The sequence below is a fragment of the Acomys minous genome, assembly GCF_964271855.1.
Source record: "Acomys minous genome assembly, chromosome: 11".
Lineage (NCBI taxonomy): Eukaryota > Metazoa > Chordata > Mammalia > Rodentia > Muridae > Acomys > Acomys minous.
In genome coordinates, this window is record NC_140492.1 from 68,603,365 (window position 1) to 68,664,312 (window position 60,948).

The following is a 60,948-nucleotide window of genomic DNA, read 5'->3' on the forward strand; positions in this document are numbered from 1 at the left end:
CCTGCCAAGTCCAGGACCAGAGACCTCAGAGGAAACATCAGAAGCAATTGGCCTATGCCTGTTCTAAACACCAATATGGCAGAAAACTAGCAAAGACCGGGGAGCTGCTACAGGGGGAAAGGGTTCAAAGAAAAGGGACAAATGGACTCCGGGTGTCACCATATGTTGTCTCTAAGACCAGAAAGGAAAGGAACAATTCAGAGGTAATCATGCCTATATTTCTAGAAAAGATACTGGGATGATCAGGGGAAAAAGTGGAGGGGTCTATAGTTTAACACTGTACCGGAACCATGTGAAGACTGCCCTTGTTTGGGGAAGTGCATCTGAGGACACAACCACACCCACCCACCCACCAGTGAGTGTGTGTTTGTGTGTGTGTGTGTGTGTGTGTGTGTGTGTGTGTGTTTAGAAACAGAAGTAATAAAACAAATGTACTTCAAAGGAGAGTATATAGTAAATGTTCTTCACTTGGGATATTTTTTTCTATAGGTGTGAAATTATTTTTAATGGTTGGTAAAAGAAATTAAAAATAAAATACCCTCATGTGGGTCATCAATCATTCACGTCTCAGTGTGAGCTGATATAATTAGATTTTTATTGAACTTGTCAAGAAAGGAGATTTAACAGGACTTTCTGATTTCAGGGGGTGTCACAGGTTTTTTTTTCTGTTGCTGTGATAAAATGCCCCGACAAAAACAATTTATGGAAGGAGTGGGTTTATTTTTAGTAATAGCTCTGCCACGGAGGGGAAATCAAGGCAACAGGAGCTCACAGCAGCTGGCCACATTGTAATCACAGGGACAAAACAGAGAGGTTTTAAGGACTGCAGAGATGGCTCAGCAGTTAAGAGCACTGGCTGTTCTTTCAGAGGACCCAGGTTCGAATCTTGTTGCCCACATGGCAGCTAACTACCATCTGCCACTCCAGTTCCAGGGAATGTGACACCCTCTTCTGAGCTTCTCAGCACTGGGTACTTACGGCTTATAGATATAACTGAAGTCAAAACACTCACACACATAAAATAGATCTTTAAAACAACAACAGCAATAAGAACAACAAAACAGAGCAATGAATACTTGCTGATGCTTAGCTGGCTTTCTCCACTATATACAGTCCTATCCTCTGCCTAGGAAACAGGACAACACAATTAAAATGAATTTTCCCACACCAATTACTGTAACCATGATAATCTCTCCAAACACTTGCCCAGAGGTCCATTCCTTAGCTTTTGCTAGATACTATCAAGTTGACAATTAACACAAACCACAATGTTTCCAGTCTGCCGGCTAAAGGGAGGGGCACAAGTGTGGCTTCTGTCAGGATGGTTGCAATGCCACGGGAAATGTGATGGAAATGGCTATGGTTAATTTACTGTTGATGTTTTTCGGATGTAAGGGTCTGATCCAGTCCATTAAAGGAATGAGGTTACTGACAAGGAAACGATACAAGACAATCAAGCCACCCCAAGGCAAGCTTCAGACAGCAGTCTCTGAGGCAGTGACTGACCCGCTTCAGAGAGGCCAGCTGATGACACTTGATTTTTTAAAAATGGATGAGCGTAATTGGATGGAGGAAAATTTTGAGATATAATACAGTCATATTCCCAGGCTATACCAAGCACATACTAAAAATATGCTAAGATATAAACTGATTGAGCTGACCCCGCCCCAGTCAGCTGAAGTACTCAGGAGCGTGGGCCCTGTACACTCAGGGAGTTGCAGGTGAGTCCCCAAGGATATGAGAGTGGGAGAATTGGCCCTGCCACTCATCTCTTGTGGCATGATGAGGGAGAGATAGCCTCTTCTCCCCTCACTGCTTAGCACCTGGGCCAGTGGGAGACTTGGCTCTAGCATCATGAGAGCAGGAGAGCTGTTCCTGCCCCTCACTTGGGCAAAACAGTATAGCTAGTCTTGGATGAGGGGGTTGTGGTTGAGCCATCCAGAAGGCATGAGCATGGGAGGGATATCTCCCTGCTATCTATGGCAGGTGGGAGAGCTGGCCCTGGAGTCATGAGAGCAAGAGAGCTGTCCCCCCACCCCCTCACCTGCTGCAGCACTTTGGAGAGCAGATCCTGCACCTCACCTGGACAACAGGGTAGAGCTGGTCCTGGTCGTACGTGTTGCCCGTGAGTGAGCCCAAGGGAGTGACAGCAGGAGAGCTGGAGGGCTCAGATATGTCTCAGGCCCATCCCAACACCTACCCCATCGATGAACTGCTGGAATACACGAAGGAACTGGTCCTACAGATCAAAACTACGGGATCTCCATGACACAGGGCAACAACAGGATATCCAAGAGGAGTCCCAGTGAGGTTCCAGTACTGATAGAGTAGCAGAAGCCAGAGGCCTCGTACCAGACCAACGAGTCATCGCAATGAACATTGGCAAGCAAAGAGGTGTGGACAAAAGGGTACACAGTGGGGCACACTGAAACACTACAGATTCCACAATGAGATTTCTTTTCTTTGTGTGTGTGTGGGGGGGCGGGTGTAGGATTTTTTTTCTCTGCAAGAGTGGGATTGGAAGATGAGTGGAATTAGGGTAAATGATGTGAAATTCACAAAGAACCAATAAAGAGGTTTTTTTTTAAATCAGTGCATTGGACATACTATATTCAAACTAAAGAGTTAAGCCCATGTCCAAGCAAATAACTGAAGTTGTGACTGATGTTACATTTTTGTTGTCTTCTATTGGCAGGCAAAGTACCAGCAGGACGCTGACAAAAACTCCACAAAGCTTAAGCAGTACTTCCTATGGAGTTAAAACACGTGGAGTCCCTGAGGAGTACCAAGGGACCCCAGGAAGTGTGAGATTTCCAAAATCTGTATTAAATGTTTTATGTCACTAAATGTCACTATCTGTGCCATTTGATTTTGACGCGTTTTCCCAGGAAGCTTTGTGAAGGCAATGTCTCCAAGAGCCCTGATTATTCCCAGCACCTCCTGCTTTATAAGGTGAAAGAACAAATCTTCGTGATTTTTTTTTCAGGGCCCTCTGGGAGTCCCAAAATAGATTGATGTAAAAGATATCCTGAGACATCCTTTCTCCTTCTCAGAGTTCTATATTTGGACCTGATTTTGAGAAGGTAAAAATAATAAAGTTGTCAGAGGGGATTGGACATCTGACTTAAATGGGATTGTGGGTGCTTGGAAATGTTATTTAGTCTTATTAAAGCAAAACAGCAGTAATTTTAAAACTGTAGAAAGTGAGTTCAGTAATAAAGCAACACGCATGTACTTTAATGATGGCCATAGTGTCCTTTGAGTTGCCAAGGATGAAGCAGAGGGCCAGGCAGGTGCACAGGCAGCAGTGAATAGCGTACTCCGTATTGTCAGCAGGGAAGCCACCAAGTCATGAGGGCAGTCTGAGAACGTAAGGCAGGCTTTACCCAAATGATAACGCGTCTCATGGGCTCTCTTAGGAACCAGGCACTGTAAACCCAATGCAGTCAAATTCCCTTACCAGCATCCTTTACCACACTCCTTCATAGTCAGGGACACTCCACACACTCTGTCCACTTCCCACGAGCGAGGGGTCAAAACCCTCGTTGTGCTAATTTGAATTATAGCATTCTTTCTGGTTGCACGCAATGCAGTCCTCACTGCTGTCTTCACATGAAGAGCAGCAGTAAAGTGCTTAAACAAATAAATAAATAAGTGGAAAAAATGGAGAGCAGTGTTTTAAAATATTTTTAATTTTTAGTACAGTATCAACAGTTCTCACCCATGCAGACAAAGCTATTTGGGGCACCCTAGGTACTTTTTAAGGGTATAAAAAAGCCCTAAGACTGAAAGGTTGACAGCTGATTCTCTAGTTGAACAGGCAGTTAACAGTGCTGGGCACTCAGTAGGTAAAATGTGAGGGCCTAAGAAGTCACAAGCAAGGACTCAACGCTGCCCCACTCAACGCTGCCCCATTCACTGCCGCCCCTACTAACACATATGTGGACCTTGTTCCCACTCCAATGTCTAGAGGCTCTATCTCTCCACCTGGGTCAGCTACGCCAGCAGAGGGCCACTGTTGCCTCCTACATCAACGATAACCAAGAAAATGAGCCGCTGTCCTGATTGCTTACAAAGAAGAGGTCCAGTGAGGGCAGGTTAGAAAACGCTTAACAACAAACTTTGGTCACAAATGAAAGGCAGTTGTCACAGCATTAAGGCTCAGACCCTTAATGTCTGAGGGTTAGAAGCCTGGATACCACTTGAGGCAAGGAGTCCGGCCGAACATAGCTGCCAACTGTGGCCGAGGGGTTTTGAATAGGGAGGGGGGAGGGTCTATGTTTGCGATCTCTGTATGGTCTGCCAATGTAGACTATAGTCCCTCCTGCTCTCTTTTTCTTGTAAGATGTGCCTCCCCCAAATAAAGAGCAGCCAGAGGTCCAGAGACAAACTGACAAAACAACAAGAACAAACAGCAAGCAAAAACTGACCGTCACACTCTGCTCATGTTTGCAAATAGGACTGCTTACCTGTGACAACGTATAGTGGAGGCATTTTCCTTTTCAAAAAAATTTTACAGGGTCTCACAGTATAAATATACTCGCTTGAATCCCAGAAGCAAGTGAGCTTTTAAACAGTGATGGGGATGCTAAATACGAACGGGGACTTTTATAGATGGACTAATTGCATTGGGGGATGAGTGTAATGTTTTAGAAGGCCAAGGATGGTCGTCAAGTCATCAGAGAGTAGACCTGTGGTGGCTAATTTTGACATTCAACTTGACAGGATTTAGAGGACAACCCTCTGAGTGTGCTTTCAGTGCAGTTCCAGAGAGGTCTGACTGAGGAGGGAAGGCTGGCTCTGCATATGGGTGGCATTATTCTCGGGCTGCCATCCTGGGCTAAGTAAAAAAGAAGAAAGCAAACAGGACAACAATATCCATCTTCTCTACTTCCAAAGCCACTGGGATAAACAACGCCATCAAACAAGCTGAGTGGTCCAGGCTGGGGTTAGGAGAGCATCTTTGAGACAGCACAGGTATGTTCCTGAGATTGCAGTCTACCCTTGCCAGGTCAGCATATGAACCCTTCTTTCTGCCTCTTGGTGTGAGGATCTTCCTTGTCTTGATGTCAAAGGTCCCGGACTCACACAGTTGTCTCCTTGGCTGCTTCTTGCTTTGGCTTCTGTGCCTCCACCTCTGGCTGCCAGTTCTCACACACTAGGCTCTTCTGAAACGGTTACCTACTCATATTTTGTACGTGCCACTCCCAGTTGAGCTGAGGAGACGATTAGCTGCCACTTAAAAAGGATGTATGCGCTATTTTTATTTTATGTGTACGTGTGTTCTGCCTGTAGGTGAAGCATTTCCATGCCTGGTGCCTGCGATGGTCAGAAGAGATGGCTGGATGCCATGTAGCTGGAGTTATAGGTGATTGTAAGCTATCACGTGAATGCTGGGAATAGAACCCAGGGCCTCTGCAAGAACAGCGAGTGCTCTTAGCTTCTAAGCCATCTCTGCAGCCCCACTTAGCCGCCATCTTGATTGGCATCTTTAAAAGTTAAAAGGCTTCTTAGGGAATATTCATTGTGCGTGCAAGTCATTTGTAAAAGCCCTTTGAGCTGATACCTACATTTGCTTTTAATAAATCGCTCAGTAACAGAGATATTGAAAATCAATTCAAAGAATTGCCTCAAAATTGAAGTCAACATTTTGAAACATTAGCGCACTAGGACATTGGCTACAGTGGTTTTGGGTTTTTTTTGTTTTTTTGTTTTTGTTTTTTTTAATGTTTCTGAAGGTTAATTGTACTGAACCAGTTGAAGAGGTCATTAACAGATTAAGGAGGCTCCTCCTGGGCCCGGCCTACACTCATGCTTTAGAGAAGGCTCTCTATGAGCTTCTGTCTGTAACAGTTGCTGTGGCTCTTGTCACAGAAACCATGGGGAGCAATCATGACCTCACATGAAATGATGGGCCCACAGACTGACTAAATATATGGAAGGCTTAATACCGTGAGGGGAAGACAGTATACATCCTTCCCCAGTGGAAACACCCCATTTGGATGGCAGCCACCTGACTCAGTCAAATTTTCTATTTTAAGAAATATAAATGTCAGATCTCCTCCAGTGAAGGCTACAACGCAAACAACACTGAACTTTTGTTCCCAGCCTTTCTTCTGGCTTTCCATTAGGCCTGGCGTACTCAGTGTTAGCATCCTGTGGACCAAAAGTTACTGAGCACCTTAAGTGGCTGTTTTTGTCAGTCTTCCCACAAGAGTCTTTATGGTAATTCTCTACACCAAAAGGAGTCTGAAGTTACCAGAAAGCCAAAAACAAAACAACAACAGCGACAACACCCTGACTGATATAGCAGTTAGCCCTGAGTGAAATGACAAGAGGGTCTAGTGGAGAGGAGAACAGCTTAGCATGCCACTGGGGTGAAGCATGGGGCAATCCACATCTTTTGTGGTCTTTAATACACCAGCGAAGGGTTAATAAAGCTGCTTCTTTTAGTCTCAGGACTTAAAAGAAGCACCCACCAAGACTTCGGGGCCATGACAGATGCCGTTTTGTGTGGAGGTGTGGCCGTGTGAGTACAGTGGGCTACTTCTACTGAGTGTGACTTCATCTGGGAAAGGAATCAACTGGCCCTGACTACACCGCTCCAGATGGGTGAGGAGACTGGCACTGTGTCGGGAATATTATTTAGGATTTGTTGTGTTAGAGGCAGCTGCAGAACAAGGTCAGAAACTGACTAAATTCAGAACATAGGTAGAAGTTGAACTCTTAGACACAGGTGTTTACAGTGAACATCAAGGTCATGGTTCTGGAGGAAAAAAAAACAGTAGTTGTGAAAACTAGGGTGGTACCTGAGAAATGTTAGATGCACCACAATTAGAAGATTGCCATGGCTCTGGTTTAGATTTACAAATGTCTCCCAGAGGCCGATTAGCATCAACAAACAGGATGCCAATTTGTTCTGTGGATGGTGGCCACATCTAAAAAGTCACATTCTTTATTGTGCATAGGAGGTGGAAAGACTGTAAGAGGCAGAGGATCAGGGAGTCTGCTGGGAGGACCGTCCTCCTGGGGATGTTAGAATCTCCACCTATCACGTCTCACCAACATGACTGTCCAAACACAACCGCAACAAAACAACAGCAACAACAGACATGCCAAGGTGGATGGAGAGAATCCCAGGAGGCCTCACCCCTACACACACACACACACACACACACACACATACACACACACATACACACACACACACACACATACACACACACACACACACACATACACACACACACACACACATACACACACACATACACACACACATACACACACACACACACATACACACACACACACACACACACACACATACACATACACACACACACATACACACACACACACACACACACACAGCTACAGGCAATGAAGGAGTGCTGAGAGCAGGAGGAACCATCTTCCCAAAGGAAGACCAACGCCAAATGGTCTGCTGTAAAGACACACATACCAGTAACGTTATAGAGACTAAACAGGTTGTGTTTGGGAATATATGTGTGCATACACACATATGTATTTAACAGTTTTTTTTAAAAGAGACATGAATTTGAAAGAAAGCAAGGTGAGGGGGTGTATGGGAGGGTTTGAAGGGAAGAAAGCAAAGACAGATATGATAATATAGTTTTTAAAAAAAAAAGAAAAGAAAAGTGAAGTGTCCAAAGGGATAGATGAGAAGATTCTGGAATCCCATGGCTATGTAGATAACAACATCTGCCACATCCTTTCCCAAGAGGAGAATTGGGCTAAGCTAAACATTCTTAGACACAGTCCAGGGAAATATAAGCCAAGGCACGAAGCCATACTATAGCAGGGCCTCTGTTGACAAGAAGTTTACTCTTCGGGATAAATCCTTTTGCCTTTATAGGGAGGAACAGAGACATATCAAAGAGCAGACAGAGCACCAAACAAAGCTTGACTGATGTTCAACTGGACGGTCCTTTCAGGCTCCACCCCACCCACCCACCACCCACCTCCACCCCTCCCCCACTTCTCCCCACACACAGTGAGATGCTGTCACTGCGCATGAGTGGAAGGCATTCAAGGGGCCACCCTGCTTGCTTCCCCTCAACCAAGCTGAGCCCCTGGCCCTACAGCATCACATGATATCCCTAGTTCCTAAGTCACGGCTTTGGACTAACTTGCTGCACACCCTTCCGAACTTTCTCTTGCCTCTAGAAATTTCTAGAGAGTGTAAAGCAAGGGCAAGAGAAGGCCACTTCTGCCCCCAGGCCACCACTCAGCATTCATCTCAACATCGTGTACCGTAGATTTGCTTGGTTTTTGTTTTTTGTTTTGTTTTGTTTTGTTTTTAGTTTCACTAAGATGCGCTGAGTAAAATGTCCCTTATACAAAATTTGAGCAACAACGTATAAAAGTATATTCTTGGTACACCTGATACTCTGGTGACTGATGCAGGAGGATTGCCAATTCTAGGTCAGCTTTGACTGTACAACGAAACCCAATTGCACAAAACAGGGGAAAGGAAATTTGGAATATAGAGACAAATCTACGGGAAAAATACTGCTATACAATCCAACAATCTAGAAAAAAATAGTGTTTATATTTTATAAATATGTAATTATGTAAGTATGATTCACTGTTTAATGTTTAATAAAAGTATTTAGTTCATATATAACATCCTCTTAAAAATTGAGATGGAATCCATAACACTCTTTGTTAACTTATTTTAGCTTTACAGCAAATGCTTTTATTGACACATATTTTATAGTTTAAAATATTCTCTGATATGAGTATCATAATTCATTTTGGTAATTTCTTTGAGGGGGCTGCAAAGTGCCAAATCAGAAAGTTTCTCACATAGCCTAATTTGTGAACCTTGATTCTTTCATGAAAAAAAAAAAAAGAGATGCTCTTGACTTCTCTCCTAATAAAGCAATACAGTTTTCATGAGATGGTGCCATTTAGATCAAAGCCACCTCTTTGGACACCCAGCAAGGAGTTCTCATAGTCAGCCATGTTACCTCCTCCTCTTGGGAAGTTGAGCAGGTGAACCAAGGCCTCTGTCTGGGACTGTAGCTGGTGTCATCTCCTGAAGGGACACTAGCTTCTCACAGGAATCCAAGATGCCCTTCCTTACGAAGCTGAAGACAGGCTCACGGGCCTCAGCCCGTCAGAATCCCATGACATCTCTCCTGCCCACATCAGCTGTGGCAACTGCTGTGCTGACAAGCCCAGCTCCAGGGCCTGTCATCGGTGCTGGCACAGCAAGCTGTCTGTATGCGCCGCTGCACCTTTTTCTGCAGACCTAGCCCGTCCTCCTGGCTTCTTGATCTGGGACTGGCAGGGACTTCTCCAGAGGAAGCCAAGCCATTCCCAGGAAGAGCCCACCGCTGACCTAACACAAAAAGGCTGCCTCTCATTACAGCCAGAAGCCCAGGAAATACAAGATGCCTCCCTCGCAGATCCTCCCAAGGCAGGACTCACTGCCAAAGGTTTCTTCCAAAAGGCCACTTGTCATTGTCTCTCTCCTCCCTGCCCCCCACCCCAGCTGCAGAAGCTATTTTTAAATTGCCCTAGCAACCAGAGGACACAAGCTGGGCTTCCTGTGATGCTGTAGTCAGCAGAGACTGGGCAAATGGGACCGAGATTGTAGTAAGGAGGAAGCACAGCCCCTTGCCCTCCTCTGAGAGATGGTTTTCTAGTCCATGGGTGTAGGATGCCGCCTTCCCAGACTACCGCTGTCTATGTAGCTCACACGTTAGCTCCTAGGAAAAACGGTGACAGGTTCTCAGAACAAGTTTTGGTGCAGGGGCATGCCTGGCAGGTGCACAGGCAGAGTGAGAAGCCTACTTTGATGTAGCAAAGAAAGACATATAGAGAATGTAAAATTAGTAATTAGGCCCACTTAAAAACCGACCTGCTTTTCGTTACAATCACGTGTCAGCAATTTCTCTGACCATGCCCCCGCTGCCTCCCCCAATTCTGCAAAATTCACTACTGTGGTGCCCTGGCCCCTGGGTGGTGATCCTGAGAAGTTCACATGCTATCGTGTGTGTGTGTGTATGTGTGTGTGTGTGTGTGTGTGTGTGTGTGTGTGTGTGTGTGTGTGTTTAGCATGAGGCAGAGGCTGGCTGCACAGGCAACTCATAATCACAGCCTGAACATATGCTATCTACTGTCTGGGGAACCTTCCCAACTTAAGGCAAGAAAAAATAAGTTTGATTCCTCCTTATACATCAAGAAGGTGCCTCAAACCCTGCTAAAGAGCTGATGATCCTCTAGGTCCTGAATGGGATGTTAACCATGCAGTTCCCTTCTGACAAGGCACACCTTTCAGCCGGAAGCACTTATCCGTCCAGTCCATGGGGCAGGAGTCAAAGACAAGTGGGAGAAGACTGAGGAAGACATGGCCACAGTACATCATTTGCTTGAAAGTTTGACCTGCGGTCTCCTTCTGCATCTTTTGGTTCTGAGACCAGATATGTAAGAACAGTAATGGTACGTTCAACGGATGAGATCTGAACTGCCTGGCCAAACTTCCTGCCATACCACAGGGCTCATTTTGTAAAGGAAGCAAGCTTTTCGGGGACAAGGCCTGTACTCAGTTGGAGCCTCTGATGGCATTTACTCTTCGAAGGACTTAAACGTCCTTCCTGTGTTTTTCTATGACTTCATCCGGAACTAGTCCCTCATGCCCTGTGAGTCCGTCACCCGAACCAACTTCTCTCTTCTTTTGGTAGAGCACCATTGACAGGGAGGGCGGGAGGCACAGCTGCTCAGGACCTGGGCAGAACACAGGTTCAGATGGGTTAATTTTCTCTTTTTCTACTTTACTCCCCTAGTGCAAAAGTTCACTACTGTACTGTGTGGGTCATGACCCTTGTGGGGGGCAAAATTACCCTTTCACGGGGGTCTCCTAGACCACGAGAAAACATAGATACTTACATTATGATTCATAACAGTAGCAAAATCACAATTAGGAAGTAGCAACAAAAGTAAATGTTTATGTGTGGGTGGCCACCACAGCCTGGGGAATTGTATTAAGGGGGCACAGCCGTAGGGATGCTGAGAACCACTGCTCTGGTGTATTTACTTGAGACTCTTTTCCTGTGGGACCCTGTTGCTCCTGGGCTGCCACCTGTGCCTTTCCTCTCTATTCCTGGAGGTGGGAATAGGTAAGGATACGCCACCAAGAACAGGGCGATCTGTCTTCAGATGAGGCCAGTTACTCCAGCACCTTTCTACAGTCACCCACCCCAGGCAACCTTGACTTACCTCCTCCCTTTGTTCCCCAGCTCCATTGTCTTCTGTGCTATCTTATCCTGACAATCCCCCGGCTTAGCCACCTGTCCACTGAGTGGCCATCACCTGAGCGCAACACTGCACAGTCAATACGGCGCAGCAGACACGGCCAGTCAGAACGCACACCGTTCAGGCATTTGCCCTAGAGTGAAGACCTTGACAGAGGTCTCAGGGGTCTAATGGAGACCTGGGGCAGAGGCAGGCGGAAGTGGCACTTGAGTGGTTCCAACGAGTAAATGGTGTTTCAGTGTTTTCAACAGCGGGGCGCCTTTGCCTGTGTGTGCTATGAGCGGCGCACTGCCGAAGAATAAAATCCAGGATCCTCCTCAGATAGCTCGGGAATGAGGACAGCATCCGCTCTATGTGTGCACACTGAGAAAGTAAGGTAGCTCACAACTGCCTGTAACTCCAACCCCAGGGCATCCAATGCCTCTGATCCCCAAGGGCACCAGCATTCACACGCAGGTGCATGTGCACGCACACACAGAGAGAGAGAGAGAGAGAGAGAGAGAGAGAGAGAGAGAGAGGAAGAGGGAGAGAGATGGGGAGAGAGAGAGAGAGAGAGAGAGGGAGGGAGGGGAAGAGGGAGAGAAAGGGAGAGGGAAAGAGAAAGGGGGAGGGAGATGGAGAAGGAGAGAGAGAGAGACAGAGAGAAGCAGAGAGAGAGAGAGAGAGTGAGAGACAGAGAGAGACAGAGAGAGAGAGAGAGAGACAGAGATAGAGAGAGAGAGAGAGAGGAGAAAGGGAGAGGGAGAGAAATAAAGCTTTAACAAGAGCCCATTTTACCATTTCAGTCTTGACCAGCTGTTCTGCAACTACCGTTACACTAATGACAGCTACATTGCAGTAATAGCACAAATGCCTTGGGTTACCTTTGTTGTAAGTGCAAGGATCATTTGACCAAACCATTTGCATCTTGACCCCTACTTGACTATGTAGCCTCATTATTTGCCACTCCTGTGTAGCACCGTGAATTTGATTCCCCACCCCTGGAAGAAAACAAAAACCAAAACCATCCTGACCCAACACCCAGAAGCGCACGACCCCAACTTTATCTTTAATCCTAATTGCCTCAATAGGGCATTGCTTTAGAGTGTGGGTGGGGCTCTGATAATTTCAGAGGATGCTTTTTGCGGCCCTCTAAATCCTTCCATGGGTCAAGAGGAGAGCGGAGCAGAGGTGCTCAGCTAATGCATAATGCACCTTCTGTTGCCTTGCTCTGGGGAGGCAGCCAGAGCCATTGCTCCAAGAGGAGGCCCCACCCCTGGAGCTGGCCATTCAGCTGCTGTGAGGTTGGCGTGGGGAAGGGGAAGCTGTTTCCTCCTAACATAAATTTTTCTCGAAAAGGGCTGTAGCCGCAGCAGCAGCAGGTGCAGCAGCAGCCTAAGCCACCACTTTTTATGTTCTGGCAGAATGGAAAGGAGATGGGTTTAGCCCTTGGCATCTGGGACTAAGACGGCAACTAGCCCTTCTGTGGAGTCATCCTGTAAGCACATGGCCTCTTGAAGTCCCTAGATGGTTGGGCTTAATAGCTCATTTGCTTGTTCTTATGTGACAGTGTTCAATTTATCATTCTTAGTCTTCACGGAGAAATAACATTTGCGGGGTCTTTTTCTTCCGAGAATGCTGATGTTTCAGAGCTGCTCGTATTTTAGGTCGAGTCCTTTTATTTCTAGATCAAGTCCCTTACAAAGAACCTGGTATCATATGACCACATTTCTACCCCCTATGAAAGGGTTCCAGCTTGTGTGTCTCATCCTTAATATTCGGCAATATGGCTGGGTATTTAGCCACTTGGGACCTGGCCCATGATTTCCTAGTCTGCTCGCCTCCATGTTTTTATGGAGGGGAGTGCTTCTAAAGTATCATCCCCTCGGGATCAACCTGCATCCCATTAGGAGGGTCTTGAGGTCACTGTCCTTGGTTAGAACTGCCGCTCCCAAGTCATTGCCTTTTGCCTTAACTGGAACCTTGGCTGCCCATCACTTTATTAACATAATTTGGCTTCCCCCAGACCCCCAGCTTTATGAGGCTACAATAGTGTTCCCACGGGACTGGCATGTACACACCAGGGATGTCTCCTTTCTGCTTCATCCTCTCCTGCGTGACACATAAAAACGTTAAGTGTGGCCAATCTTTTAATTATATCTCTACCCTGTCAAGTGAGTCATCCAGAAACAAACGTCCTTCATAAAAATACCTCCTCCTTCCTGTCTCTACATGTTCCGGGTACAATGGAGGGAAACAGAGAGGTCTCTGATATAGGGGAATGCTGTGTGAAGCCAATGTAAACCAGATTCGCTTCCTTCAGCTCCTTCGCCCTGAGAGAGTTCAGCTCACCCTTTATGCCAGCCTTACCTTAGAAGAAGTAACCTTTCAGCTCTTTATCAAGAACGCATTGTATTTGCCTTTGGGCTTAACAACCGTGACCTTCAGCCTGACATCTGTCAACTCACACGCAGAGCTATAACCGTCTCTGTGTCCGTATTGTGGCAGCCAGCTTCCAAGTGTTTGTGTTATCTTTATCCTGAGTTTCTCACCTCACAGATGTGGACAAGAGGCCCTGGATGCAGATGGGACTTGCTTAAAGCTGCCATGGTTTCCATCTCCAGGTACCTACTGCTATAAGGAAATACTCCAAGCTCCCCACTTGGCGTTTCTGCTATGCCTATCACGGGTCAATCATCCAAAGGAGCAGGCTAAAGATCCAGCTCTCTTCACTCTCCGCCCATGGGCTGCTTCTTGATGCTCTGCTAGGCTCGTGGCATCACTGGTAAAATGATTCTGGCTTTATGCTTCAGCAGATGGTGTGCAGGTTTCTTTGCATCACAATACAGCTTACATATATATATATATATATATATATATATATATATATATATATGAATTTATTTCTCCTGCACAGCTTTACAGTGGATGGTGGCACGTAAAAGTAGGAGAGCGGAAGGGAACCAATGGTCACATCTTTCGAACAAGCAGGAGGATGGCATGCAGAGCCAGACACAATTCTCCTGGAATTTCTCTCTTGCAGGAATTCAAGGGTTATATGCAGACTACCTTATATCTCCAAAGATCCAAGGAGTTCCCATTAGGCCCAGCCTCCCAAATGTTTCCCTTTCTTCCAACAGAGACACCCTGGGGACCAAACGCTTTAATCACAGTGGACCCTTTTGAGATACTCGAGGGACCCCCAAATAGTATCTGAGATTATAGTGGGTCCTTAAAAATGCTGAGCAACTCAGTGGCTGAGAGAACTGCTTGGAGGAAGGGGACATTACCAGGGAACCGAGTGTGAGCATTCACCTGTCAAGCCAGCCCTAGGGAGGTGAGGCAGGGGGATTGCCCTGACTTTGAGGCCAGCCTAGACTACAGAGCAAGAACTGGGCTATCCAGAGTCTACAGACTGAGATCCCATCTCAAACAAACAACAAAAAAAAAAAAAAAAAAAGGAAGGAAGGAAGGAAGGAAGGGTGAATTAATAGGGACACATAGGTAAATACAGAGAAACCAGCTCTGTGTGTTTAACTGCAAAGTAAACCAGCACACAGGTCATTCAAGGTGTTTTAGACAACTAGGCATCCACGTGTGGAAAAGAGAAACTTGATCCATGCCCAGAATGAACTAAAATCAAATAATGGATCTAAATTAAAACTTTAAACAATACAACTTCTCTGAGAAAAACCTTTCTGGCCTTAGGTTAGAAAAATATTTCTTAGATATTGTAGAAAAAAATATATATTTGACCTTTTCAAAATTGAAACATCTCTTCTTTGAAAGATATTAGTGGGAGAGTTAAAAGACAAACCTAAAAACTAAAGAGACAGCTCAGTGGTTAGGAGCACTGGCTTCTCTTACAGCAGAGCCTGGTCCAGTTCCCAATGTTCAAATGGTAGCCTACAACTCTGTGTAATTCCAGTTTCAGGAGATCTAACACCCTCTTCTGGCCTCCAACACTCGTACACATAAAAATAATTCTTTTTAAATATAAATCTATCTGGGTACGGTGGTTCACAACTTTAATCCCAGGATTCGGGAGGCACAGGCAGGTGGAGCTCTACGAATTTGAGCTCCAGGACAGCAAGAGATACATAGAAAACAAAAACCAAACTAAAATAACAAATAAATAATAATGTAAGTTAAAAAAAAAAAAGACATTCACACGTCTGGCATGAACACCCAGGAGACAGAGGCAGGTGGAGCTCTATGAGTTCAAGACCAGCCTAGTCTACAAGACCATGAGTTCCAGGCCAGTGAGGGCTACACAGTGAGATGGTCTCCAAAGCAAGCCGACTAACAGCCATACAATTTATGGGCTGGTGATATGGCTCAGCAGGTAAAGGCACCTCCCGGGAAGCCTGAAGACCTGTGTTCAATGCCTGCATCCCACAACTTCAGCATGTTGTCCTCTTCTCTCCACAGGCGTGTCACAGTGCTCACACAAATAATAATAATAGAAAAAATGCAACTGAAACTTTTTTCAAAAGATGGGTACATAATGAGGGAAATATTTGCAAAGTCTTCACTTTAAAATATATAAAGAGCTGTCTAGACAAGAATAAAGCAAACCCACATTTTAAAATGGTTTGTTTTTATTTTATGCATATGAGGAATGAGTGTTTTGTCTGCATGTACGCATGTGCACCATGTGCACTTCTGGTATCCTAGGAGTAGTAAAGGGTATCAGATTCCCTGGAACTGCAATTACAAATGGTTGTGCCAAGTGGGTGGCAAGACCCAAATTCAGGTCCTTTGCAAGTGCCACCAGTGCTCTGTGCTGCTAAGCCATCTCTAGCCCCCACAAACCTAGTTTAAAAATTGGAAATCAACAAAGACTGTGAGGCAAGAAGCGCCTGAAAACACCATCATCATTGATTCGGAGAGAAATGAAGAGGAACCTGGCCTACAAGTCTATTAGAAGTGCTACAATCAGTAAGGGCTGGCCAAGATGATGCCATTCTTATTCTTATTCTCCTCCTCCTCCTCCTCCTCCTCCAAGTTTTTTGAGACAGGGGTTTCTCTGTGTTATCTTGGCTGTCCTTGACTCACTTTGTAGACCAGGCTGACCTCAAACTCATAGCAATCAGCTTGCCTCTGTCTCCCAAGTGCTAGGACTAAAGGCCTGCGCCACTACACCTGGCATGATGTTCAGCATCTTCAACTATACACATTCCTAGTGGAAATGCCAAACTGGTACTACCTAATCTGAAAACCATTTCAGATTTCTAAGTAAAGCTAAATAAGCATCTGCTTCAGAATTTATCAATCTTATATCTAGGTGCAAACTAATAAAAGCACATTTATGTAACTCGCAATAAAAACTGACTTTATGTATAATTCCAAAAAAAAAAAAATGGTCCGGTGGTAGAGCACATCTTTACGATGCACAAGGTCTGGGCTCAACCGTTAGCACTAATCGCAACACAAAAGAAAAAAGCTACAGTGGTCTAAAACTGAAAGCAATATCCTTCAGCTGCTCTTTACCCAGTAAATAGAGAAGCCAGACATGGCTGTTCATGCCCATTATCCTGGCACCTGGAGGGCTTAGGCAAGAGGGTTGCCATGAGTTCAAGGCCAGCCTGGGCTACAGAGGAAGATTCTGTCTCCAAACAGAGCAGAAAACAATGAGTGGATAAGTAATGGGAATATTCTGGGTCTTGATGGCAGTCATACAATTGTATACATTAAAAAGACGAATTGTACTCTTCCAAGTTGTAATGAATAAGCTTGACTTGGGAAATACAGCTGTTAAATTGTTTAATTGTTTTCCTTCTGGTTTTTTTTTTCTGGTTCCAAGATTCTTGTCTCCTTTAGATGTTATAAAAGGACAAGTCAGGAGTAGGCAGATGTCACACACAATTGAGCACCTATCTCAGCCTTTGATGAGAATTTTCATTGTGTGCCAGGCTTAACGGTTAGTCAAATATTAGCTAAATAACTATTATTATTAAGGAACCATTTACAGCTCATATATGTTCCAGTATCCCAGTATTCACTAAGAATATGCATTTTTAAATTTTCATAATGTGTCCATCCTAGCTTAAAAAGAAGACCACATTAAGCAGCCAGTACTGGTTATAAACAAACATGCATAGGGCATGTATATATGTCCTAGATCTGTGTAGGAAGCTTTTGAATAGAGTACAAATTTATGTTCATACAAGGATAGGCAAAGAGCATAGGCAACATTAATTATGTTGATAATATTTGTGTCAACATACTACACTTATAGCTTTTTAATATAAAAAATATATGGTTGGATGGTTGGTTGGTTTTTCTCTTGAGAAAACCACAACCGTAGTTGTTCTGGAACTTGCTATGTAGAACAGGCTGGCCTCCAACTGAAAATGACCCTCTTGCCTCTGCCTCCTGGGTGCTGAGATTAAAGAGCTGCGCCACCATGCCCAGCTAATTTATAAAAATGTAAACATAAACCGAAAGTATATAGTGAACTATGAAGACCACAGAATCATATAGTTCTTGTTCGTTTGGGTACCTGTTACTGCTTTTAAGAGATAAACATTCTTACTTATGTAACAAGTACTACACACTGGCTGTAGAAAGCATCTGAAATTCCAAAATAATTAAATGTTACCTTAAGACCTAAGGATCAGTGATTCTCAGCCTTCCTAATGCTGTGACCTTATAATATAGCTCTTCACGTCGTGGTAGCCCCCAACCATAGAATTGTTTTCACTGCTACTTCATAAGGATGATTGTGCTACTGTTATGAATCATGTGAATATCTCTGTTTTCTGATGGTCTTAGGTAACCTACCCCCAGGGGTTGAGACCTACAGTTTGAGAAAGGCTGGCTTAAAGGCTTCGCTGCAAAAGCACCACTCTTCCGTATAGGAATATTTTTGACATTCTTTTACAGAGATGAGCTAGGCTTGTCATATTTTGCAACATGCTCCTTCTACTTAATAGTATTTTATTATCCCAGATTCCTCTCTGTCTGCACCCACTAAATGGATCTGGCTGCCAGAAATGGAGGTAACTATGCTGCTGATCTGATAAGTGGCCCCACGCAGTAGGCAGACTGTCTTTTTCCAGCATAAGTTTTCCAGGCTAATGGCAGAAGAAAAAAAAAATGTCTAAGTAAGATAAATGTCCCTCTGTGTTTTCCTGGAGTGTCATCCAACCTCCCGGAGGCTTGCCAGTATGGAGGGGGAGGGGGTTGGGAGAGAAGGGTTCTTTCCCCCAGGAGCTCCTGCATACCTTTGCCTGCAGCAGGAGGAGGGCCCACAGTATTTGAATGACTCAGGGGAACTCAGGGTCATCAAGTGTGCCCAGACTTCTTTAAACCTGTCAGGCACTGCCCCCACCAGGTGTCACACTGGCTCAGCTGGATTCAGGGCCAAGGAAACTATTCATAAGGCTGCCACAACATACCCTTAGACCTTCTGATCCTCCGAGCTGGCTGGCTATATCCCAGCTCCAGACCCCATGACCATGATAAGCACTCAGCACTCATTCACCTGCCGTTAGGATTCCTAGCCTGCCTCACCTGGGAAGAATGCTTAGACTTCGATAGCACAGCTTGGGTAGGGCAGCACAGCTTGGGTGGGACAGTGCTGCTTAGGTACAATAGTAACTTTTGGGCAGGACAGTACTACATGGGCAGGTCTGCTTGGGTAGAGGCTGTTTGGTCAGGGGCTGGCTTAAGCAGGAACATAGGTCACACTGGACACCAGTGGGCTTTGTGAAAGAGACACTCTGGCAGTCAGCAAAACGGCACAGCTCTAGACTGAAAGCAGGGGGCTTAGGCAGATGGGTCATTATGTGTTCAAGGCCAGCCCTGTGCTGCATAGTAAGACTCTATCTCAAAAAAAAAAAAAAAAAAGAATCAAAATATGTTTATTGAAGAAAACCAACCATAAATAAAACTGAAAGTGCAAAAGAACACTGACTCATTTTGTTTTGATTTTGAGACAGAGTTTTTCTGTGTAGCCTTGGCTATCCTGCTTTGTAAACCAGGCTGGACTCGAACTCGCAGAGATCCTCTTGCGTCTGCCTCCCCAAGTGCTGGGATTACATGCGTGCACCACCACACCCAGCTTTTGCAGAATGCTGACTCTTCCCACCACTGTGCGGCAAGTGCTCTTTGCCACCAAGCCTTCTGTTCTGCCCAGGCCTATGCTCTGTTAATTGGTATGGAGTCTTCGGAGCTGCCTGTGTCCACAGACAAATCGATCCTGCTTTACCTGGATCTGGTGGGGCATCTTTCTCCATCTCTAACTCCTCTACGCGCCCAAGGATGGACAAAACGGGCACGCATGCATGTTGCCCAGCAACTCAACATCCACTTTCTCACTCCATCTCAGGTCCCTATCCTCTCCCCACTCCCAGACAGCTGTCAGTTCATCTCTGAAAAGTTAAAGGCCACATGTCAACGACAGGGCATTCCAAAGATCAGGCACTTTTCACATTGCTCAATTAGTTGCTGTGAGATCAGTGTGGCCTCTGAGGAAGAGTCTGAAGACAGTAGGAAACACCACAGACCCAGAAGATGGTCTAAGAAAATACGTGCCCATTAAAATTTTGCTGGTTATTGGGGAACGGTATTGAGGCAGGAATCCTCCACAGCTCAGGGGAACAGAAACCATGTGGGGTTTGGAGTCAGGTACCCAAAGGTTAAGCTGATGGCTAGTGAGATTTTTAGATCCATGACCCAAAGCAAGTTGCTTTGCCACCACAGGCCCCAGTTTCTTCCCTATAAAAAGAGATAAGGAGATGCTCCCAATTGCTACTGCGAGAATAAAAATGGAATAAATAGATAGGTGTAGTCACTACAGAACACTCAATAAACAGTAACTATTAATCATAAAACAACAAAAGTAGTAAGAGTGTTTTTAAAGATTTTAGGCAGTGCTGACACATACAGGTGCACCCTGTATCATTTGGTACATGAACATCTGAACTTGGACAACAAAGTAAGTTTAATTATACCATGTGGGACAAGATGCTTTGCGAGAGGTCAGTTGGCTCTCCAATAACTGTTTTATTGTGCATCTTCTATGGATCAGGTACAGTACAAGACTTTGGGTCTATGGAGGTGGGAAAGAGATGATTACCTCTTTCTTTCCTATGTACATCCTTGGGCAAACCTCCACAGGTCGGAAGCGTATGCACAGACTTGTAACCCTGGTGATGAGCACACGCTATAGGTTCACAGGAGGATGCTATGGCAGTGGATAAGTCTAGCTCTGGCTTGAATCATAACCTCATCACTCTTCAGACTGTTAACAGGTGAAACCTAAGTCACAGGGAAACAGACACTATAGATGGGGTAGAGATAAAACAACCAGTGCAGAGACTGCAAACGCAGGACCAACCTTATCGTGGGGAAGTAGCAGCTTATGTTGAGGCAGAGGGGACAGTGGTCACAGCTGGGGAGGCAGAGGGGACAGTGGTCACAACTGGGGAGGCAGAGGGGACAGTGGTCACAGCTGGGGAGGCAGAGGGGACAGTGGTCACAACTGGGGAGGCAGAGGGGACAGTGGTCACAGATGGGGAGGCAGAGGGGACAGTGGTCACAGATGGGGAGGCAGAGGGGACAGTGGTCACAGATGGGGAGGCAGAGGGGACAGTGGTCACAGTTGGGGAGGTAGAAGGGACAGTGGTCACAGCTGGGGAGGCAGAAGGGACAGTGGTCACAGCTGGGGAGGCAGAAGGGACAGTGGTCATAGCTGGGGAGGCAGAGGGGACAGTGGTCACAGATGGAGAGGCAGAAGGGACAGTGGTCACAGCTGGGGAGGCAGAAGGGACAGTGGTCATAGCTGGGGAGGCAGAGGGGACAGTGGTCACAGTTGGGGAGGTAGAAGGGACAGTGGTCACAGATGGAGAGGCAGAAGGGACAGTGGTCATAGCTGGGGAGGCAGAGGGGACAGTGGTCATAGCTGGGGAGGCAGAGGGGACAGTGGTCAGAGCTGGGGAGGCAGAGGGGACAGTGGTCAGAGCTAAGGATACAAAGCTGGAACCAGAGGATTTAGAGCAGAGGGTGGCAAAAACACTTTCTGTAAATGGCCAGATAGTAAACAGCTCAGACTTTGTGGGTCACATAGTCTTCATTGTGACTGCCGAAAGCCACCCTGCAGTGCCAAGCAGTCATATGTGATGCATACATAAGTAACTGGAGATGTTACAGTACATCTGCATTGCCAAAATTAGGCATAGGATGGAGGCATATATAGGCAAACGTCAGTCCTTGATGTAGTGCCTTGAAGGGCTTCAAGAAGAACCTGAAGTCTATGGTAACAGGCAGATCTGGGCCCAGGGGTTCTGCTCAAACCACTGCACCAACCAAGGACAATACTTGCAGTAAACATCAAACCCCTTCTCCGATCTAGCTAATGGACAGGACATTCTCCACAGTTGAGTGGAGAGTGGGGACTGACTCAGACTGAACACTGATGCCCCATATTTAACTACTCCCCCGTGGTGGAGAGGCGTGGTGGCACGCAGAGAAAGAATAGGCAGGCTACCAAGATGAGACTTGATAGCCTGTGACCATATAGGGGGAGAAGACATCCTCCTAGGTCACAGTCATAGGGGAGGGGAATAGGGTGAAAGCAGGAGGGAGGGAGGAACAGGAGGATACAAGGGATGGGATAACAATTGAGATGTAATCTGAATAAATTAATTAAATAAAATTTTAAAAAAAGAGGAACCTGGACTGCACTCTCAGTGCAGGGATGAAGCAGGGGGCAGTAGACTCTGGCCTGCTGCTTTCATGGACCCATCCTCTGTGTGGAGAATGGACCAGTGAGAGGAGAGCAGCAGCAGGGGACAGCAGAGGGCTGCTGGGCCAGTCCCAGGCCGACAGATGACACCCATGTGAAGCTGGTACCGCAGGGATGTGGAGAATGAGTGTGTCCTCCTTACAGAGCAGATCAGAACCAGCAAGACATGGCTGAACTCGATGTGAGGGGTGAAGGAAAGAGAAGCAGGCCAAGGAGACGGCAAGCACCCAGGCGGAAACACTGGTGGAGACCCGCGTTCTGAGGCCACGCCGACACACTATCTGTACTCTTGCCAAAGTCTGAGGGGCCCATCAAGTCTGGAGGTGGGAACGGCTAGCAGGCGGTAGTATCTGCCCATGTAGAATTTGAGGAGCACTCCAGTTAGAGATAGAGCCTTGCGGGGGGGGGGGGGGTCATTCGAGTGCCCTGACAGAACTAAGATAATACGTACCGAGGACTCAGGCAGAACTGTGGGTCCCTCTATGGCAGCCATGCTGGAGAGGCAGGAAGGACGGCCACAGGGACTAGGAAGCCATGGTCAACTTAGAGGACTGGATAGGGCACACATGTCAAGGCCAGGGAACTCTGAGTTTCAAGGAAGCCTCAAGCAGCTGCACTGGATCTTGCCAAGTCATCCAGATAGGAGAGATGGCCAGGCGTGGAGCTCCAGGGTGGCTGGGCCGCTCAGAACACTCAAAGCGTGGTTCAGCTTACAGGAGCTCAAACATTCAACTTACCCACACCTCCCTGGCTACGTGAATTAACAAGTTACTGCTCCGAGTTTACTGCTGCAACTCAGTGTTTTGAACAGGAATCCTTAGGGCAGAGGCCATTCGACAGTGTCTTAAAGGAAACAGATAACACCCAAGCAAGGGAAGACAGACCTTACTTATGTGTGACCCGCTTCCCTTATCTCCAGACTGTAGGGGTCCTAGGAAAAAGGGCCCTTGGTTTGTTTGTTTGTTTGTTTAATATCCATGCAGTAAAATAGACAGAATAGAGACAATTGAATCATCACCAATTCAAAGGCCAGAGGCAATCTCTTTTATAGGCAGTGGTTTTCTCTTCCACCATTTAGGTGGCTAGCCAGAGACAAGGAAAACAAAAGGCACCCTTATCTGAGCCTCTCCAGCCCTCTCCTCAACACTTTTGGGAATGGCTGATCATAAGGAAATGAACAGGTCTCCCCGGGGTGCACCAAAAGGAAGAATGGCCATCCGGCTTCTGCAAAACCCAGGTCCAGTTGCATGTGGCAGCAAGAACACTTGCCACTGCCTGGAAAGGACAGCCACCAGCCAGGCAGCCACCTGGCCTTACTGTGCGGTGGACTCACATCTTCTGACTTTCATTCAAAGGCTCCTTCTCCCTGACTCAGTTTGGCCATAGGCACTGGGCCTTCCCCAGGTCTTGATTGGCTCCCTTTCCCATACCATGCCCTCCTTGCCCTGACTGCTTCTCTGAGGCCTCGGGAGGTGAATGGCATGTGAGGCGTTCCTGCTCTGCGAGAAGAATTCTGCAGTTTTCCCAGCTCTTCTCAGACTGTGTGAGCCCTCCAAGTCGCCCTCCACCTCCTTCTCCTCCCTCCCCCCCGCCCCCCCACAAACCTTGCCGCCCCAGGATCAATGAACTAAAAATAGCCAAAGCTGGAAAGGTTCCTGCTGCCTCCTTAGTCCTTTACATCGGTGTGAGGACATCAGAGGGCAGCAGCTCCTGTCCTGTTTCTTTCTTTCTACCCCCTACCCCAACACTGCTTGTGGATTACTGATAGCATTTCTACCCTCTAGCTCGCCCGTCTCTCTCTTTCCCATGTAGCTACAACGAGACCTGCTTTGAGACCTCACTTGGGAGTGCCCTGGGAGGAAGTACATTTCGCATTGCATTTCAAAAGGAAAGTGAAGCCACATTGATACTTTGTAGATTAGCACTCATGCTGCTGCCGGGCTGTCTCCTGCCCCACAGCTCAAACCCTCTTAAAGATATTACTTGACAAGCCTGTGACGTCACCTCTTCCTCATCCCCTCTGCCCACGCCCCCCCCACCCCCACCTCTCTATCCACTAGTGTTTCCAAAATGCCTTTTTGGTATTGTATACTGTGGGGAAAAAACCACTCTGTAGTTTATCTGTGATCCCTCGTCTTCCCTGAGAAGTAAGGATGAAGGGAAGGATGCTCCCAGGATCCTTCAGTATGGTCCAAACAGGACACAGCCAGGAGCCCAGTGCAGGAGGAGCAGCCAAGGCCATGCCCAGGGGCTGCCCACCTCCTAGGGCTGTCTACCTTCGCTGACTGCTTCCATCTTGTGTTATATCCTGGCACCTCACGGGGGCCATTTGGTTATCGAGTACAGTGATGACCAACTTGTGCGTTTGGATGCAGGGCACTTGCAGGTGACCTAAACTCTTCAGGCCTAAGTTTCTTCAGCGATCACCCAGGGATTCTGCCTCCTCCTCACAGGGGTGGTGTAAAGAGTACATGAGACAGTCTGTCTGTCTAAGTCCGTCATTCTCTGCCCGGCATAGAACAAACAAACAAGATACTGTTACAAAATACTGTGCGGCTCGGTAGAGGATTTGACGTACAGTAAGGGAAGCAGATTGGAAGATAACTGTCATTAAGAGGAGAGTTAGTTACTCATAGTTCCCGAGTAGCGTCAGGCCATGAGCGTGGGCACGGGCAAAGACAGCAGCAGATCTGCCAGGAGGAACAGGGGACACTAGCATGCCAGCAGCTCCCACGGTGAGGAGCAGGGGAAGGTGGGGGGTGGGGGGGCTGGTCAGTGTGAGGAATTCCGGAGCCTCTGGTCTCCATGTGTGGGGCAAGTGGATAGGGACCCAGAGCGTAAACACCTTAGAAAGGGGGAGGTGGGGGGGGGGATCTGGGTTGGTCGGTTTGAATTTGCAAATTCCTTCACAGGCTTCAGGAATTGACTGACTCTTGGAGGTCACTCTCTCTAAAGCATGAACCCCAGACGCCAACACGCTGGAATAGAGAAAATAAAAGGCAGGGTGAATAAGGTCCCTCATATCTTTTGATACATGTACGCAGGGTATAAAGCCTAGTGAAAAACCTGGGAGGTCGGGTTGCTTTTCTTCAGGATTTAGTTATTATACGTACATAAGCGCTCTGCTTTCCTGCACACCAGAAGAGGGCATCAGATTCCATTACAGACAGTTGTGAGCCACCATGTGGTTGCTGGGATCTGAACTCAGGAAGAACAGCCAGTGCTCTTAACTGCTGAGCCGTGTCTCTGGCCACTTTTCTTCTGACTAAATTGAACCCAGCTTGGAGATGTGACTCAGTGGATAGCAGGAACCCACTCTGTTTAATACAAACTCTCCTCTCTGTGTCCACACCTGACCTCACGGTGAGATTCTCCAAGAAAGCAAAGAATGTTGGGAGTCCTCCCTGACCTTCAAACCATAGCATTTCCCACTCTCCAGACCCTCTTGAGTCTGGAGAAATTAAAAGAAGTTGCTATTATGAGTCACATACACATGAGACCTCTCAAAGGAACCAGGGCCTTTAAAAGCTCCCAAACTAGCTGGGCATGAAGGCGCATGCCTTTAACCCCAGCACTCGGGAGGCATAGACAGGCAGATCTCCATGAGTTCAAGGCCAGCCTGGTCTACAAAATGAGTCCAGGACAGCCAGGGCTCTGTTACATAGAGAAAAAAGGAAGAAGAAAGTGACCCAACTAATCCTTCAAGGAAATGAGCACACTAGCGTGACAAGCACTGCCCAGTAGCAGAACACAGATATGGGCATCGACTCAAATGCAGAGCCCTTTCCCCATCCTACCCTAGGGCCTCGGCCTGCCTTTTGGGCTCCTTTCTCAACAGTTCCCACAGACACACCTCATCATAGCTCACTTGCCTCTCTGGGTGGTCGATGCTGTTGTAGCTCTTTTTGCGTTTCCTTGCACGCTCTCTCTTTACCCCCCCCCTCTGTCTCTCCCTCCCTCCCTCCCTCCCTCTCCCTCCCTCTCCCTCCCTCTCCCTCCCTCTCTGTGTGTGTGTGTGTGTCTGTATGTGTGTCTGTGTGATGTGTCTGTATCTGTGTATGTGTGTGTGTGTCTGTGTGATGTGTCTGTATCTGTGTATGTATGTGTGTGTGTGTGTGTATCTGTGTCTGTGTGTGTCTATGTCAGTCTGCTTGTGTGTGTGGGGGGCAAGAAGACAATGGAGTCCTTTGACACAAGACTTCTCTCTGGTCTGGAGCTCACCAGTTCACCTAGATCTTCCTAGCTCTGCCTCCCCAGCAGTGGGACTATGAGTGTTTGCAGCACCCCCAACATTTCTACATGACTCTGGCTCTGAGGTCTCAGATCCCCAAGCTTATAGAGCATTTGAGCTACCTCCTACCCCCTCTCTCGTCTTTAATCCTGTATTAGTTACTTTCCCCATTTCTGGCAAAAAAAAAAAATCTCAACAGAGGAGGCTCACGATTTCAGGGGGTACAGATCATGGCGGGGAGGCTGCAGAGGCTGGTGTGAAATCGTCTGTGGAGGCAGGAGCTTGTGGCAGCTTCCTGCGTGACTCCAACTAGGAAACCGCAATGGCCTGAATTATAACTTAAGGCCTGCCCTTAGAAGCCTACGTCCACAGCTTAAGTCGGTGTCATCACGTCTTAAACCGGGGGCTCAAGGCATGAACCTGTGGCACAGTTTCTATTCCAGCCATAACAACTCAGCACGTATGGAGACCCTACTATGAGCCCGAGTGCCTGTGTGACTCATTTACTGCATTACAAGCTGTTGCTTCTCTCAACAACCTTATAATCTATGTAGTCCTATTGACACTACTTCACAGATGAGGAGAGCGAGGCTCTGCAAGGCAAAGCCACTCATTTGTAGTCTACAGCTCGCAAACCTGAGCTCTGCCCGCCTGGACAGCTACTGTCCTGAGTCAGCATGCTGGAAAACCAGATGCTAGCATCTCCTTCAAGAAGCCTTTTCCAATCTCTCCAGCTTTGAGTGAATCATCTATGCACAAGGACTCAATCTGGTTCCTCCCTTGCCAATAACTTGCAGCCTCTCTTGCAGGAAGGTTGATGGCGGGACTGGGCTCCACTAATGGGCTCAGGTTAGTGGAAGCAGTAGTGCACATCCGGACGTGCCTCAGGAAAGCCTCCCTCAGTGCCTTTCTACAACCACTGACTGGATGCCACTTAACCCTGGGACCACATACTGAAAAAGGAAGACCTCCTCACAGCCTCGTCACAGAGGACCAAGTGGAACGGATTCTCCCATCCCACTGCAGCCAGCACCATATTGTGAGAGAAGCAAAGGTCTGTTGTCTGTCTGTCCGCCTTCCTTGTTCTGTGCTTGCTTATGGAGATGGTGTTCCCTTAAGCAATACTCCTTCCTTTGAGGCTGTATTTCACTTGGGTACATTATATGGTTGATGTACATCTTCAGCAACTCCATAAGACACCCCCCCATCCCTGACACATACATCCATGTGAACTAAGTCAAGAACTACCAAACCCTGAGGGCAACTGTGTGGAAAACTTACAAAAGGCAGTTGCGGGACACACGCAGGGCAAGGGTAGGGCAGAGTTTATTATAAGAGGGTCTAGTCTGCTCATTCCAAACACCAGGCTGTGTTGTCGTACTTTTAAACTGTACTTTTATTTTGGGTTCTTTAAATCTCTTTCTCCCTATTCCACTCCAGTCCCTTCCAACACCCCAACACCATGTAAGAGAGGAAAGTTAGTGGGGGGAAGAGCTGTGGTTTTCCTATGCTGTTTCTTGCTGTTCATGGTCATAGGGTTCCTTGGGGCAAGTCCAGTCCTCATTTCAGGATATCTCCGACTTACTTTTTCTCGTCAAACTGCATCAACAGCAACCAGGAGCAGCAGGGGCCTTCTTCTTTCTTGGAGCCCCCAGGCTCTCTTTGGGTCAGGCTTTTATCCCCCACTAACAAAGACCACGCCCATGCTTGAAGCAGTTCCCAGCTGACAAACATCACATGTCCTCTCAGGAGGCAGTTAGCAGCTGTGGACAAACTGGAGCAGCCCTCATATCCTACACCTGGGATTAAGGAAAAAAAAAAATCTTTACATATAAACCAAAACTTCCAAGACAGGGCTGAAAGATGGCTTAGTGGCCCTCCAAATAACAGCCAGGGCCTCTTCCTTGTCCCCTGGATCCAGCTACTCCAGGCCTTAGGATTCTGTGCCACATCACTCTTCCCTGAGAACTACACCAGACACAGTGGTACAGATCTGGGATCGCCGCACTTGGGAGGCAGAGGCAAGATGATCAGAAGTTCAAAGCCAGCCTGGGCTGTATAACGAGACCGTTTCAAAAGAGCATAAAACAAAACCAGCAACCAAACTTACCTGGGAACCTTATTCTGTAACCTTTTCCTGAGGTGTCTTCTCCACTTGAACTCCAGGCAGGTACCGCTTAAGCACGCATCCCTCACGCTCCTGAGGCAAGCGGCTCACACTAAGATGAGACACGTGGATAGATGCTTCTCTAATGAAGCCTGGAGCCAAATTCTCCATATCTGGCCAAACTGCTTGGGTAGCTAGCTGTCAGAGCCCACATGCAGCATTCACAAGCCCTGACATTATTTTTTTTAATTGATGAATAAATTTACCTCTGTTTCAAGTCCATTAATTATTTACGTTTCTTATGCATAGAATTTTTTTTCTTTGTCTTAACTAGAAATGAATACAGGATTTTCCAAAGTCCACTTAAAATTAAATTATTACCTCCTCAAAGTATTTGGGAGGATACGAGGGATGGGATAACCATTGAGATGTAATAAGAATAAATTAATAAAATAAAATTTAAAAATTAAAAAGAAATATTTAAAACAACACAAAGGGAATTATCTTGCTAATGATCTTGTTAAATGTTCACTCATGTTAAGTGCTTAAACCTGTAATCCTGACTCTTTAGAACTAAAGCAGAATTGTAAGTTTGTAACCAGCTATAGTAAGAGTCCTTTTTTTTTAATGATTGTCCAGTAAATAGATGTGTATAGCACTGATGCTAATGCCTCATAGATTGTTCTGATTGAATTAATAGTGAATATGCACACCTAAGCATATTTTAACAAGCCCTGACATTAGTGTCATACTTCTGGCAGATATTTTATGAACATGGCGATGCCTTCTATGGTGACCTAGAACCTCTGTGACTCTCAGTGTTTCTGTGGGGGGGGGAGGGGAAATGTGCTTTCAGCATTTCTATGGAAAATGGAAATAAAACCCAGTCTTAGGAAAGACTGTCTCATAGGTATACAGGACACGAGGATACAGTGTAAATTTTCTCTCAAGAACATGAAAGCTGTTAAATAAGAGGTTACTCTTATCCATCGCCCTAAGGCCAACTAGCTCGTGCCAGCCATCTAGAGGGTTGCAGGAGAGACAGCCCTGCACTCAGGCAGCTTTGACTGGCACACAGCTGAGCATGTTAATTCACTTTTCCTCCCATGTTTACATTCTCACCACACCTTCTCAGATCATCTCTGTGCACCTGTGTGTGTGCACGCACGCACATCGGCACATGTGTGTGATTGTGATGGTTACTACTGGTTGTTGATTTGTCAGGTTCTACAGTCGCCTAGGAGACAGGTCTCCAGATCGTGCTAGCTGAGGTAGAAAGACCCAGCTCAACTGTGGGTGGGACCAGCACACGGGCTAGAGGCCGCATCGAACAGAGATGATCCGTAGATGGTAAACACCAGCAGTTTCCGCCCTGCTGCTTCCTGTCTGTGAATGCGGTGTCCCAGCTGCCCCTTCCTCCTGCCACCGCGCCCTCCTACTGCCAACCACACGGCTTGAGTCTGGAAAACTCTGACTAGGGTCTGTGAGGTCATGAAGAAATGGCAGCCACTAAAGAAAGAAGGAACACGTGGGGTCAGGTGGGCTCTGGGCACTGATGGTCCCCAGCCACTACCACTGCAACCCAGAGCTTCAGTAAGCTTATTATGTCCAGCACAGAGGGAGGTGTCAGTAGGACATCCCTGCAGGTGAGCAGTCACAGGCTGTAAGCTTCTGAGAGGAAGAAGCTGCCATGGATGGTTCTTGACACATTGGTCCATAAATACTCACACTTGGACCAAAAAACCAGAGGGCTTTGCCAACTGTGAGTCTGACCCATACTGGAAAAGGCTTGCCCATTTTCCCATGGGTCTGAGGCCTTGGTCCTTGCCATAACTGTGCCCCTCTCAACAACAAACATTCACTCAGGACTTCCCTCACTCAGAGCTTTCTCTGTACGATACACTGTGCCTTTGAATTATGAGCCCAAAATTAACCCTTTCTCTAACAAATTGCTTCCTCGGGGGCATTTACTCGCAGCACTAGAAAACATAACTAGTAGAACGGTGTGTACATGTTTGAGCTGGAATGTATGTGCACTTGTACAGATGTGTCTGAGTGTACATGTATGAGTGCATATGTGCATGCATCTGTACATGTATTCATGCAGATGTGTGCGCAGCTGTGCATGTATGCAAGCAGGAGTGTGTGCATCTGCATACGTATGCATGCAAGTGTGTGTGCGTGTATGTCAGTACATGCATGCATGAAGGTGTGTGTGCATCTGTATGTGTATGCATCCATGTGTGTGTGTGTGTGTGTGTGTTTCTGTGTGTGTACATGCATGCCTGCAGGTGTCTGTCTGTACATCTGCTCTGCAGAGGTCAGAGGTGGGTGTCAGGTATCTTCTTCAGTTGCTTTCCACCTTCTGAGCAGGTCGCCCACTAAGCTTGGCATTCATCCATTTGGCTTGGAGAGCCAGCAAGCTGTCAGGATCCACCTGTCTCTGCCTCCGCAGCACTTGGGATTAGAGACACCTGACTTCTATGTGGGCTCTGGGCTGTGAAATTAGAATCTCATTCTCATGCTTGCATAGTACAAACTTGATCAACTGAATCATTTTTTTCAGCCCTACATATTCTCAATTCTTGACACATATCTGCCTACCCTCTCTCCTGCTACTTCCTCAATACTTAAAAAATTGGCATCTTATAAAGTGTAGACTATTGGAAAGTAAACTTTCATATAAGGGGGAAATATGTCCATGAAAATCAGAAAGGATCTTGGACCCAGATAGAAGGTGGTGCTTTTAGTGAAAGGTCAGGGGTCATAGGGCCTGCAGCAGGTAGAAAGACAAGCAGCCTTGTGGGACCAGCTAGAGGGTAAATGTCACGTGCACCCAGGCCTGACAACCTGAGTTGTCTGACCTCTGCAGAGCAGACGCACAGATATCTTTGTGCATGCATGTACAGACAAACACCTGCATGTATGCATGTACAGATGTGCACACACACACACTGCCTGCATGCATGTACACACACAGAAACACACACACAGAGACGCATACACATACAGATGCACACACACACACCTGCATGCATGCATGTACAGACATATACATACCTGCACGCATGCATGTACAGACACACACACACCTGCTGCGTGCATGCATGTACATACATACACATACACCTGAATCTATGTAATGTAGAGAATTTACTCCATTTGTCCTCTGACCTCCACAAGCACACAGTGGCACACCCACATCCACACGCATGCACGCATGCACACACAAATTAAATAAATGTTTTTTAAAATGTAAAGAACTGCCAGGCAGGCAGTGCTTGCTGGGTGTGTATGTGGGTGTGGGGGGGTGCGGGAGTAGTGGTGTCATGAAGGAAAGTGGATGGAGGACAATAGGGCCCCACCCAGAGAAGGATCTTTAAGGACTAAGAGAAAAGGGTGCTGTAGAGACAGGAGCTAGGTCAAAACTGCAAGACAGCCAAAGTCAGAGGAGACTAAGTGTAGGATCAAAGATCTAGAGAGAAAAGTAAGATGGCGGTCAGGGGAAGTTGAGGCACAGTATGGGGAGTATACTAAGGAAAGAAATGGCAGGGTAGAGGTTGTGGTGACAAAGCTGAGCAGCCGCAGTAGAGCCTTGTGAGCTGGGGTAAGACGTGGACTCTATCCTGCAGGACTGTCTTCAGGGACTGGACCAGAGCAATGCTGTGCTGGCAGTGGTGAGGGAAAGAGATGACGGTGTGTCAGCAGCTGCATCTCATCCTCAGGAGTATGCCACTGTAGAAATGTCTTGCCTATTATAGGGATGTAGCACCTGTCAGTAAAAAAAGGTGATGGCTTATAGTTTAGGCAAGAAATGGTAGGTACAACATCCGGGGCTCAGATAGAACTCGGAGAGAGAGCCTAGTGTTTGAGATTCAGCTGGCAAGATGTGAAGCGAAGATGTACATGATACCTGAGCCCAAGGAACCAGCCACATGGCAGAATGTAAGCTAGTATAAACGGCATCTGTATACTATTTAACGAGTCTCATGCCACACCACATCCACAAGGCTTCTGTCACCAGAAGGGCCACTGGGAAGAGACAAAGGTGAATGAGAAAAATATGGGGCAAAGACCAGCTATGCTCATTCCCAGCACCAAGGATGGGGAGCAGGGCAATGCCGATCATCTGGTCTACCAGGGAGGAGCCTGCCACATATCTCACCGCATAACACATAGCAGGAGCCTAGAAATCACCTGTGGGGTGAGTCAATGCTGTAGAGAACCAGTGGCAGGTAACAGGCACCTGGATGGTGAAGGTGACTGAGTCAGACCTAGCTCAAAATCATCATTCACCTTTGAGTACGGACAAAGAATACTTGCTCCAATGTCAAGCCCATGAGGCCCTTTGGCCCAACAATCTAAGAAAGGAAAGGTTTTATTAGCCAGATGCAGATTCCCATACAATAATAACACGACACCTTGTAATAAGCACATCCCTCTTCTGCCTATAAATAGCAATTTTGAAGTTAAATTCATTTTTTTGTATATTTGTGAAATCAGTGTTTTGATTAAAAAGAATAGTAATTTAGGCTAGTGAGATGCCTCGGGGGACAAAAGTGCTTGCTGCACACATCTGGTGCCCTCAGTCCAGTCCTTGGGACCCAAATAAAGGTGGATAGAGAAAACTGATGCCGCAAAGCTGTCCTCTGACCTCTACACATGTGCCAGAGCACACAGGTCATCCTGCACACACAATAATACATCTCAAATTAAAAATAACAGTAACAAACATTATAAAAACTATAGTTAATAAAGTAGAAATAATTGTGGCATTTTTTACTCTATGTCAGATATTGTACCTTAACACCTATTATCTGAGTTGGTGACGGCCACAATGTGAGGAAGGCCCAACGATGACTGTATCAGAAGTGAAGACGTTGCCCAAGCCTACACAATAGTAAATACCCTCGCTTGGCAATAGAGCAGCAACAGCCCGACTATGAAATCCCCCCCCTCCCCCCCCTCCCCCCCCCCCCCCCGGCTTATGCGGTGGCAGTGATATTTTGGGCAGGTTCTAGGAACTGCTTAGAAGATGAGCCTTAGCTAGAGGAAGTAGGTCACTTGGGGGGGGGGGTGTGCCTTGAAGGTTCTATCTGGTCCCTGATTCCTTCCTCTGCTTCCCGCCTTCCTTGAGGGGAGTGGCAGCTACCACATGCTCTGTTTCTATGATGCCCTGGCTCACCACGGGCCCAGAATCAGTGAAACCATGGGCTAAGGGCCCGGGGCTCTGAAGCTGTGAGGCAAGAAGTTCCTTGCTTCCTTTAGTTGCTTTTGTGGAGTTGTTGTTGTTGTTGTTGTTGTTGTTGTTGTTGTTGTTGTTGTTTTACAGTAGGAGCATTATAACTAAGAAGGAGTCCTAGCATTCAAGCAATAGCCACGCCTCCTCCCATTAACTGATTTCAATTCCAAGGGACATTCCCTCTGTACTATGGCCCCCAACTGAAACTTTTTGAACGGTAGTGGCAGAATATTGAACTGGGAGATGGGATCCGGAACTGACCTTTCTAAAATTCGTCAACTGTATGCCTTTCAGCAGCAAGTCACTGTGAGCCTTGGGTTATAGCCACCGCAAAACACAGATGACAATATCTGCGCAATGTGTGTCACCCCCCCCCCCATTGCTAAAGATGTGAATCATGTAGATGGTTCCAATTTACAAAATAAAGAAGCACCTGTAGCCAAATTGCCCTGTAGACATCAGTCCTTCGGGATGTAAGAGATAGAGACAAGGAGGAAGGAAAACCCATCTTTTTCTTTAGGCAAGGATGAAGAAGGTGCTGAGTCTGAAGACCTGTCCCTCCCCTGACTCCATCTCTGGGTAAACCCCACATGGTGGCTTCTTTCTGTTAGTATAATGGGACACCCTGACTGTGACCTGTGGATGGTGGATGTTACCATCTAAGACAGCTTCTCCAGATCCCTGGACCTGGTAACTTTGCAGAAACTGGAGGCCAGCCACCCATCTACTGCCAAGGGGAGCCTGTGATGGTTCATGAAAACCCACAGGCTTTGGCTCTGTTCCTTTGGGAGGCAGCTTTCATCTGAGGGTGGACATGGATGTCACTCACCCTGGAGGGACACTTGGTATGTTTGGACAGAAACTTGGATTCTTAGATTCTTGACCTCTTTTTTTTTTTTTTTAACTTACAGGCAGGGGGAAGGGGGGATGTTTCCAGACTATTTTAGGTGAATTTGCTAAGGAATAAAAAAAAAATGAAAAGAAAGAAGGAAATGAATGTAGAGACGTCACAGCTATTTTTAGCTGGCTTGCCTCTCCCTCTCGGCCACGGGCTCTATTTGGGAACCGTGTGTCTTGGTGGGAGGCCAACCTTGTGCTTTTCCACAGAGTGGTCGCTGGCATAGGGCAAAGTCTTCTGGTCCTCCTCACTGCTTTTATAGTGACAACCTGACCTCTGTTCTGGCTCAGTGCTCCTGGCCTCCAACGGCTCAGCGGCTTTTCAGCCAACACAATGCAGTCAGGGACCTTGGCTCTTCCCTCAGGCTCAGGAGCATCGGGACACAGCAACTTCTAGCAAATTAATGAATCTGTATCCAGGTCACATTTTATGAAGAAGCATTCATTATTCACTGGCCTGAGACTCCTGTCAAACTGTGATCATATGACCTGCTACCTGCTCTGGGATCCTCGCTCCTAAACACAAACCCAGAAATTCATGAGCAGTTCATCCAAGCAGAAACAATTTCAGTTTTGAGATGGCTCGTCATAGGGACTTGAGCAAAGAACACGCATAGTCAATGGAATGGAAATCTACCGGGGAGATCCAAATCAGTACCCACATCAGGAAGGGGCCAGCACTGTCAAGGAAGAGACTCCATGCAGGAGGTGGTAGGGACTAACACAAGGTGTCACCAACTGGACAGTGCAGGGACCTGACACAGTCTCACTCCCAAAAGGAGTTGCCATGGGTCATGAGGTCTCCTGGTCTCCAGTTCTAGTGAGAGGCTAATGGAGTTCGCTAATCTCTCCCATCATAAAGGAAGGACGCACCTGGAACTTAGTGGCCAGAGGGATTGTGTTTCCTGTGCCATGTGGAAATTGCCCATTTCCTTTCCCAAATGGAAGTAGCTCTTTCTTCTGAAGCTTTAAAACTATCCGTGCTCGTTGTAAAGGGTGAAAGTCCCCTCACCTCCACCACCAGCATTTCTTGGGGGGTGCGGTAGACATGCATGCATCCAAATGCATGGAAACAAAAGCATGAGATTCTTAGGGAGAAGGGTCCAAGGGACGGAAGGAGGTTCCTTCTTGAGGCTCTCTACCATAGCTCCGCTAGAGAGAAACTCACCTGTTGGCCTGCAGCCAGCTCTCCAGGCCAGTCACTGAGCCTTTCCTTATGGTAACTAGGCTCCTCCCTGCTCTGTGAGCTGCAATCCACTTGGAATATTAAAAAAAAAAAAAAAAAAAAAGACAATAAGGTCTTCAGAGCCAACAAACCTGGCCAATGGGGGGATGCCTACGATTTGAAGGCCCCATTTTAGCTCTCCCTCCAGTGGCTGACATGGGAAAGGGTGGGTCTCTGAATGAAGATCAGAGCAGAAGGCTTTGACCCTTCAAGGGGCTGCTGCCCTCTTTCCCTGAGCCATCCTGAGACGCTGGGTCACCAGCAGCAGTAATAGTTATCAAGTGTCAACACTTAGTGCATGCAACAGCTCTATACGAACTTGTTGTTCTCACTTCTCAGATAAAACAAAACAAAACAAACAGAAAAAAAACTTGATCTCGGACTGGGGATAAAGCAACCTTAAAAGTCCATGACTACTTGAGCCCAGAGCCCAAAAGCGCAATCACTGTGCTTTGCCAACTGCAGCAGCAGCAGCAGCAGCAGCAGCAGTCTGGTTTACAGAGGAGAGACTGGGTCCATGGAAGTGAAACATAAGATGGCCAACACTGCTTCTGGGTGTATCCATGAGGTCTCACATCATTGCCTCAGTGTAGTCAGGCCTCATCCCAAGTAACTGAAATCTTACACGGAACAGAAAGGTGATGGGGGAGCTCACCCCTTTGCCCTCTGCTCCTGCTTGAGTGAGACACTGGCCTCTCACTCCTAGTTAGATTTAGACCACGGGCTTCCCAGTTCTTGTTCACCAGATGCGTCCTGGGCTATGCACTGCATCTCCCTTAGGATGGACTAGAAAATAAGGACTTACACTGCATAAAATGCATCACAAATTCATACTGAAAATCTAATTCAAATTCAGGACTGCTACTATCCTATGGCATTGCTGTTTTTGTAGCTCAAAAATTGTTAAATATTGGCAATTTTGATTGACTCAATCTAAGATACTCACAGCACTCTTAAAATCAGTGGTAATATAAGATATATACTGTCTCCACTTTGTTTATCCTTTATATAAGAAAAGAACTTTTGTCAGGCAAAAGTCCACTATAGAGAGATATATTCATTTTTGGAAGTATAACAACTCAATGAAAGTTGAAGGTTATTGTCTTAGTGTGTTCAGGAAGCTACAACAAAATGCCACAGAATGGAACAGCAAAAATTGACTTTGTTTCTGCAGCTTTAGAAGCTGAGACATTCAGGTTCAGCATCTTGTGAGTGCTTCCTGATTCACAGGAAGTACTTTCTGACAGTAAACTTCTGTTGCCATGGCACCGAACCGGGAGGCAGGTAACAAACGTGCAATTATTTAAAAGTAGTTTACATGATGAGTCATAACGGAACAGGTACAAAGTATACTCCATGTGCCACGTGCTGCTCTGATGCTGTGATAAACACCATGACTGAAAGAAATTTGAGAGAAGAAATGGTTTATTTGCCTCCCAGGTTACAGTTCCTCACAAAGGGAATCCCTGGGAACCTGGAGGCAGCAATTGACACAGAAGCCGTGACGGAATGCTTCTTACTGGCTTGCTCCCCATGACCTCAGCTGTCTTGTTTTTTTGTTTTTTTTTTGTTTTGTTTTGTTTTGTTTTGTTTTTTTGAGGGGTTGTTTGTTTTTTCGAGACAGGGTGTCTCTGTGTAGCCCTGGCAGTCCTGGAACTCTCTCTGTAGATCAGGCTGACCTCAAACTCAGAGATCCGCCTACCTCTATCTCCCTAATGCTGGGATTAAAAGTGTGTGCCACCATTGACCAACTCTCAATTGTTTGTTTGTTTTTAATACAACCCAGGACGACCTGCCTGGGGTGGCACTGCCCACGGTGGCCTGGACCCTCCCACATCAATCATTAATCAAGGAACGGCCTCACAGGGTTGCTTACAGGTCAAAATGATTTAGGCAGTGCCTCAGTTGAGTGTCACTCTTTCCAGGTATTTCTAGTTGATGAAAGTCATCACCACACTCCACTTTCCTCAAGCAAATAGAAATATAAGCTAAAACAACCATTGCTCTATTTTCTCCTGTAATCTGTTTACAGTTAAACTCTGTAGGTAAGACTGAAGGGAAAAACAACTCACACCGATGACAGGAACAGAAGTAGAAGTAGCCACTGTGGAGCGCAGTTGGCAGTGTCTACCAAGACAGAACCCTGACGTCACAAATCCCACGTCTTGGAATGGACCTCACAGGTATATTTACACATGTGTAAGTAACAGAGGCACAAAGGTGATTTACAGGGTTTGGTTTGTAACAGTGAGCATGTGGAAATAACACAAGTGCCCATCAATAGAAGAGCTGTGAAATAAGCTATGCTGAATCTGAGTTCCGATGCTGAAAACCAGCTAGGGTATACGAAGTAAAGACAAGGTGGGAACTTTAAATAGGTTCTAAAACGTTGTTTTAAATGAGGAAGAGGAAGAGCGTTCAAGAGACTGATGGCAGTCAGTGACTCGCTGGAGCGAAGATGCAAACGATGCAGATGTGAACTAAGGAGGGGCGGACAGTTTGCTGAAAATTATTTACGTATTTTAAATTTATGGACTATTCCAGATCTACAATTAAACTGAAAAGAGAAATAAAGAAGTTAAAAAAAAAAAGTAAACCAGAAGCCCCAGCCCTACCCATGTGCAGCAAGGATCCTTCCTGTAGTCAGGCGGCCACTTCTCGTTTCCATGGCAACGACAGATCAAAACCACTGACCCCCAAAAACCACAGGCACAGATCCATGTCACACGACCCTGACAGAAATAAATCAAAGTATTCTGTGGGAAATAGGAACACAATTAAGGAAAAGGAAAACTTGAGGCAGGTCTTTGCAAGAGAAAAAGCATAAGCTCATTAATTTTCACAAGTTAGTAGAGTGTTAATTAAATATCCTGTGACTGGAGTAAAGTTTTCTTTTTTTGAAAGAACATTGTCAAGAGGGGATAGGAAATTGTATGAACCCACTGCTATGAGTTGAATCTGGTTGTGTCTCCCAGAGATCCATATACAAAGGCCTGGTCCCTTGAGTGTTAGTAGTCAAAAACACTGTTGGCCAGGAGTGCTGGTGTATGTCTGTAATCCCAGCACCTGGAACAGGAAAATCAAAATTTAAAGGTCCCTAGCTAAGCAGTAGATTTGAGGCAAGCCTGAGATACAGGAAACCTGGCCTGAAATACTTCTCAGATACAAAACCCTGTGGACTTGTTAGCCGTTGGCCTCTGGCAGGTCTTCGGGTCCTGAAGGACATCAACAGCGTCTGCCTCCTGGTTTGAGATGTGAGCACTGAGTATCCCATCAGAAAGACACTCCTAGGCCTTCTTTCTGGAGGCCTAAACAATTACAACTACCTGATCTTGGCTTGAACGCCAGAGCCATTGGCCAAAATAAACCTTTTTACTTCATAAATAATATATGTCAGGCGTTTCATTACAGTGATGGGAAGCAAATGCATCCACCAGTCTCATGAAACAGACTCTGAAAGAGAATGTATTTGAGCCTCTTAGTGTCTTTCTACATTATGATGACCTTCATTGTGTCTCTAGCACTTTCTCCATGGTTTAGATTCACAGCCATGTACTGACATCGCCAGATATCTCTGAGTCCCAAACACAGTCGGTCTAAAGCTAAGCCCGGCTTAGAATGTCTACAATTTACGGTCTCATTTTCCATGGTTTCAGTCACTTGTGGTCAATTGGCCCAACAGTATTAAATGCAAGATTCCAGAAACAATAAATGTATGTTGAGCTGGAGAGATGGCTCAGCGGTTAAGAGCACCGTCTACTCCTCAAGAGGTCCTTAGCTCAATTCCCGGCAACCGCATGGGGGCTCACAGCCATTCAGCCTGAGATCTGACGCCCTCTTCTGGCCCGCATGTGTACATGCAGGCAGAGCACTCATCTACAGAAAATAAATAAATCTTTAAAAAAAATAAATGTATTAAGTTATAAATTTAGAAACTATGAGACCTACTAAAAATTAGAAAATAAAAAAGTGAATAATCATAGTGTACACCTGCAACCTCAGCATGTGGGAGGCTGAGGCAGAGATGAACTTTGAGTTCTAGGCCAACCTCGACTACCTCATGAGTTCTAAGTCAGCTTTTCTCAAAGAAGAAAAGACAAAAGAAAGGACGCAGGAAGGAGTAAATTGTCACCTAAGCAGCTCAGTGAAGCCTCGACCTCCTGACTCTGTCCCACCCAGGATGTGCATGGGTTAGCATGGGTTAGCAACCTGCCAGGCACTCTGCAGCCTTCTCTGCTAACAAAATGACTGCCTGATCATCACAGTGTCTTTGTGCCAGCATAACCCCTAGCTATCTTATACTCACCCAAAGTGCAGCAATCATCATGATGGCAGTTTGGAGCTGTTTCCTAAAGAAAATGAAAGTTCTCTGCTTGGTGCGTTTGGTGTTATTTGTGGGTTCTGGTATCTGCTGAGGGCCCAGAAACATATTCTCCTCGCTTGAGGGGAACTACTGAACCCACCTCAGAAGTCTGTTCTCCACGCAACGTAGACAAGGCCATTTCTTTTCCCCTCTTCCTTTGCACTTCCACTTATAAAATCTCAAAGATCTCAGCTGCCTTCGTGTCTTATTAAATTCCTTCTTACTCTTTTTATGTGTCACCACCACCATGACCATCACTCTTTTTACATGTCACCACCACCACCATGACCATCAGCCTTTTGACGTGTCACCACCACCATGACCATCAGCCCTTCCCAACTGTCCCCTATGTTATAATTATCACCACCCATGTTGTCTTTCTGTCTTCAGCCTGTCCAATCCATCCCCCAAACATACCTTCTAATCAGTGTCCAATGACTCCTTTACAAGGTAAATACAAGGGTTAGAGAAATGTTTAGGGTCTTGCAGAAGACCCTAGTTTGGATCCTTCTAGCCATCAGATGGGTCACAATTATTTGCTACTTCAGCTCCAGGGGATTTAATGTCCTCTTCTGGTCTCCATGGGTACCTGAATTCATGTGCACACATTCCCACACAATATCACACACACACACACACACACACACACACACACACACACACACACACACACACCCTCTCAAGATAATTATTTGAAAACAAATCAATCAATCTAGGTAGCTGCATTGTGCTTTTGAGCCCCCATGGGGCTGAAGAGACACAAGCTCCCACACCAGCAGGTCAAGGCCACAGCTCGAAGGAGGCACAGGCCCTCTGTGTCTGTATCTGGTAGAGCTGGTTGAGACAAAAAGACAATCCTTTCAGCCTCCCAGACAACCACAAGTTTGGCTGGACCTTCGAGCACACATAAAGCCAGTGAGAAGCCAGACAAGAAACACAACCATGGGGTTGAAACAGGAACCTAGTGACGTAGCCGTGATCCTCTGACACAATGTTCTCCAGCTCCATCTGAGGACACTGGACTCAATGCCAACCTTCATCAAGGTGCTGTGCTCACTTTCCTACAGACTACCCCTTCAGACTACTAAAGGCTGATTTATAACAACAATTTATCATCCAAGTACTGACAGTAATGGCCGCATCCATCTTTATAGCCTGATCATAGTGGTCTCCTAACTTAACTCTTCCTAAAACTCACTTATTCGTTGCTTACTGCTGTGTGATCCAGACACACGCCAGAGATTGTGCACATCCATAGAGGAAAGCGCAATGCACTGTCTGGGGAGTAGACTCAGAAGTGTGCCGTGTGATATGGCCTCCAAGTCAGAAAACCCTGCATCTTAGCGAGAACCGACTGTACACTACTTCTCCTTTTATAATTTTCTCATGCAGCTGATGCCTCAAGCTGGCTTTAACCTTTCACCTTTTGAATTCTGTTTATCTCCCTTCATTCAATCACATGCACACACTCATGTTTCTCCAGCATTGGACAATAATTGCTTTTAGGAACTGTAAAGTAGTATGAGAGTTGACTAACAATAAGAATTTTTTTAAAAAAGAAAGAGAGAGAGAGAGAAACATGTGAGCACGTGTACTATGTGGCCAGCACTGTCACCTGCACTTGGTTATGAGACGAACCACCCTTCACCACTCCAACAAGTGTACGAAGTCACCTGAAGGGGAGGGAGAGGGACACCCAGCCGTCACATCTAAGGTGTTGTCCTGCATTCCTGCAGAGCCTTTTTGAGGTTACGTGGTATATACTTCATGCTCATAACTGATGTGGTTGGAGAGTTGGTATTGGGCCATTGCACCAGCAGAAGGGAAAGAGTGCTGCATTTTATGCACATCAGTAAAGGAGCGTGCTGCTCGTTCTGCAGAAAACAGAAACCCCCTTTGGATTCCAAAGTAGGGCCTCAAAACATCCCGTCATTTTCATTTACGTTGCTGGAGGCTTGGGCTATTAGTATATCTTCTAATATACTGTTGAACTGTTTGTTGTCACCCTGAATAAATTCTGCACATTGTCTATGGACAAGTGATCAGCTAATAGTTCTGCTGGTAACTGATTTTTTTTTCAATCAGGTTGCATAACAAAAAATGTAAATCTAGTTCTGTCACCTTCCTGCTGAAGCTTTGCGATGTGTCCGGTTGTACATATGCATATGTCCAATTCCTTACTGTAGTCTCTAGAAGAGAGTGAGAAGACATCCCAGCATCCTCAGCACCATTCCAGGTTAACCCCATTCTCTTGAGATATAGCTGAGAACCCCTACCCCACCCTAAGCATCCCAGTTTGAATAATAAACTATCTGGTCTACCTAACCCTAAGTCTTCCCACAATCTGACTCTTGCCTGACTCTCCAGCCTTACCTCCAACCACTTAGTTGAAACACTCATGCTATCAGGACTATCTCTCAAGTGAAAAAATGATCTAGTAATGCCAAACTCCAGGCCACTCAGCTCAAATATGCAACACTTACCATCTTCCGGAGTGTTCTCCTACAGTCTGTGTTCATCAGCTCTTAGTTATTTGACCTTGTTATCTGTGGTCCTTGAGACACTACAGCATGGCAAAGGCATGTGACAAGACACTACTGACCTCATGACAAACAGGAAGTGAAGAGGAGGAGAAGGAACTGGGCTCCCTATATTCATTCTCCCAAGAGCATGCCCCCAATGACCTAACTTCCTTCCCTTAGGTCCCACCTCTTAAAGGGTCCAAATCCTCCTGATTGGTCACAAGCTGGAGGGCCAGCAGCTTTTTTGGATTATCATTCCCCTAAAGGGAGGGGAAACATAGATGCTGCTCTCAAGACTGAGGTTAGAGAAGGTCAAGTATGTTACATCAATTTTGAGTGATGGGTCCTAGGGAGAACTCTCAGCAGTCTCCTGTATCCCGCCCTCCCAACCCCCAGGAGAAGCAACCACCAAGTCCAGCTTTGGCAGTCCATTCTGAAGACAGATTGCAGAGCACCAAGCCAAGTGCTCTGCGATGACTCATTGCCTGGGATCAGGAGGAACGTGGGGAGCAGAAGACAGCTGGAGGGGTTGGTACCTATTTTCCCCCATCCTGGTTTTCTCTGCCTCCAGTTCACAGTGTGTTTGGGAAGTTGAATAGTGCTGCCCTGGAGATAACCTGAGTGGTAGAAGAAGCAGAGCCAGAAGTCTCAAGACAGATTAGCATCCTTGCACAGTTGCTTTCTGGCTGTGTGACTTTGGCCTTCCTACTGAATGTCCACCACTCTCCTACAGCCATAGCTCCCTCCCTGCCTGTCTGGCATTCACTGTGAGTTTTGAGAAACATATACTTGGAAGTACTCCTGGTGACGTAGTCTGCAAGCGCACTGTGCTGTAATGTGATTATTTGCTTGATGGAATCCGCACTTCCCTAGCCCTGTCAGCTGGTGAGGTAACGTGTCTCATCGGCTGCTACCCTTGGGACTCAAGCTGTGCCTTTGCACCTGAGAGGGTTTTCTCACACCTCCAGGGGCACGTGCCAGGCATCCGCACAATCTGACTCCATGGGCCCAATTTCACAGATGTTCTCCTGGGCAAGCCTCTTTGTCCTCTTGACCCTGGGCTGTCTTGTGGGCATGCTGCCAATGCCCACGAGTCGCTTCAGTGCCAGGACAGAGCCATACTCCCCACCTCCACCCCCTCACCCCAGACACCAAATCATATGCTGTCCTCTAGGGTTTGAACTCTACCCTCACCAGGCTAGGCAGGGAGCAAATATCCACTAGCCCATCCCCCCAACCATGCCTCAATATTCAGAACCTTTGTCACAAACCTTCCTTTTCATTCCGCCAAAACCACAAGGTTGGTACTGGTGGTGGGCTTGCCATAGCCCCATGCCTTAGGTGTAAGCAGGATCAGCTCCTTTAGAACCCCCTAAAGAGAACCCAGATCTGGGTCATGGCAGACGAGCAGCAGCTGAAACGGTGACGGAGAAGGGCATCATGTCTCAAGACCATTACAAGGGGATTTCAACTGAAACTAAAGAGCAGGGGAAAAGAATCCAGAGAAAAATCGGTTACCATGACAGTTTTGTGTGAGTCATGCTTTCTTAAACTGCAGGTCAGGGCTCATTTATGTATCTTAAAATCAGTTTAGTATGTTGTCACTCACGTATATTTTAAATGATCGAACAGAAGAGCAGCAGTTCTCAACCTGTGGTCCGAGACCCCCCCATGGGCATCACATAACAGTTATCCTGCATATCATATATTTACATTATGATTCATAGCAGTAGCAACATTACAGTTATGAAATAGCAACAAAATAATTTTATGGTTGGAGTCATCACACCATGAGGAACCATATTAAAGGGTCATGGCATTAGGAAGATTGAGAACCAATGTAATAGAGTTAAAATATTAGTGCCCATTACATAGAATTAGACTAAGTTTTGCTTCCTGACATCTTTGCTTCTAGCCAGTAGTTATTGAACTGTGTGGAACTGCTCTTAGGTCAAACAGTTAAATATCTACACACCTTCACTCTCTTAATAATATATGTATTTAATAATACGTACTTTAGTATATGTAATTGAAAAACTAAGTTCAATGAATCACAACTGAAAACTGAGAAAGACTACTGTTTTCTTTCTTTCTTTCTTTTTCTCTTTTTGATGTATGTGGTCCCTGTGTACTCACTGAGACCTCTCTCCTGAGTATCATGAAATTGACCAGTCCATTTGATGCCACCAATATTGGGACTTACAGGAGAAAAGACGTGTGCGGGCCTGGAACAGGTGCTCAACTATGCATCATTTAACTCTGGATGCAAATGGGGAGTGGCTGCAAATGGTTAACTCCATCTTGAAGGGGGGAAAAAGTCTGTTTCTTTACAGTTTTGGAGGTTAAGAAGTCTAAAGTCTAGAGCCTGCACAGTGAGGGCCTACTATAAGTGACTGTAGCATTTGTAGTAAAAGGCAGAATGGCTCACACTCGTAGCTTCAAGCCTGCTTATAATTGGCATGGACCCACTCATGAGAGTAGAGCACGCTTACTTAACACCTCCCAATGGGCCCCATTTTCTTTCTTTTTTTAAAGACTTATTTATTTATTACATATGCAGTGCTCTGCCTGCATGTACACTTGCAGGCCAGAAGAGGGTGTCAGGTCACATTATAGATAGGTGTGAGCCACCATGTGGTTGCTGGGAATTGAACTCAGGACCTCTGGAAGACCAGTCAGTGCTCTTAACTTCTGAGGCATCTCTCCAGGCCCCAATTGGTGCCATTTTTCAAACTCTGCTAATGCTGTGGATTCAGTTCCCAGCTAAGGCTCTTGGGAGGACATATTCAAACCACAGCAGCCACTCAAAGAAAGGAGGAAGAGGCATAAGAGGGAGGATGGGAGAAGAAGCAACAAGAAGGATAGGACAGTCTCAGGAAGAAGTGGATGTGGGCTCAGGTGAGCTCCCCAGGTCTCTGTCACTCCCAGCACTTGGCTGCTCTACTTTCCTTTAGACTGGAGTTTTCTTGCTCAGCAAGAAGAAGGCAGATCGTTGATGTCCACAGACGACATTTATCTCATCCCACTAATATGAGAGAGAGAGAGAGAGAGAGAGAGAGAGAGAGAGAGAGAGAGAGAGAAGCAGAGGCAGAGAGCCTAATTCTCCGGCTCCCATCTCTCTCTCTCTCTCTCTCTCTCTCTCTCTCTCTCTCTCTCTCTCTCTCTCTCTCTCTCTCCCTCTCCCTCTGTTCCTGTCTCTGCCTCTCTGTCTCTGTTTCTCTCTCTCTATCTTATACACACACTCGGGGAGAGAGAGAGAGAGAGAGAGAGAGAGAGACAGACAGACAGACAGACAGACAGACAGACAGACAGACAGACACAGCATGCAGACAAGCAAGTAGGTAATCCCACACGTAGTAGCAGGTGGACTAAAGAGCCACTTAGCTGATGACTCCTCCCCCTCACCCCGGACTGTCTTAGTGCCCAGCAAATAAAACAGCAAATACTTTTTCCAGACAAAACTCCAACCAATAAGGAAGCTGAGATGGTGATGTGGGGAGTAGGGATGGGTGCAGTGAGGAACAGCTTTGTGGGAACAAAGACAAAGGTCCCCGATAACAGAGGGCGATAACGGCTGTCACCTGGTGAGGTCTGCGAAAGTTAGGTGTGCCCTTATGGCTAGGGGAGGCCGGAAAAGACCAGCGTGCTCTTTAAAACATAGCTGCGGTCATGTACACTCATGGGGGCAAAAAGATACCAGTGCCTGAAGCACAGAAGCAGTGGCCGTTCTCATGATATCTGCTTCCTTTTCTGTTCATGTGGGACTAAGTTTTCTAAAACTAATGTTTACCTTCCTGTTATATCCATAAGTGTGTGTCCACGGCCAGTGACAGGAGGATACAGATGCTAGACAGACAGATAGATAGATAGATAGATAATAGATAGATAGATAGATAGATAGATAGATGATAGACAGACATACACACACAGAAAGACAGATAAATACAGACAGACAGACATATATGGATGTAAAGATGCGCAGAGATTCTCCAACAGCTAGATTCTTTATTTCTCTCACCTTCCTCCGCTATTGTTGAAGAATTCAGACAGTCACTAGCTTTGTCATCCTCCTTGGATTACTGGGCTATATTTAGAATATATTAAAAGCTTGTTTGTTAGCTGAAATTCAATTCATTTGGGCACCTGCTTTTTGTTTCAGGCTTTGCTTGTGAGCATGAACTGAATCTGAAACCGCACCCCCTTTTCGCCCCGACCCTTCCTCTGGGAGGAGAGTCAGTGGCAACGGGGCTTTCGCTAGGAGACGCAGCCAAGGGCCATCTGTATCTATGGCCGCTGCATCGTTGGCTTCAATCAACCACAGATGAAAACAATTCCCTTAAATTACATCTGCATCAACCATAGCCTTTTTTTCCCCTTGTCATTATTCCCTAAACAATACAGTATAGCAGATGTTAGGCGGTGGGTTGTGACCAGCATGTTAAAAGATCAAATGGGATAGCACAGAAATATTAGAATGCATTATACAAAAGGCTAAGTGTTGTTTCCACGGCATTTTACATATCGTTGGCCTTGTATTCAGTTTTGTAAGGAATCCAGAGAGGATTTAAAGTACTCAAGAAGCTACTCGCAGGTTACGTACAGATAACACGCCTATACTATAAGGGTCTTTAGCGTCCTTGGACTGGGACACCGTGCTGGATCCTGGAACTAGTCCCCCACAAAAGCAAGAGACAACTGGTACTCTAGGTCTGGGGAGTCCCCAGGTGGGAAGAAGGGGAGCTATTGCTCCCACCCTGAGCCTTCTCGGTGCATTTGGAAGATTCTCTCCTAATTTAGCCCACCAGCTCACCGTGTTCGCTGGGGCAGTGGGGAGGCCCCCAGTGCTGTTTAGCTCTGCCACTCTGGCTAACAGGTGTTAAGAGCTGCGGGGAAGCAGCGCCTATGCTGAGCTCTCAGTAGAGGGATAGTTGCTTCCTATCCCCTTGCCCTTGCTTCATTTCCTGAGCCAATGCCTGCTGTTGCAGACCCGCAGGATTCTCAGATCAGGCCTTCTTTCCTGTCAGTCAGCAGGATGCCGCGGATGCCGCGCACCACAACCTCCTACTTCCTCCCCCAGCTTGCTCCTAGGTTCTCTCTGAGCCCTTCAGATGGTTGCTGTAGGTTCCCTTTGGGCACACTCCAAGTTGTTGTGGCTTCCCAGAAACGAGCAGTGAGTGCATTACTAATCCCAGCACCAGGCAGGTCACTTGAAGAAGAACCTCTAAGCCTCCAGGACAAACCAACTGAGCATGGGGGTCGGGGAGAGGGTAGGGGACTTCTAGAAGATGAAGGCTTTCCCTCCCGGGTGCTCGATGGTTGGTTTTAATGTCAACTTATTACAAACTAGAACCAGCTGAGTGGGGGAGCCTGTGCTGAAGAAGTGTTCTCCTTGCCTTAATTGATGCGGGAAGAGCCCCCAGGTGTGGGTGGCACCTTCTGGTGGCAGAGGGAAGATCATTTGCCTTCTCCATATGGCTTTTCCTCTCACAGACACTCGACTTACCCGTTTTCTGCTGCAATTGATTCCTTCACTGATATCAGAACCAAGATTTCCAGACCCCCATCACTAAGGAGCAGAGGTGATGTTTAGACCTTCCGGGCCTGCAGAGGTGTCCAGCCCAGTGGGCGGAGCAACTAACTACCAGTCAGATAGATTGCCATGGCTGATGGCCAGCTGCCATGGGACACTCCAGCTGATGAGACACCCAGCTGCAAGGGCATTCCCCACATGATCTCTGCTTTACTTCCTGCCTCTAGGTTCCTGCTTAACCTCCTACCCTGGCTGCTCTTCATGGGGACCTCTAACCTGTAATTAACCCTTTCTACCCCAAGATGTTTATGTGCTTGGTGTTTTATCACAGCAACAAAAAGCAAAACTAAAATGACCATCTTACTTGTCCAATTCCTCCTGTACCAAATGTTTTATCTGTTGCCCAGAACACTTTATTTAAATTGTGTCTGTTCTCCTCTTAATCAAATACCCACTGATCCCAGTTGATGGATATAGACCATTTCCTGGGTATCCATGACATTCGTATAAACATTTTGCACATTGGCCCGGGCAGTTTCCCATTTCCTTCTTAAGACAAGTTTTTCCCATTCAGAGCTAATAAAATAAGGATTGATCCCATGAAAAACAAATTAAGGAGATGCTATTTACACTGGTTTAATAAAATGAATAAGGTCGTTTGCTCTTGGGAAACGTGTCGGAAAGGGGCACCTAGTAAAGTGAGGTCACTGGGGGTGGATGGTTTTCAAAGACCAGTTAGAGAATCAAATGATTATCACTAAATTGTCCTTTAAGGTAGATGGGTAGATCAGGGTGATCAGAGACCCCCTCAAATACTTTGGTTTCCAGAGGAATATAGTGTGCAAAGCTGGGGACCTTTATAGTGGTGAGTTAAAAGTACAATGAGAACAGGGAGATGTCTTGAAAGAAGTAAAGAAAGTCTGGAAAAGCAAACACCTCTTTCAGGCACTCCAGCTACAGGAGTTTCAGATTTAGTACAAGTCATAAGTGGTTAGGCGGCATAGTTGTGAACGTTGTTATAGGATATGTGAAGTGAAATCTTTCCTGAATCTTCTCTAAGGACTCTAGAAAAATGGTCTGCGTTGCTCACGGACACATCCTCTTGCTAAATTCTGCAAGTGAGATGTACATGGATTGAAGAAAACAGGACAGAATTAGAGTACTGATGGATGGCTTATGTGCACTTTATATTCGGCAACCCTTGGAAATATTACATTGAGAGACTTTATGCAGCTATTAAAAATAATGTCCCGGTGGATGTGAGTAGGGTATCAGCCATTGCCTAGGCAGTTGCTGTGTTTGTTCCCTGAATGACCAGGGAAGACAGAAGACCAAGCCTCAGAGAAAAGAAAAACCCTATATGTTCCTGATGAGGGAAACCCAACACTGGAATTCCATTAAATTGTCACTCACTTTGGCATTTTCTAGGGCCCCTGGGTCCTCCTTTTTCCCTGTTGAGTCTATCTGGATGCTCACCCCTGTAGAATCTGTAGAGCCCATACTGGGACCCTGTCCTAGTTAGCCTATCTGTTAAGTTGGCATAGCCTAGAATTACTTGAAAAAGTTAGTCTAGTTGAAGGATTTCCCAGGTCATATTGGCCCAGAGGCATGTCTATGAACGGTTTCTCTGTTCACTGATAGAGGAAGGCCCAAGCCACTGTGGGCGGCACCATTCCCCAGGCACGTGGTCCTGAACTGCATAAGAAGGTTAGCTAATCACGAGCTTGTGATAGGGCCAGCAAGCCACATCCTTTCAGGTCTGTATTTTAAGTCCCTGTTGGGACCCTTTCCTAACTGCCCTCAACGATGGACTATGACTTGAAAGCATAAGCCACACACAACCTTTTCTTCCTTATGTCGCTTTTGCCCTTCGCGTTCATCGCAGCAACAGGATGAAATCTAGGAGAGACTCCAATAGCCTGTAAGAAAGACGAGGTGGGACTTGGTAGACAGAAGATGGAAAACCCTTTTTTTTTTTAAGCTTCTGGTCCTGAGGTACATCTAGAAAGTACATGGCATGGAGGATGTGCTTACTACGTACGTAGACTAGGGTTAGGGCTGTGCCTGTGAGCCCAAAAGCAGTGAGTGGTTGGGATCCTTGTGGATTCAAGGGAAGACTACAAGCAATGCTCATCTTGTCCTAGACTTGGCTTTCTGATGGAGACACACAAGAATTTCTCGAACAGAGATGCATGGAAATAACGTGAGACAGGGGACTAGCAGCCAGGAACAACAATTGTGTGTATAGAGACAATATTGTAGGTTATACGAAGGTTGCGACATGAGGGTTATATGTGTGTTTAGGGCTCATTCTTTCTACTTTGTTCATTTGCTCATATAGCTCTGCCCTCAAAATATTTGACATTAGATGTTAGAATGGTAAAGCAAGGCAAACTCTGTCCAGTCATCAGACATATCAAGTCCCCTCACACTTTGGTGTTGCAAAGGCCATTGTGGTGTTTTGAATAGAAACGGCCCCCATAGACTCATGCTTGGCTCATATGGAGTGGCACTATTAGGAGGTGAAGCCTTGTTGGAGTAGGTGTGGCCTTGGAGGAAGTGCGTCACTGTGGAGGCAAGCTTTGAGGTCTCCTATGCTCAAGCCATGCCCAGTGTGGGATGCAGTCTCTCCTTCTGCTGATGTTGAAATCTCCGCTCCTTCTCCAGCACCATGTCCGCCTGCACGCTGTCATGCACCACACCACGGTGATAATGGACTAAACCTCTGAAACGATAAGGCAGCCCCAATTCAATGTTTTGTTTTGTTTTACAAGAGTTGCTGTGGAGCCAGGTGGTGGTGGTGGCACACACCTTTGATGCCAGCACTTTGGGAGGCAGAAGCAGGCGGATCTCCCTGAGTTCAAGGCCAGCCTGATCTACAGAGTGAGTTCCAGGACAGCAAAGGCTAACACAGAGAAACCCTGTCTCAAAAAAACAAAACACAAAACAAAACAAAAAGAGTTGCTGTGGCCACGGTGTCTCCTCAGAGCAATAAACCTTAACAAGACAGCCATGAACACACTGACGGTTTTATGATCTGGTCAAGCCTTCAGGTGATGTCAATCAGTATCTCCAGTTTAGGGCTGGGAAGCCCTACATTAGACCATTGCACTTTCTCATAGAATTGGAGAAAGCAAGCACTCAAGAAGGTCAGAGCCAGCAAGAGCCGCAGAAGGTTTCCCCAGTCTGACTCTTCTCTTTTTTTTAAGAATATTTATTGTGTATACAGTGTTCCGCCTGCATGTACATCTTCACATCAGCAGAGGGCACCAGATCTCATCATAGATGATTGTGAGCCATCATGTGGTTGCTGGGAATTCAACTTACGACCTTTGGAAGGGCAGGCAGTGCTCTTAAACCTCTGAGTTATCTATCCAGCCCCCAAATCTGACTCCTAATTGCATCTCCCAGGGGCTGTGTGTTGATATTAATAGGGATCTTTTGCAAGACTGTGCCCAGGACACTTCATGAGAAGTAATAACCAGAGGTGCAGAGCTTTAAAAGAGACAAGCCGCCTTGAAGTCTGTGTTAACTAGGTGGCAGTGAGCAAGTCAGGGATCTTTCCCATTGTGCAGATGAGAAAACCACTGTGGCAAGGTTAAGTCCTCTGCCCATGAGGCGTGGCCTGGGCCTCTAAGCCATGTCCTTGTCCCTTCGCAAGTCAGGGACCCTCTACTAAGGCCCATGCAAGAAATCGAGACAGACAGTCTCTGGTGAGTCCAGGGACTCACCATGGGACACCTCCCTTGGCCCATTTGGAATATGTCTGCAAAATGTGTAGTTTCTAAATAGGATGAGGCTGGGGTATGAGTGGAGGTGGGCGTTGAGGTCTCCTCTGGTCCATGCCAGTGACACAGTCTCTTCCTTCTGCTGCCTGTGAGTCAAGATGTACAACTCTCAACTCCTTCTCCAGAACTATGTCTCCCTGCATGCTGCCATGTTTCCGGCCATGCCAACAACGGACTAAACGTCTGAAACTGTAAGCCAGGCCCAGTTTAAATGTTTTCCTTTATAAGGAAACATTTGCTGTGGTCGTGGTGGTGGTGGCGGCGATCATAGGCTATCACAAAGTCAGTGAACTTGAAATTCATTCTTGCCCTATGGTAGAAGCTAAAAGTCCAAAATCAACATTACAGTGCAGAACTCAATGTGCCTATGATGCCAGACTCTCTTTGGGGGATCCTGGGGGCGCCATCTTACCTGTGCCCATTCTAGCTTCTGGCTTTTGGCCTTTGGCACTCCCTGGCTTCAGACTACATCGTTTATCCCAGTGCTGAAGCCAGCACCTGACACAGGGCTAAAGGTAGGCTACTAGACAGCTCAGGGCCACCTCCTAACTCCATGTCCTTAACTTAATGAAGCACTTGACATAAGGTGACCATGACAGGTTTGAGAAATGTGGACCTGACGTCTTTGAAGGGCATTACTAAGCCAACCAGGCCAAGGCCTGGAATGCTACAGTGACCCCCTCCTGTCTCTGGGTAACTGCTTAAAGGAACGTACTCTGTGGAAAAGGAAATATGATATAGTAACAAAAGAATTTGGGGGAAAACTATGTGGAGGAGAGTAAGCCCAGAATAGCCTTCCTTAAATAGTTCATGTAGTAATTATAGCCCCGAGCTAGTTTGCTGGGTCTTATAGCCACTGCCTCTGCTCATGCGCACGCGCATGCGCATGCCTGTAGAGGAGCTGGCTCAAATTCCCAGGTCGTGAGCCTCCACTGCCTCCAGTCAAATGCAGGAGAAGAGAGACTGGCCCCACAACCCTGGAATGTCAAAACTGAAAAGTCCCCAGGGGTTCTGTTGTCATTCCACACTTCCCTCCCTCGCTGGTCACACCAGGGCCTGAGGCTTACCGAACCAAAGCGCAGCTGAACCTCCCTCGCCTATAAACCACACTCCCATTATTTGTGTCTATATTTTTAAGGGACCAGCACAGCCACTCCCCAAAATGCCTTTAATTCCAGGACACAGGGACAGGGTAGAAGTTAATGGAGATTATCAAGTAAGCATGTGGCAGCATTTATTTGAGAGAGCCAGTGGTGGTGTCCTCTTCTCTCTGGCCCCTCCCAAACTTGTTTACAGCGCTTTCTACTCACCCCCTCAGGCTCTAGGCTACCTGTTTTGCACACTCCCACATATTGTGCTCTTGCTGAGTGTCAACCTGCGCACTACACACTGGTTCCTCCCCTTGCTCTCCTCACTCCCTGTCCCTTCCATCCCTAAGTCTAAGACCTTTAAAACAGAAAGAAAATGAGGGAGCAAGTGTCGGCTTGCAGAAGGTAACATGGCTTAACTTCGCATTGTAGCGTTCACCCGAATGAATCGCCCTGTCATATACCATCACACAAACATGCACCGGCATGCATGCGCGCATGCGCGCACGCGCACACACACATACACACACACAGACACACACACAGACACACACTAGCCTTTGGGTTCTTTATATCACCAGTGAAGCATGTGCCCATGAGGAAATTGGGCCCAAGGCCAGCACCTCTCATTACTTGGGTGGCCACATCAAGAGTTACTACCAGCCTCACTTGGATAGCCACGTGACCTCTTTTTTCTTTCTTTCTTTCTTTCTTTCTTTCTTTTTTTTTTTTCCCAGACAGGATCATTCTGTGTTAGCCTTGGCTGTCTTGGAGTTGCTTTATAGGCCACAGCAAGCCATATGACCTCTTAACATACCTTCCTCATCCTGGGAAATCAAGGGGCTAATAACACCTGCCTCACGGGGGATTTTGTGAAGCATCAATGAGACGACGCCTGTGAAATCCTCTTGCATGGAAATTAGTGCCACTTGACAGCCAATAAATATTAGTGGAATGTTATCTGGGTCATTTCCTCTAGGAAGATTTTTTGACACCCCCCCCCTTCAATCTCCTTGGAGCACTGACCTTTTGTCCCATCCATGCCCTATATATGGTCACCTTAGAAACAATAATAAATAATTAACCCGCTCTGCCCCACTATCCCTGTCCTCAGCCCCCAGGCTCTGTGTTTCTCTAAGACAAAAGGACAAATCACCTACCTCTGCCCCAAGTGCCTAGCACTGTATCTCCTGAGCTGACTCCCAGGAGATGCCTCGAGATGCTGGCGGAACTAAGTCAAGACGATGAGGCTTTCTGAGAACAAGCCTCTCAGGCCAGAATTACTTTCATTTGCCACAGCTATTTCTGCCCCTTATTTCTTCATATCAATGGCGGCTAAGCCCATGGAAAGGCAGCTCACTGTGGCAGCCTCAAGACATTCTGTGGGCTCTGCCTGACCCTAAGCCGATGGGCCTTAACAAAAGAGCTCAAATCGTTAATATCCTGCTGGTGCCCAGACTCACTCCACCCACTGCTATAGCTTCCCACTGGACACACTCCGTCATTTGGGAAGGAAGAGTCTCAAGGGAGAACCGTGTCCCTCTCCGATGTCCCTGAAAGAACTGCTGCATGGTCTCATGGCATGAGGAGCTTCCTGGGCACGACCAGGGTCCTGTCTGTGTGGAATACGTGTCAGGACATCCAGGGAGTCGTATTTAGACAGGAGAGCCTGGGACCTAGCCTGGGACCCGGACGTCATAAATGTCAGGAGCACGGCAGAGCGAAGTTCTATGAGTTAACTTGGGAAAGAATAAGTTGGGCACCAAATCTGAGGCTGAGATGAAGGGCCAGCAGCGTAGCAGGCAACAAAGATAGAGTGGAGAGTTCCTCAAACGGGTTGTAGAAAAAGAGAGAGGCAGGCTGTGTGGGAAATCACTAATATCTCTGGCACAGGTGGACACGTCATCTTTTCCGTTGCCATGGGAATATAGGTTATAGATTTGCTCAAAAAGTGATGGGGGCCCAAAGAGCTAAGAAACTTGCTGAAGCTCAAATACTAAGCAGAGAGCAGAAGCAGAGCTGCACTCAGACAGTGGGTCTGGCCTGCTCCGATGTACTCCACAACCAACATGGCAACAAGAATATGTGCTGTTCTCTGCCTCTGTTGGTTCCTGCTTACTCTGCCCAGCTGATTTGGAAGCCCATGCTTGGTGGAGAGGCATGGTCCGTTGCCTTCTCTATAAAGAAATGATGCTCATAGCCCAGTTCTGCCTCTGGAATCCATACTGGTGTCATTTCTCTGAGCTGCTTTCCTTTATCATTCAACGAATGTATCCCTGCTAATCAGTGTGACCTAAGTGGGGCCTCTTGTTACAGCTGGAAATGTTGTCTTTCTTGGGTCAGTCATAAGAGGCAACACCTGAGACAAAACCTGAGAAGGTAAAAGGGGATTCTCTCTCTCTCTCTCTCTCTCTCTCTCTCTCTCTCTCTCTCTCTCTCTCTCTCTCTCTCTGCGTGTGTGTGTGTGTCTGTCTCTGTCTCTGTCTCTCTCTGTCTCTCTCTGTCTCTCTCTCTCTCTGTCTCTCTCTCTCTCTCTCTCTCTCTCTCTCTGTCTCTCTCTATGTGTCCCTCTGTCTCTTTCTGTCTGTCTGTCTGTCTGTGTCTGTGTCTGTGTCTGTGTGTGTGTCTCTCTCTCTGTCTCTCTGTCTCTCTGTCTCTCTCTCTCTCTCTCTCTCTCTCTCTCTCTCTCTCTCTGTTTCTGTCTCTCTCTGTGTGTCCCTCTGTCTTTTTCTGTCTGTCTGTCTGTCTCTGTCTCTGTGTCTCTGTCTCTCTCTGTGTTTCTGTCTCTCTCTGTGTCTCTGTCTCTCTCTGTCTTTCTCTGTCTCTCTCTCTCTCTCTCTCTCTCTCTCTCTCTCTCTCTCTCTCTCTCTCACTTGCCCCCAGAAAGCATGACAACAAAGAATGTGTATTTTATTTTTTTGGAGACACAGTTTCTTTGTGCAGCCCTGGCTGTTCTGGACTCACTCTGAAGACCAATCTCTTCTCGAACACACAGCGATCCACCTGCCTCCGCCTCCTGAGTGCTAGGATTAAAGAACATAGACTTCTAAGACTTAATTCTTGGAGGTTAGATGGATCCCACCAGATAAAGACTGAATGAAACTGTGACCAAACACCAAACTTAACGCTGAGCAATAGGCCAACCAACTGAAGACTATCTCCATGCTTGGTTTCTTGTTGCTGTCCCTGGGCAGTGAGTGAAGGTCTGCGTTCCACTCTACAGGTTTGCCGCAGAGGGAGAGCTGCCCTCTGATATCACTGCAGGTGAAAGCATCCCAGAATCTGCGATCAGACATGTTGCTTTCGGTTCACTTTCCAAGAAGAGCCCTCCTCTTTGGCTACAATACAGAGCACCTCGCTTAACATTCTTGGATCATGGCAAATCAAACTGACTCATCCAAGAAGGAAACATCACATCTGGTTGAATTGAACGCCCAGGGTAGGGCGGGACCTGGACACTGTGCCTCCTTTTTATGGTTGGGGGTATCAGAGACAGAGAGCCTTCCTTGTGTTTCCATCCATTACCCCAGCAGCTTGTCCTCTATAGATGGCTGCAGTCAATCGCTACCAGGTTACGGGCGTTTAATGCAAATCAGGATGTGGAATGTAATTCCTGAGTCTTAGAGAGACACCCTCCCCACCCCCACATCTAGACTAGCAACAGAAGCCAGTGAGACGCTTGAAGTTGGTAACAGGTGGATGCCCCAAATTATAACCACACTCAGCTGGGATTCAGCCAACAGAACCTGCTGTAGAACTTAGGTACTGTTTCAGCCTCCCCTTAGCCGGGGAACCTCTCCTTTCATCAAGACTGGGATCCAGAAGAGTGGCAGAGACACTGCCGGCAGAGATGCGCAGTGCTGAGCCATCGACCCATGCGCGACACAGCCCTGCATGTGGCTGATTTCTGAGTCACTATACAAAGTTTCAGAAGCCTGTGGTTGTCATTGACCTTGTCCTCATGAAGGAAGCTTTATATGAGTCTCTGGAGAGTGCCAGATATCAGCATGGGCCGTTGTCTGTGTCCATTCAGGAAGGTAAGAACATAGCCTACATCTTTAGAATCTTTACTTGTGGTCTGACAGCACCGGGTGGGGCCTTACATTCTGGAAGGCTTCAAATCCTAAGGCTGATTTTTACTATATGCACTGGAGTTGATGTGGCCGGGGTGGCTGGGGGAGAGGGGAGGAGGTGATGGGAGGTGCAGGGGGTGCGAGTAGGGGGGCGACTTAAGATCTGCCACATCCATGTCATCCAAGTCTCATTCTCTGCATTCAGCATATATTTTAAATTTTATTTATTCACTTTACATCCCAATTGCAGCCCCTGCCCTCCTCTCCTCCCAGTCCCAGCCTCTTTCCCCTTAGCATATATTTTCAAAGCACTGTCCACACCCAGGAAGTACAGAAACTTGCCCTGGGTGTTATCACTTCCCCCACAGGAGGGCATATAAGTACATTAAGGGCAGGAATGGCAGTGAGTCTACCATTTGGGTCGTACTGCAAGAAGCATCAGGGGTGATAATGCAGGGAGGGTACATGAGGTATGGACCACACGTGCCTTTGTAGAAAGGGATACTGTAGAACACAACAGACAGTAGGTGGCATGATGCATCTTGGCTGTAGTAAACCTTGCAGGTGACACCTGTCACGAGTGATGCCGGGTCATGGCAGTTGATAAAGACAATGCAGACTAGGATTGTCTTCCAACATCTACCCCCAATGTCACAGCTAACAAGTGAGAGGACACTGGATGGCGCCCACAGCAGGGCATCAACAGCTATGTAGAAGCCACACATTGAGACTTTTCATCTGGTGTGCTCTCACTTCAGACAGACAAACAACATATTGATTTTCTTCCCAAGAGCATCTCAGTAGCTGAGTCAGTAGCAAAGCTGTCAGTGCTGCGCAGCCAGCCTTGGCGGGGACAGTGGATTTGGACCTGTGGCATTCTAAGCCGCTCGCCACCCTCTATCTATTAGCCTGTAAAGACAAAGCTTGAGCAGAAAGTTGAGAGGGGAGCACATGTGCATGGATGTGTGTGATGTACACACAATGGAGATAAGTGGGGTGTGTGTGTGTGTGTGTGTGTGTGTGTGTGTGTGTGTGTGTGTAAGCATGTGTGCCTATGAGATGAACGTATCATAGTGTGCAGATCTTGAATTCTCTCCTGAGTTTTCACAGAAGCTCTGGGCTCTGTGGTCTCCTCACATAGGAATGGAAAACTCTGGACAGGCCAAGAAGATCTATGCTGTTCTTGCTTTATCTTCAGAAAGATGAGCTCTGGGCCAGCACGAGGAATTGCATGGTGTTCTGAGAAGAGCGTAACTTCTGCCAATATCTCGCCTCGGGCTCTCTCCCTGTGAACACAGGCTCCTCCATATCTAGTTTGCACTAAGCCTAAGAAGCAAGATGCTCTCTCCAAGACTACTACCACTTACATTTTCACCTCACCCTCTAGGCTCCTCTACATCTCGGTTATTACCACTGCCACCTAACCCTGGTACCTTCTTCCGTACTGCCACCATTACCACTATCACCTCCTCCAACACGCTGGCCTCTCTCCCACAGCCCACTGCCTCCATCGCCATCAGCAATACTTCCCCCACTCCAATAACTGTCAACCCCTCCCTCACCGCCATCACTAGGACCATCATTACCACCACCTCCTCCCTGGTTACCATCCTTGCCACCATCTCCCCCTGCTCCCGCTGTCCTTATCCCCTTCATCCGCAAACCCACTCCTACAACCGCCATCACTGACGCCCATACCCCTTCCATCGTGACCACAGCTGCTGCGCACTTCTGGATGTGCGTGGTGAACGCCTTGCGTCATCATGATCACAGATGGATCGTTTTATCTACTTATGACAACTGCTCCTTCCATAGTCTACAGACAGTTCTCCAGCGACGGACAAGAGAGCTAGTGTTGATGCAACTTCAGCCCATGAAAGAGAGCTGTTAACCGAATGACCCACAAGTCCTCTTCCAGCTCCAAAGCTCTTCAGTGTGTGTGGGATGTGGCTGAGAGTATCTGTCAGTGAAGGAGCCTACCAGTGTGCATGGAGGTAGGTGGCCAGTTAGCTTAGCCTGGTGTGTTGCCTGTCTCTCCGCAGAGTTTCTCTTGGACCTGGATTTCTAGTCTATAGAGACAGCGGAAGCATGGCCACTGCATAGGGACACCTCTACAGCCATGCCGGTTAGCACTGCCCTGTAAGCCAGGAATACGGGTTTGTGACTCAAAGAAAAGGTCATCGTGGAGAGTGTACATAATGCATATAGTATATGTAAATGTATATTAAAGATTCTATAAGATACTCACCGAGTGGTTGTAAGCAAGTCGCTTTCATGTTTCTCATCCCCGATTTCACCCATAAATAGAAAACTTGACCAATTCTTGCATTCCTGAGGAGATTAAAGACAAGGTGATGAGGGAAAATTTTAGATGCCAGGATGGGAACACAGGACGCTGACTGCTTCCTTCCAACCCCCACTGGCCCCGAGACCCTGAAGCCATCAGCTGTTTGGGGAACACAGTTCTTGATGCGTCCCTCCAAGACAGTGGGTTCCCTGTCCCCAGTTCTGTCTCAAATGGCTCTGAAGAAGGAACACAGCGATCCTGTAAAATGTCACTGAGTCAGAAGCTTGGCAGCTTTGCCGACACGCTGGGGGAGACGACGCTAGCTCAGCTTCAGGGGCGAGTGAGCGGACAGTCCTCAAGCTGAGTTCCCTGTGCCTGTCCACGGCACGGCCTTCAATTCTCCTTTTGAGTGTGGGGGTGTGTGTACACACACACATACACACACACACACACACACACACACACACACACACACACACACACACTCACGAGCATGCACTCATAAGCCAATGCCTTGGGTGAGGCAAAGGAAAGTTGAGAATGTACAAAGCCCCCCCAGAAGCCCAAAACTGTGCTCAGGAGGCTTGTTTGACTCCCAACCTGTGTCCTATCGACGCTGCCTGACCCGCTGCAGCGTTCACCGGTGCACTGTACAAATGAGCCGCCTCGCAGCCCTCGCTCAGCTTCCCTCTTAGTCTATGGGAGTCTCCCCAGCCCCCAACCTTTTGATCTCAGCAGGGTGTGGCAGAGTCTCCTACTGGGAACCAGACTGTGACTTTGGGACAATGACCTACCCTCTCTCCTAGCCACTATCACTAGCTTCCAACACCTCGAGTCACTTCCTGGAAACAGAGCCAAGGAGCCAACAGGGTCCACCTTGTCAGCAGCCACAGCCATCCTGTCAGGTGTCTTCCTACTTCCATTTAAATGCCTCAGACTCCGCAGAGGGAAAGAATTACGACCAAACCCTGAGGTCCATGCAGTGGGGTGAGAGCCTCACAGACCTTGAGGCCTGGATTTAACCCTTGTCCCACTTACTGGCTGCACAACTCTGGGCAGGTTATCTGTGCTTTTTCTTTCCACCTTACAAATTCAGACTGCGAGATACAAGTAAATAATGATATCTGTGTAAGAGCTTTATTGTGAATTTAAGTGAGCTGCTGGCTGGTGTGTGAAGAATTCCCAGTGTTGTACAAACATCAGCCAACGCAGCTGTTGCCACAATGCCTCTTACCCCTCCAACAACCAGTGCAGTCAGGCAGCAAAGCTGAACAAGAGATAGCCTCAAACCACAAGTCAGGTTAGCCATGGTTAGACCATTTAGTTAGCACCCACTGTGTGAAAGCTGTTGGGTATCTTTAGCAACATTGATTTTTCTGCCTCTCACAGTTAGCCTGTGTGGAGCGTCATGCAACTTCTACCTTTTCACAGATGAGGAAGCTCGGTGACAGCAGTGAGATCCTTTAAGTCCCCAGGCGGGCTGAGAGATGGGAAGGAAACATCTAGGCAGCTCTGCAGCTCTTTGTGCTTTGCCTCAGTCCACAGAAGGCTTGAGGGTCTCTGCAAGTGACCCGGGG

At 46.9% G+C, this 60,948-nt stretch overlaps 1 long non-coding RNA gene across 1 annotated transcript; it reads right to left on the reverse strand.

The window, feature by feature from the left end:
• Positions 1 to 9,004: 9,004 nt before the first annotated feature.
• Positions 9,005 to 59,417, reverse strand: LOC311609244. The gene is made up of 3 exons (XR_014783325.1): positions 59,333 to 59,417; positions 27,835 to 28,048; positions 9,005 to 10,758 (listed from the first exon to the last, which is right to left on the reverse strand). It is a non-coding gene; the product is annotated as an uncharacterized lncRNA (long non-coding RNA).
• Between the last annotated feature and the right edge of the window lie 1,531 nt (positions 59,418 to 60,948).